At 57.5% G+C, this 60,790-nt stretch overlaps 7 protein-coding genes across 7 annotated transcripts; 5 read left to right on the top strand and 2 right to left on the bottom strand.

The window, feature by feature from the left end:
• Nucleotides 1-1,601: 1,601 nt before the first annotated feature.
• BESB_064410 (uncharacterized protein) lies at nucleotides 1,602-5,156 on the bottom strand (the record flags this gene model as incomplete). Its single annotated transcript, XM_029364836.1, has 5 exons — nucleotides 1,602-1,920; nucleotides 2,238-2,464; nucleotides 3,110-3,754; nucleotides 4,159-4,242; nucleotides 4,518-5,156. The coding sequence occupies 5 exons, from the start codon at nucleotides 5,154-5,156 to the stop codon at nucleotides 1,602-1,604; spliced, it is 1,914 nt and encodes a 637-aa protein (XP_029218419.1).
• Nucleotides 5,157-7,661: 2,505 nt separating this feature from the next.
• On the top strand, nucleotides 7,662-12,494 carry BESB_064420 (uncharacterized protein; the record flags this gene model as incomplete). The annotated part of the gene is made up of 8 exons (XM_029364837.1): nucleotides 7,662-8,593; nucleotides 9,134-9,185; nucleotides 9,418-9,473; nucleotides 9,925-9,977; nucleotides 10,951-10,983; nucleotides 11,427-11,511; nucleotides 11,910-11,988; nucleotides 12,459-12,494. The coding sequence occupies 8 exons, from the start codon at nucleotides 7,662-7,664 to the stop codon at nucleotides 12,492-12,494; spliced, it is 1,326 nt and encodes a 441-aa protein (XP_029218420.1).
• A 3,597-nt stretch (nucleotides 12,495-16,091) lies between these two features.
• BESB_064430 (uncharacterized protein) lies at nucleotides 16,092-19,435 on the bottom strand (the record flags this gene model as incomplete). Its single annotated transcript, XM_029364838.1, has 2 exons — nucleotides 16,092-17,076; nucleotides 17,751-19,435. 2 exons carry the CDS (start codon nucleotides 19,433-19,435, stop codon nucleotides 16,092-16,094), a joined length of 2,670 nt encoding a protein of 889 aa, XP_029218421.1.
• Nucleotides 19,436-21,299: 1,864 nt separating this feature from the next.
• BESB_064440 (cytidine and deoxycytidylate deaminase zinc-binding region domain-containing protein) lies at nucleotides 21,300-26,083 on the top strand (the record flags this gene model as incomplete). Its single annotated transcript, XM_029364839.1, has 11 exons — nucleotides 21,300-21,972; nucleotides 22,364-22,433; nucleotides 22,894-23,014; nucleotides 23,609-23,678; nucleotides 23,986-24,054; nucleotides 24,306-24,408; nucleotides 24,541-24,571; nucleotides 24,783-24,936; nucleotides 25,077-25,156; nucleotides 25,293-25,361; nucleotides 26,006-26,083. The coding sequence occupies 11 exons, from the start codon at nucleotides 21,300-21,302 to the stop codon at nucleotides 26,081-26,083; spliced, it is 1,518 nt and encodes a 505-aa protein (XP_029218422.1).
• Nucleotides 26,084-28,509: 2,426 nt separating this feature from the next.
• Nucleotides 28,510-31,879, top strand: BESB_064450 (uncharacterized protein; the record flags this gene model as incomplete). The annotated part of the gene is made up of 3 exons (XM_029364840.1): nucleotides 28,510-28,968; nucleotides 29,166-30,392; nucleotides 30,467-31,879. 3 exons carry the CDS (start codon nucleotides 28,510-28,512, stop codon nucleotides 31,877-31,879), a joined length of 3,099 nt encoding a protein of 1,032 aa, XP_029218423.1.
• A 2,984-nt stretch (nucleotides 31,880-34,863) lies between these two features.
• BESB_064460 (uncharacterized protein) lies at nucleotides 34,864-44,182 on the top strand (the record flags this gene model as incomplete). Its single annotated transcript, XM_029364841.1, has 16 exons — nucleotides 34,864-35,003; nucleotides 35,651-36,191; nucleotides 36,680-37,692; nucleotides 38,214-38,371; nucleotides 38,757-38,820; nucleotides 39,138-39,394; nucleotides 39,879-39,950; nucleotides 40,337-40,404; nucleotides 40,688-40,770; nucleotides 41,222-41,308; nucleotides 41,724-41,833; nucleotides 42,246-42,336; nucleotides 42,730-42,825; nucleotides 43,017-43,205; nucleotides 43,556-43,655; nucleotides 44,117-44,182. 16 exons carry the CDS (start codon nucleotides 34,864-34,866, stop codon nucleotides 44,180-44,182), a joined length of 3,135 nt encoding a protein of 1,044 aa, XP_029218424.1.
• A 4,822-nt stretch (nucleotides 44,183-49,004) lies between these two features.
• BESB_064470 (uncharacterized protein) lies at nucleotides 49,005-57,568 on the top strand (the record flags this gene model as incomplete). Its single annotated transcript, XM_029364842.1, has 5 exons — nucleotides 49,005-50,112; nucleotides 50,489-50,562; nucleotides 51,070-52,573; nucleotides 52,729-52,835; nucleotides 53,165-57,568. The coding sequence occupies 5 exons, from the start codon at nucleotides 49,005-49,007 to the stop codon at nucleotides 57,566-57,568; spliced, it is 7,197 nt and encodes a 2,398-aa protein (XP_029218425.1).
• Between the last annotated feature and the right edge of the window lie 3,222 nt (nucleotides 57,569-60,790).

A 60,790-nucleotide genomic window follows, 5' to 3' on the forward strand; every position in this document is an offset into this window, starting at 1 on the left:
AAACCCTAAACCCTAAACCCTAAACCCTAAACCCTAAACCCTAAAACCCTAAACCCTAAACCCTAAAACCCTAAACCCTAAACCCTAAACCCTAAACCCTAAACCCTAAACCCTAAACCCTAAACCCTAAACCCTAAACCCTAAACCCTAAACCCTAAACCCTAAACCCTAAACCCTAAACCCTAAACCCTAAACCCTAAACCCTAAAAAACCCTAAACCCTAAACCCTAAACCCTAAACCCTAAACCCTAAACCCTAAAACCCTAAACCCTAAACCCTAAACCCTAAACCCTAAACCCTAAACCCTAAACCCTAAACCCTAAAACCCTAAACCCTAAACCCTAAACCCTAAACCCTAAACCCTAAACCCTAAACCTAAACCCTAAACCCTAAACCCTAAAACCCTAAACCCTAAACCCTAAACCCTAAACCCTAAACCCTAAACCCTAAACCCTAAACCCTAAACCCTAAACCCTAAACCCTAAACCCTAAACCCTAAACCCTAAACCCTAAACCTTAAACCCTAACCCTAAACCCTAAACCCTAAAACCCTAAACCCTAAACCGCAGTTGAAGCCCTTCCATCTACCCTGCTTAAACGCCCCGCAGCCGCAGCCATTTTCTGAGTCGCCGGCGTCCTAATGGCCTTCAAGTGTGGGGGAAGTCTGACTCGAGAACTTAGGTCAGGTGTACGACCACAAGGACGGGCTATGCGCAGGTCGCTGGGACCAGCCTTGCCACGGGGTTACTGCTGAGTCTGCCCCCGAAAACTGGTCCCGAGGTGAAGTCTACGCAGCACGTTTTGTGATCAGAGGAGTCGCCAGCGGAGCAGCAGGCACCGTGTTTTAGATGTGTCGGCGGGTAGAATGATGGGCGGAGCAGTGACCAGACCGCCGAGACCACGCATCACTGCGTGATCGAGGTATGTATGACATCGCCGAGTTCCGCGCTCTCGTTTCTGTTGTCCGGGCATGCCTCAACGTGAGACTTAATGGCACCCTATCCGACTGACAGTAGAGTGCCGTCCCCTCTTTGTGCAGAAGCATTGACAGTAGCTGTTGTGCTTTACCAAGCACACAAACGACTGCCGCGGCGTGAGTCACCCGGCACTGCATTCAAAGGTCGGAGTCCTAACGTGCACGACAGTGACACAAAATGAGGAGTGAATTGAGATTTAGGCTTTCTGAAGCGTGTCTCTGAAGGGAATGCGTGGTTCTTTGCATTTCCGTCGCTCAGTGTATCAGCGATATTAGCGCGACGATGATGTTGTCTGCGAGAGGAGGCAGGAAAGGGGAGGCCGCGGAGACCGCGCAAAACAAATTACTGCGTCAGAACCACGTAAGACGGTTGACTGGGGACCTCTCGCGCCGTCACAGTTCTGGATTACCGGCCCGCTCTTGAAACCCTCTGGCTGGAAATTTGCTCCACTCTCAGAAGTCGTCGCCCCTTATACGCCGCCGCGTTGCTCGTTGATCAACCCCGCACACCGCTAAGGAGCAGCCACTTTTCTCGCTCGTTTAGATTTTCACTCCGACACCGGCCTCGATTAACAACGCTGTTGATACTGTCACCTGTTGCTTCACGACAGATTTTGCATGCGATTCAGAAGCCGTCAGAAGCTTCCTGGGTCCCCAAGAGTGTGCATGTGACCTCAAACTTCCGGTTGCGCGACCTTGACAGCTCCGCAGAACCCACGTTCGGAGGCTTGGCTGGCTCCCCGTCACGATCCATCAACCGACCCTCAGAATCACTGTCCGCGTATGCGCCGGCCCACACAAAGACATCATGTCCAGGTGGGCAGACTAGTTCCCCTGCCCTTATCGGGATGAGCAATCCACTGTTCAAAAGCGCTGCGCGACCCAATGCGACTATACTCATGTGGTCTTCACACCCCGCCCCGCCGGTGTCTGGCGCATCCCAGCTGAGAAAGAACAAGCAAGCCAACGCACGTACACACGCACCAAAGAGCATGCTCGCTTCCATTCATACAGGTTAAAAGCTGGCCTGCATGATGCAGTCGCACTAATGACATGCGTTGGCTTTGCTCGCACGAATACCTTCCCGGGCAACTTCGTGTCCAGAGATAAGGAGGACGAAGTCTGCCACACACAAGCAGCAGCGAAGCCAAAGCCTTTGCTTCTTGGGTAGAGGAATGCTTTCTCTCTCTCCATCCTACCTGAACAGTCAACATACAAAAGCAGCCCGCGAGAGACCCCAACGCCGGCGTGCAATACTTACTTGTCTGGAATGATACCCTCGAAGACTTCACGCACCACCGCACCTCCTTCCTCCCGTTCAGAACTCTCATGGTCGTATGTCTCCTCCACACTCGCCTTTCCGTCAGCAGCAGATGCCTCTAGAAAGCTGGTTACCATCCGGGGAGCTATCACCAAACCAGAGTCTGGGGCATGGACAGAGCAGTGAACTGCACCGGCCTGAATCGTCGCCAGCTGTCGCTTGAAGGCCTGCAAGCACCGGGGGACACGCCAACGCATAACCTGAACGGCGTCCTCAATCCTCCGAGAGACCACGGTACTGCACCAGGTAAAACAAATCAGCACGCGCCAAGGCAGAAACTTCGTCTTTTCGAACTGTCGAAAAGCGAGTGTTCGACTCCGCAGGTAGGCGGAGACGGTTCCAGGACCTCTACACCTACATAGACACAGTTGACGCTACGGCAGTGGCGGCAGGTGCGGTGCTGTTGTGCTTGCACGTCACGCGCGCTCAGCGCGACAGCGCACTAGGCACGTACCTCTTCGAGGGGTCTCAACAGCGGGCCGACGTTGCCGCCTGGTCCTTTTTCTATTTTAACGGAAATTGTCCGTCGCCTCTGCGAGTCAGCACCACGAGTGAGACGCGCACGCTTACGATAATCATCAAAAATGTGGCAGTGGCCCTATGCACCTCTACAGGATCTTTCAGGTCAAAAGGGAGAGGGCGTAACCCGACGTGAAGCCTTCTGAAATGTTCGGCGACTCGCGATCAGCTTCCGCCACACTCTTAGATATTGCCAAAAAGCCAGCTGGAACCCCCCGCACCGCATTTCGAATACAGCCGCAGAAGCCGGGACCACTGCTAGATGGTCCTGACGAGTGTGACAACAGTCATACCGCTATCGCCTTCCTCTTTCGTTCCTCTTGCAGTGTCTCTTTTTGTGACGCAATGCCAATGGAGCTAAAGACCAGTTTCCTCGCACGGCCTCCGCCCCAGCCTCCGCCGTCTCTGTGCTCATTTAATGCCACTGTTTGATTATAACCGAAATCCACCCGTTGCCCTCCCCTGGATTCGCCGCCCAATCTGCACCGCCTGCTATTTTTTCCGTCCTTCGTTTCACTGTCAGGCATTTGAAACCGTGAGTCCATGCCGGCGTGTTCAGCTTGATAAGCATCTAATGCATCACAGTTGGCGTCCTCCTGTGTCTCGCCCGCGGGAGCGGTTAGAGAAAGAAAAACATCGGGGGTAAATAGCGTCGTTTTCGCATGCGCCGGCATGTCGTCTGGACCTTCGTAGGTGTGCTCAAAGTAGGTGTTGTTCCAATCCTCGGGGACAACGCGGCTCATGAGAGGCTCCAATGCTCTTAAACAGGATCTCCCTGTCACAGAGAGTGAACAAGAAGTATGGCGCGTCCAAATATGCATCAACCACGATTCCTTTCTTCCTTCGAAATCGACGTTGTCGCTTCTCGACCCGGACTTTTCCTCCGTGAGGAGAGAGGCAGCGCACGGGGAGGACATCGCAGACACAATTTGCGCCAACTGAAAAAACAGAAACAGCACGGAAGATTGGAGCTGGGAAACTCTAAGCTGCAGCATCTGCGACCCTTTCCAAACGGCATGCAGGCTGAATGAACAAACCCTTCGCTCCACTCGCCGTGCTGAGCGCTGACACTTGACAGGACGCTCGCTGCCCCTCCCCCCACCCCGCCAAACAGACGCAAAATCCTAGACCGAGCAAGGCACAGTGAGAATGTGCATCCTGTCGCATGGCTTTCTGTGTCGACTTGCCTCGCCGCTTAAGTCGTGGCAGCCTCTGATCTTTGCGTGGACCGTTCGCTGCGTCTGATGAACAGAGGGAAGGAGCGTTAGAACAAGCTCTACAGCGCCACCTCCGTCTCGCCCGTCAATCAAGTAAATTCCTTGCCAGGTGCCCATTGCCAAACCTCCGAACGCGCCTCCGACGGGAACTCCGGTGCTTCGTCCCACGAGGAGCGGCCAGACGACCTCGCTGGAGAACCGCGTCTTCGCTGAAAAGAACAGCAGGAAGCGAAGCGACGCACTGCTGCCGCAGAAACCCTTCGACATCGTCTACCTGCGTCCTATCTATATGCCGCAGCCGGTGTCTGTGTAACGGCAGCGGACACGCAAAGGATCCGTACACGGGCGCTGCGCAGCCCTGGGCACGTACGCGGACTGCCACACTTCCCTTGGAGAATCCAGCCACGTCGCGCACAGAAACAACGGGGCGGAGAACAAAGCATTCGAGCTGCAGTCTCTGAACTCACAGACACTACCACCATACCCGCTGCTCTGAGACGCGAGAGGCGCCTTCCGCCGACCGGCAATTGACTCCGGTTTCATGTCGCAGTTGCAGACTCGTATGCTCGCCCGAAGAACCGCATGCCTCCATACCGGTCAGCAAGTCGAGCGTTGTCTTCAAGTCAACGCGCACTGTGGGGTCCGCGTTTTCGTTGACAGAGATAGCCACGCCGGGAGAAGAAACCGCAATGAGGGCAACCCAGCTATCTCCCTTGAGGCCATCGCCTCGTCTTCGCCGAGGCGCGGAGGGGGGAGCGCCGCGGGAGACCACCTCCACGAGAGCCTGCCGGAGCTTCCGAATTTCTTCCTCGATGGTCCCTCCGAGGAGGTGGCAGCCGCGCGAGGGCGTGGAGACGCGGACGACGCTCTGCGCGAAGGAAGACCGCGGGAACAGAGCCGCCGACGGCGGCTTGCGCGGACCCATGGCGGCACGCTCGCAGAGTCTGCGCGCAGGAGACTGCAGAGGAAGCCGGTGGTCTGAAGCCGCCGCCCGCACGAAGAAGGCATGCAGAGGAATCGGCAGCGATCCGCGGACGCGCGCACCACCCGTGGGAGAGCGTAGCAGAGAGAAGCAGGAGCAGAGGAAACCCAAGCATGAAATGGCGAATGGAAGAGGACGCATCTGAAACACTCAGAGGAAATGCCGTCAGTCCTAGGTTGAGTGTGCACGCAGACGCGAGAGTTGCGAAGCCGCAGAAGGGGGCGGAAAATCCACGTGCGCAGACCAATCGCCCTCGTAGGCCGGAAGACACGACCGGAGCCGAACTGCTGCCAGTAGACACTGCCCTGGTAACAAGACACTGGCGCAGCTCAAAACAACGGACGCGACGCGGGGAGAGCGAGAGGCCGAGCCCTGGTCCGATGGCGCAGAAATTCAAAAAGCTCCCGAGAGAGCTCGCCCGTTGGGGTCGGCGCAAGCGATCGCCCCTGCTGCCCTCAGTCACGGTCCTGCCCCCTCGTGGGGGAGTGTGTCAAGCTCTTTAGCCTGCGACAGCCGCCTCGGGCCTGTTCTCCGCTGCATGGGGTTTGCAGGAAGGGTTGTCGCGCCGCAGTCACCGAGCTCGGAGCGCGAAGCGGCAACAGAAACGGAGAGGAGCCAGATCCAGAGAAACCCAGTTCCACGTGGGAAGCAAATTTGGGATGCCGTTTTTGAGTTGGCGCAGGCGTAGCAGGGCAGCAAACAGTCAAGAGGAACGCGCAGGGGGACGAACAGGACGTCCATTCCACACCGCAGGACCCTCCCGCCCCCCAGGAGTGGCAATGGAAAATAGGGGGCGCGCCAAAGAAAGGCCCGCAAATACGGGAACAGCGCCAAGGCACAGGCGAAGAATTCAGCTGGATTTTCGGTGCCTGCAGGCGGCGATGCCTGATATGCGTGTTGCGGTGCTGAGAGAGATGAGAGCCCCGTTGCAGAAAAGCTCACGCAGCGCGCGCCGTTCACGGGTGCCTTGTGTGCAGGCGACCCCGTCTTGTTGTGCTCACGCAGCATCCAAAAGGAAACGCACGGTATACGGTCGAGAAAACCGGAGCAACTGACGGATGAAGACGAGACAGAGACCGGGTCGCACAAAAAAACTGCCGCGGTTCTGCTCGATCTGCGCAAACGGTCACACTAGCATACCATGCGCGCGCATGCGCATCGCAACACTTTTTTCACGACGGCAAAGCCTTGACAGTGGGCGTTCGTCCAGCTATCTAGCTACGTGGATTTTCGGGTCTCAGACCCCAATCGCTCGCTTGCGCACATCAGGAGATTCTTTCTCGGGGAAGGCTGCAGAGGAAGGCATTTTTCTGCTTAGACGCCACCTCGCCACTATGACCATCTTCCTCCCGTGGTTAGTTCGTCCAGGTTGTCATCTGAGCGGACTCAAGTACTGCCTCACACAGGTACATGAGGACACCGCATGCCCTCTCTTTTTCTCGTGATATGCACGCAATCCGTAATTCCTGTCGGCGCAAGAAACCTTTTATTGTGAACCCCTTTCCATGCTGAAACGTCTCGCCTCCCCGCCTCGCGCTACCTTACGTAGTTGCAGTCCCATTCCGCGCCTGATCGCCTCATTGCCCCCAAGCCGCGTCGCTGTCTGCAACGATTCAGTCGTTTCTTGAGTCTCACCCACATTTGTGCGTGTACGTATTTTTTCGAAGCCTCCCTACTCAATGGCTATCCCTGCGTCGCTGCCTTTATTGTTGGCCGCGTGAACGCCTCTACTCTCCGTGACAGCTCCCGCTGATCGCCTCTCCTGTCTCGGATCTTCTCACACCACACGGTTCGTCTGCTCAGCTCTGTCAACGACGCGTTGGTCATCCGCTCACTGTCCTACCTTGTTTTCGTCCACGTCAGGGACTTTCTCCCGGGGTGGTTGGCGGCGTGCTTCCCGTGTTTAAGGCGGTCTTCGGTGGCGCGTGTCACTCTCAGTTCTTGACTGCTTGCCCTCTAGTGCGTGAACAGCGAGGCGCCTTCTCCAATGCTCGGCACGGGGCGCGCTCTGGTATGGCTTACCTCATTAAGTGCTCTTTCTTTTAACACGTCTTTTTGTATCTTTTGCACAGATATGCATCTCGGGAAAGCCAGGGTTTCATACCGTAGAGGCTGACTCAGTAACATCATTTCTATTCCTAGATTCAGCTCCTGCACAGCGTTGGATCTGCATCGCTTCTCTGCCCTGCTGAAAAGTTGTCTGGAAGCATAATCTCAACCGTCAGTCTTCCTCGTCTCAGCCTCTCTCAGCCACGTCCACAGGGCCCGCTGCAACTTCGTTTTTCTCGCTTTTTATTGTCCGTCCCTCTTTTCCGCAACCATGTGACACCTCTTCCGTCATTAGCTGCGCCGCGCTTCATGTCTCGAAAGCGTATTTTCTTTTCCCCCTTTCTGCGTACTGTCTCATTTCATCTCCCACCCCAACGGCGCCGCTCCCCCCCCCCCCCCTCCTTCCCCCCGCTTCGCTGACTACCTACCTGTTTCCTTCACTTGCACCGCCTATGGAGTGCGCCGGATCTGCCCTTCCGTTCTCCAGCTCCCTTCGTTTGGTGATAGCGTTTGTCTCTTGAGCTTCGGAGTCCGCCCCTTCTGTGGATTTCTGAGCACTCTCATTGCTTTTTTGTGTGGGCGCGTCGACTGCTGACCATGTCAAACTCGAGTGAAGCGGAGACCACGGCGGGAAGGGGTCGCGGTCCTGGCTTTTACGATACCCAGAGCGTTTCGGAGGGCGGCACGGCGGATTCGTTTGTGATTCGAAACGTGCACACGAAACGGGAGCGTGCGCGCAGAGGGGAGGACCCCGACGCAGGCGAGCGCGGTTTTTTCCAGACTTTCTTTGCCAGCTTCAAGCAGTGTTGCGCCCCGAGCACCCGGAAGAACATGAACTGGAAAGGCAGCCAAGGCACCGGCGCTGACGGCTTTGGACGGAAAGGCGCCGGCGCGCTGCAAGGTCGAAGCGCGACGAGCCATCTCCTTTACGGCGGCAAGCGCGCGGCGACGTACACTGACGGATCGAGCTCCAGCTCGAGCGTCACGCGCGGGAAAACTGAGGGCGGAACCCTCAACCGCAGTCAAATCGATGACAAGTTCCAGCCCGCCGGGGTCTCCTGGCGCATCACCGACGCCACTGGTGCGAGTCGGACTGTGGTCCTCACCTCAGCGCAGGCAGCCTGGGCAGCCCTCGTCTGGTGCGTCCGCCTCGAAAACAGCGAGAGAATGAGCGGACGAATGGTCGCAGAAATCCTCCTCGGCGCCGAGCAGCAAAAGCGGGAACTCGACCTCAACTTCTGCCTCCGAAGCACTGTCCAGTTCCAGTCTATCGAGCTGCTTCGGAAACTCGAAGGGCGCGTGATGGAGGACCTTCTTGGCGACTTCTCTGGCACGCTAACGGATGTCGTTCGCGGAGCCCACAGCGAAGGGGCGGACGCCAGCACTGCCGGCGTATACATGATCATCTCGAAAGTACGAGTCCTTGGATTATACGCGAGGAAACAGGGAGAATTCGTCGACCTTGCTGTCTTTGATCCTGCACCGAGTGAAGAGGATGACTTTCCACCCTGCTTCGTCGGCTTCAGAAGGTAACCCAGACATGTGCCTGCATGTTTAGAAATGGCAAATAAACGACGCTCCTCGAGGGCGTCTTCCGCATATCGGATACAGAGCCATAGGATCCCAAACAAGCAAACAGAAGTGAGGAACTCTCTATGGTGTCGGCAATCCGTACGATACGGTGCTGGCAATGTGGACCATCTGGGGGAAGTCAGAGAAACTTTCCCAGGTTTAGAACCCCATCTGTTGCAAAGCTGGTCGTGTCTCTTACAGGACAGCGTCCTCCCACGCAACGCGGTGTCTGTGATTCGCCCTCGATACCCGAAACTGTATGTGTGGTTTCATTGTTTCCGCGATTCATCCCTGCCTTATGCTAAAGCTGTACGCGTTCACGGAGACAGATGCAGTCTGTTTGACGAAGTAGGTGGTCTCCTGGCACGTGCGACGAATCCACGTGTGTTGGTTCGTCGTGTCCGTGCGTATGTACTGTTTCAGCTCCTGTTTTTATCGTCTTCTTCTGCCCTGGAGCTTCTGATGATCCGTTTGTTTCCTTCTGTTTTGGTCTGCAGCATGGAGGATCTACTGGATTTCACCGTCGAAACATTCAATCGCGATCCCCGAGTGAGTCCCTTTGGTGTCCGCAACCCATTCGAGGGACCCCGGCCGCCTGCGGTTGCTCTGCAGCTCTCTCCCTGTAACTAGGAGCGCTCTGCGTGGACTTCCGCGCGCACCGCTGGCGGAGGATTCAAATGTTGAACGACAGCACGCAGAGCTCATGCGTGACGGTGACGGTGGCGTTGCTGCATCTCCTCTGTGCACCTTTCTGGTCTCCTGAGTTATTATGTTTGTCCAGGTGAAACGTGCCCTCCAGGCAAAAATAACGGCCTTTCTATTCAGGAGCAAGCACACGTAAGTCTTGTTTTTCAGTCCCTGGAAATCGGGACTGGTATACCTGGCTCGTAGTAGTCAGATGACCAGACTCCTGAGCCAGACACTTCCACTGTCGAAAAAAACTGTTGGAGATGGAGCCAACTGACTGCACAAAGCGTTTTCGTCGATCGAACTGTTCTGTGTCTGTAGAGGCAAACTGCAGTGTTCGACATTGCGTGGCAGCTAGAATGCATGCCCTTCCGATTCTGTTTGAATACAGTTTGGAGTCACTCGCTTGGGGAAATGTGTATTGAGTGCTGGTAAGCATTTTTTGGCTTGATCTCTGCTGCCTCTTACTGCGGCAACCTTTTCTTAAAACGTGCTTTCGCTTCTGCTTCTCTCTCCGCCGAACGGACTTCCATCCCGTTCGCGGCTGTGTGACATCTCGCGCATCAGCAGGTTGTGTCTGGCTTCGTTCGCCCTGTCTCAGATACGGTCCGTCCGCCCGCCAGAAGGACTACGGCGCGCACAGACCTGTAAGACGTCATCCCTCTCCTGAACACGGCCATAAGGCCGCTGGCGATTCCGCAGCCCAACGGTCTCTCTTCCTCTCGCCGTGCTGCGTCCGCCACCTTGGCCTTCACCAGTTTGCAGGCCTATGCGTCTGCCTCTCCTCCATCACTTACCTTCTCTGGGTTGCTTCGCTCTCCGTTCGATGTTTACAGCGGCGTTTCTTGTTCTCCGCTCTATGCTATTGCTTGCCTTTTTCGTTTTGATGGCAAGCTCGTATCGCACGCACCGTGTGAGGGGGGCTGCGCAGGCCCGTAGTCCGCACCGGGTCGTGACGGGGAACTAGCGTCCCTAACTGAACCGTGTTTGGTAACAAGGCAGTAGTGAGCCGATATGATGATGCTCATGCAGTCCATCGCGTAGTTCACCTGTGTGTATGCCGCCACGTGCGCCTTCTCTTTTTCAGGTTGGCAGGGACGGTATGCACATTCTCGCTTCTCTGCGGCGCAGCAGGCGCCGCGCGTCTCCGATATGGATGTCGCTTCTGCTCCACAAAAACAGCAGAGCGCTCAGCATAGGGTTCCGGTGGATGACTCTTCTAGAGCAAAACTTTGTCTCACTCTCCTGATTGGACTGAACTTGCCTGCAAGGAGCTATGGCCACCCAGCAGCGGCGATCTACTCTAGATTGCTGAGGTCACTGTGCTGGCCCTGTGGCGTGCACGTGCCTTTTATGAGGAGCGCCGCTCGCCGTGCGCGTCGGCGAATATGTAATACCTCCTTATGCAGCTCTGGATCCGTCAAGGTTTTGTCTCAGTTCATTCGTAGAGCTGGCACGCAGTTCTAAATCCGTCACGGTTTTGTCTCAGTTCATCCGTGGAGCCGGTACACAGTTCTGCGAAATCGGTATCCTGCGGGGGGTTGCGTGAATTGCACCCTACCAAGCCACTCGAAAGAATGCGGACGCGAGTGTGGTCGTGTTGCTTTTGCCTTGTGATTGCCTGCAGACTGGATGAAGAAGGAAGGTCTCGCGCAGAAAGGTACGTCTTTTGCTTCAGCAATCAACAGTCAAATGGCGTCACCGCGTCTCCTGGATCGATCCCTTGTTTGCAACAGTTGCTCACACGCGTCCCAGCCGCCTGAAATGGATGCATAGAGTTTTGTGTCTGGTCCCGGGGCGCTAGCACAAATCAGCTCAGCGCGGATGTGGGAGTTGCGAATCATGTTTCGACGCTCGATGGCCTCTCGGTGGCTGTCCGCGAAGCGTGATTTCGAGGGTTGAGGACGGACGGGGGCCAGGCGGAAGACCAAGCGGGTGCCGGTTTGTTGGCCATGCGATCCAGCAAACATGGGGACGTCCTGCGTACAAGCGCAGGGATTCAACTCGTCTACTGCGTGTGAATGCCCTTGGCGTGGTCACGACTTATTACTTCGTACGCAGACGCCAGACGTACCCTTTTTCCTGCCTTTCGGTGTTATTCAGATCCGCGGTTTGAGGCCAAGGTCATGTATACGAACATGTACCGCGCGACGGAGCAATCGCCTGCAGACGAAAACATCTTTGCGATGTCAGTCACCAATCAGTCAGCTGCTGGCGCGGAGCGTGCTGCGGTTCGCAGCGCGGCGAAATGCGCGCCAGAAAACTTGTTGCGTCTGAGTATCGAGGGACAAAGTCACAGTCGACCGGTGCCGCTTTCTTCTGTGCTGTAGATGGCCTGTTTCACGTCATTTCTGAAGCTTTGGTTGCCAGCGCGAGGAGCGGAAGCCACGTGCACAACGCCCGGTTTGTAGCGTCTCGGCGCCACTGATTCTGTCGCGGCCGAGGAATCTAGAAGTAAATGCTGTCCGGACCGACGCTTTTGCCGCCGCAACCGCCCGTCCGAGTGAAAGGTAGATGGGGTGACCTATCCACCTCCATTCATTCCCTACTCATGCGTAATCTGTGGAGCTATCTGTTCCGTTTCAGGGAGGCTGGCACTGGCATGCAAATTGGCGACAATCGTGAAGCGAATGCGAGGAGCAAGTTCAGGAACCGGGACGAAGTGGTAAGGGCCGGCCTTGTAAAACGCATCAAAGCTCGCTCTGACTGAAGAATAGTGATTCGAGATATTTTGGCGGGTTTCCGTCCAGGCAAAGAATGCAGAGGACCGAGGTGCTGCTTCTCCCCCGAAACTTCTGATTGCTCCATCTATCCATTTCAACCGCGACATGCGCGTTGTGTGTTACAGAGTACTGTGGCAGTCCCCCCATACACTCACTCTTGGATCGGCGGTGCTTCAAAAGCGACTCTAGGGACATACACCGTCTCCGTCGGAATGGCTCCCTACCTGGATAGGTTTCACAAAGCGATACTCCACGTGGCGGCCGCTGCAGAAGCCGCTTTGGCAGGCACTGCCATAGCTACACGAAGTCCTTGCGCGTTAATCCCTCGCGTCGCCTAACTGCAGACACGCGTTTTGTACTATGTTGTCTTTTGTCTGGGTCCGCGCTGTTTTTCTTTCACTGCGCTCTGCAGGAGGACGACGATGAGGCGTCGTTCGGGCAACCTTGAACGAAATGACGGCGATGTCCGCAGGGACTGACATGTGAGGCCGACGACGCTTCCACCCGGGCGACGCTTGTCTGGACTCTTGGTGGTGTGAAAAAATGCGTGCCTTATGCGGGGCTGCTCCGCCGCCGGACTGCAAGCCTCAAGACTGCGAGACGTGCTCTGGAGGGAGATTAGCTGGTGGGGCGGCCCACTTCACTTCCTGGTGTTCACCGAATGTGCTGCATCTTCGCACTCGAGGGGGCGGAGTGCCAGGTAATTTTTATTTTCCATCGCTGATGTACAGCTGAATTTTGATAGCGGCTCTCAGCGAACTGGCCGTACACAACACAAATGTGCAAAGTCAACAACGGCTGGAACGTGGTACGGATATAGTGCCCTTTCGTGGGGGGTCGTGCTGAATAGTAAACAGAAATAAGTTTTCCACACGCCATGGTCGCGTGATGGGCGTGCGCACATGTGCAGGTATATTCAGTGGAACCACAAGCGCATTTTCACCAAGCTACGGCTGCACCGTAGCTTACCAGTACAACTCCTTCTCGAAACATGCCTTGACAGAGACGGTGGCGGTAGTTATTCTCGACTGGAAGCCGCGAAGCCTGGTTTGCACCATCCTTATTTGACATGTTGCAATAGTGTAATTGTTCACTGTAGGGAAAGCGGCCTGTCTTCAGGCCCTTGTACAGCTCGGTCGTGTCCTTTTCGACATCAGTGATTTTCATTTGGTCTTGGTTCTAATCAATGCCATTTTCGGTGACCCGCCGTTTGGTCTCGGAACAGCGGAAAGAAACACGTCAAAACTGCAATTCTGTCCTGGTGCTGTGGAAACTCGAGCGTTGTGACGCCAGTCACAACGCCGCGAGCACTCTGTGCCTGAGCACACCGAGCATTAGAGCTAGGATACATATTCCCCTTGGGCTCAAAACTTTATTGCTGATAGTCTTTTTTTTTTTACTTGCAGAACGCAGTGGCCGAAGTGAGACATTGCCCGTTGAGTCCGCTTAGACAAACAGCATACCCTAAACAGTCCAGTTGGATGCTGGCCTCCTCGAGCTCCCAGCAGCGCGGCCGAGCGGCTAAGGCGGGCAGATCCACGGGAGGGTCGTGTATGACTTGCACGTACGAAGGCGTAGGGACTTCTATCTCCTCTGAAGGATTCTCACGCCAGCAAACAGCACCAGGAATACATGGATGCCAGATCTCAGGCCGTGTGGTCATTTGTGGTGCGCAGAAACAGCACACAGCAGACAATACACCCCCTCACTGTCAAGCGGAGAGGTGTACTTCGCCTCACGTGAGCATCCGAATCCGGTTTGATCTTCGAGTGATGCGTGATGGGAGCCAAATGACGGCGAGAGTGCCACCATTCATCACGTGACAATGCATCCGTTCTTTGGAAGTCGAGCGTTCTCCCGTAGGAAGGCTCTCCCGAGCAGGCAGCAGCAGAGAGACTTGCTCCACAAGGGAACACGTGACCTGATGTACAAAACTGAGATTCAGCGGAGGACGTGTGTGGCGTGGCTAGAACCTTGTGATACGGGCTTGTGTGACTTACGCACCGATGTAATTCCGAGGAGCAACTGGCTCGTCGCGGAGGCACAGCAGTTCTGAGACGAAGGAATTGGCGCCAGAAAAGTCGACTAGAAAAAGCTGCTGAAGCGTTAGTGCTTCTTCCGATATTTTTCTCGTACGTGCATTTGGACGAGCTTCTATTTCCCCATCAGGTCTATGACTTCTTCCATAGTTCCCCTAAAAGACGCATATTCTTCCTTACGACAGCAAACTGGGGTATACGAAAGAAAGACTGCGTTATTTACTTTTTACGATCGTGGGTCAAATGCACCCGGTCGAACTGTTCTTTGCTGAGTCTTAGCGGCAGGTCATGCACTCCTCAGCCGCCGCCCGGTCAACGTAGTCTCCGTAAAAGATACGCTCAAGAGGGGGGATAGGAGGATAGCTCACACACCGTAGACGTGGGCGTCCCGTAATTACAAAACAAGGAACAGTTATTCAGCCCCCCCTGTCCCACGCAGCGTGTACTGAGCGTGATCATTGGAGGTCCTTTACGGTTTGGAGGACACGGGGCTTTGACAAGCTCTCACAACGTACGTGATTTCTGGTGAAAGCCCCGGCCGTGCAAAAACTGAAACGGCTGCATAAGCTAAGGAGTAGCAGACATCGGTTGCAAGTCTCTCTTGCTCGTCGCTTGTCTACAGGGGTTCCGAGATTGAAAGACGACTGGCGGCAGTGTTCTTTCGACTAGTTTATCTGCTTGCGAGATTTGCAGTTTGTGCCCCTTTCTGCTGCGTCTGTACGCTAAACAAACCGTTGCGCAGACTCGGGGGGCACCCGCTCACCGAGAGCGCCCACTGACTCAAGCAGCCGGAACTGATGCGTTTACAGGCACACTAGACATTTTCATGGAGTGGGGCCGCTGTTCGCCCGGAAGTCCCTGAAAGCACTGTGCTAATTCATCGTGCTGGCTGGGATCTGACGAGGCAGTGCGTCTGCTGTGGTGCGCCCGGACGCCCTCATAAAGACAATCGCTTCTTCTCGTGGCCTGTAGGCCAGATTTCAAGTCTTCTGTCACAATGACCGTGAAGCAAGCCCGGAACTGGCAGTATGTATTGGAGGAACGCGCATCTGGCAGTGGGAATTCCCCAACCATGAAGAACAGGAAAGGGGCGAATGATGAGCTCTAGCACGGGTTTCATAGGGATAGACACTCACGAGAAGGCAAGCACGACGATACATATGGGCACGCGAGAGGTATGCTTCAAATGCGTTGACTTCAGCGAAGATAAACGCACGAAAAGCGAACATAAGAAATTCGATTGAGAGTGCCCGGGGCCCTCGTCGTCGAAAAATGGAGCAAGCAGGCGTTTCTGCGTCTAAGGTATCGTCCATAATCAGTCGGAAAAACACTTAACTCTTAACCTTTCCTAGCAGAAGTTCCGGCATCTGCGACAGTGCCGCATGCCATCGCTTTGCACGCCAGCAAGACCTCTGCAAACGACGCCCAACCTCCAGGCAAAGAGCTCGGTATTCTGCTTTAATTCCCCGTGGTAATCACAGTCAGCAACTCAGAGTGATTATCTCTGAGACAGAATTACAGCGAGTGCCGGCTCGACACTACCACCGCCGTGGACTGTACTGCGAAGCTTGCTCTGTTCGGCTGGTCTTCGTTGACTTTTCTACCGAGACTCGCCCGCTTACACCTATCTGGCTATCTACACTCTCTTGGTCTTACTCGTGGGCTTGGATCGAGGCGACCGCCGCCCGTGCTGACGCCTAGGTATCCATAATCCCACGCCGATGCAGCAACAAACACAGTTTGTCTCTGTCTCCTCTCTAGTTACTAACCCGTCGACAGCCCGCGCGCCATTCTCACCACACATCTAGAGTCAGCTCGCAGCGGCACGTGCTCGACTCGATTCTCTCGGCAGCTGCCGCCAGAGAGCGGCGCCGCACAGACTGCAGGGCCTTCAGCTGAGGTCTGCGTCGCCCTTCCAAACCCCGGGAGAAGGAGCGGAAAGATTCAGGAGGAGTCCCCCGAGGGCGTCTCCAGGCCTGTTCCGCTTTTTCGTCTCGCGCCACCGCTCAGGCGTTCTCTGCGCCCTCGCCGGCGTCTTCCCCCTCACTGCCTGAAAACGCTTGGTCTTCGTCCTGGTCCTGGTCTTTCCGCCGTCTGGGTTTGCTCTCGTTGGCCGCGAAGGCACAGACGAGCAGAGTCAGCGGGACGAACTCGGTGAGCAGGTACAGCGCGACGTCGAAGCTTTCCTTCTGCCTGGCGAAGAAAGAGGCCGGACGGCCGGATGGGTAGTAGTGAGGCAGAACCTGCGTCCCGACTAGGAGCAGGTACAACCCTCGCACAAGAAGCAGCGGAGGACACAACCGCGTCAGTCTCCTCAGTCTGTGCCACGCAGGCCCCATGTTGCTCTGCGCCTTCGGGGGGAAAAACCGCCACGCGGCAACCGTGGAAGACGCCGACGGCTCCAGCGCCGGAGACGAGCGCGCGAGTGCCGTCTGGGGGGAGCCGCCGGCCTCGCCCTCCGCGGAGTCCCCGTCCGCACCTCGTCCAAGGCGAAGAAAACGGGAAACGAAAGCAGGCAGCCACCCCTTCCGGTCCCCACGCCCCGCCGCTCGCTCCTGATCCGCAGCAGAGCACGCCGCGCACTGGTAGGAAGACTCCAAGGGGAAACCAAGAGGGAAGTCGGGAGCGCGAACGTAGTCAAAGCCTCCGTAGGCGAGCGGGGCGCCGCGATGTTGCGTCTCGTCGGGCGCATAAAGCGACGGCGGCAGCACAGGCGGCCGGTAGACTGCGTAGGCGTCTCGGGTCGCAGCCCCAGGTGCACCGAAAGAATAGTGCGGAGGCGCAGGCAGCTCCGGGAAGCCGCGCGCAGGGCAGTAATACGCAAACGACTGGGACAGCGCCTCGCCGGGCAGCGGCCGCAGCAAGACTAGCGGCGAGGACGTGCACAGCGACGACTCCCGCGCGCGCAGCTGGCGCAGAACGCGTCTGCCGAAGAAACTCCACGCGGCGGCGAGGAGAGTGAACGATATCCCCAGCAGAATCGCTGAACACCTGAGGGGACGCACACGCACGCCAAAAAAGAATGCGGAAGGGACGACGGGCACAACGAGGCGGGAGATCCGCCCCCCCCCCCTCCCCCCCGAGACTGAGACGCGACGAGGAACGCCTGCCATGACCTCCGAGCCAATCCAAACACGAGAGGCGCCGAGCAGAGGCGACAAAAGAAGTGGACGACGGGAAGGAAGAAGGCAGAGACGCGAAGGAAGCGACTTACGCGGCCCAGAAATCCTAGCAGACGCTAACTAACGGCCCACAGGCTGGCAAAGACAACCACAACCAGAGACACTGAGGGCACACAGAAGAGGGGGACCGCGGCAAATACCACGCGGGCGCGACAGTCAGGCCAACAGCACAACCGCCACGAAGCAGATGGATCAAACTAGGATGTAACCAAAATGCCGCGTGAGACAGGGACCTGTCCAGCACACGCGACACCTAGCGTGAACCAGGTCGAAGAGAAGCACGGTATTGTTCCTTCCCCTCGTAGCTGCCGGTGACCCTGTGTTTTAGCTTTTACATTGTCAGGCCCCGCTGAGGGCCGGTGGACCCACACGCCGATTCAGCACTTCGGGCTCCCCTTCCGCTTGCGCTTCTCTTTCCGTTTCTCTCTCGGTCCCGCGGGTGTGTTTTCTCGGTTTCCGCCTCGGAGAGGCGACGAGTCTCACCTCGCGAAGATCCGAGCCTCCACGCGGGTGTTGCGTTCGAGCGCCATGGCGGCTAGAGCGAAAAAAAGCAGCCAGACCAGGAAGAGGGAGACGTAGCTGGAGACAACCCACCACAGAGTGGCGTTGCCATCCAGAGAACCGGCGTTGTAGAGGTCGATCAAGAAGAGAACGAGGAGGCCGTACACGCTGATGCACAGCATCGGCGGCAGCGAGCGGATGACCGTCCGCGTCCACAGCGGGTGGGGCTTGAAGCAGAAGCCCGCAGGGGGCGGCGGCCCCCCGGACGCACCCGCGCCCCGCGGCCCGCCCGGAGCAGCGGACGGGGGCCGGCGGTAGTCGCGCGCCTGAGACATCACAGGCGGGGGGGCGACCACGGACGCCGCGAGACCTGCAGGCGACGCAAAGGCCGAAGCCTCACGGGAAGAAGCGTGCGGCTCCGCCGCTGGAGCGCCGACGACAGGAGTGGACGCGGGGGAGAGAAATGAAGGCGTGGGGGACACAGAAAGGCCAAGCCCGCCCGCCGCCGGAGCCGACGCGGCGAATGAAACGGAATATGGGGGACCCGCATGTTCGTGCTCTGCCTTTTCAGCGCTGGACATGCCCGTAACGCCAGCTGTGTGCTGCTCGCCATCACTCTCCTCGCGGTCTCTGCTCCCTCGCTCTCCAGTTTCTTCGTCTGGCGCGCTATCTCCCCCCGGTGCCCTTTCCTCCTTCCCCCCGTCAAACTGTCTTCTTGCCTTCTGTCTACACGGCCTGTCTCGACACGGGTAGCGCGATTCGACACTCTCCGCGCTCGGGGCGTCTTGAGGGGGGCGGCCGTGCGCTAGGAGGTTCCTTCGTCCTTCATGGCCGCCTCGGAGCTTGTCGCGTTCTGAGTCTCTCGCCGCGCCGTGGTTCTGTGTCGCTGCATGCGGTTCATACGGTGCGTCCTCGTTCGGACTGACATTGAGGACCCCAGCGTGTTTCAGCTGGCCAGGCCCTGTCTCCGCCCTCAGCGGCGACGTGTCTCTCAGGCCTGCCAAGCCTTCGAGGGAATGTTTGTCGCGCGGCGCCAACTCAGTGAATGACGCACCGCCGCCTGCCTGAGCAAGCGCGTGAGGAAAGACGTTCGGCCTTTCGCCGGGGAATTCCGCGACCGCGCCGCTGACCGCCCCCTCCGTCACGGGGTCCCTTCCGGGTCGCGCCAGCGAGAGAATGACGTTGTCAATTGGCAAAACCTGGCAAAAGAGGAGGACGGAGCGAAGAAGAGACGCGACAGTGACCAGGGAGAGGATTTTGGTGCGCATCGAAGCGCCGTCGAACACAAAGAGCTGAGCATAGGAGGCGGTTGCCCTTTCGCTGTCGGCGCAGGAAAAAATATTCAGGTACTTTCGCACCCGCCCGCCTTCTCTGCTGGAATAGTAGGGATGGGGGGACGAGGCCGGCACACGAGGGCCGCTCGGCGTGTCCCGGGACCCACTGCGGCGCAGCGGAGAGGGCGACGAGCTGGTCAGCGAGAAGGAGGATGAGGACGAAGAAAGCGACAGCGAGTCTTGGCCGGAGAGCGAAGACACCGACCCACGCTTCTTGCGGCACTGGGAAAATGAACACACAGCGAGAAGGAAGAACAGAAAACTCGCCAGAGCCAACAACCACGGCGGCGCCGGCGTGACCCAGACCACCGCCGGGCCTCCAGAATCAGGCATCGGGTATGACGTGGAAGACTGCCGTTTTGGAAAAGGAAGAAATCACGTGGAGTGCGCCAACCGCTGCCGCCAGCGCCGAGCCAAAGACAAGCGGCGACGAAGAAGGGACGTCACGAGGCAACACGGCGCAGGGAAACAGAGAATGCGAGTGAGAAATCAAGGGTGAAAGCGCCAAGAAGGTCTATGCGCAGAGGCGCCCGTAAACCGAGAACGATGCCAGAGAGGCAGCAATGGACGGGCACTACAGGGGGAAACAGTCAGCGGAGGAAAACCCGACACGAGAATGTAGTCGCCTCAGAAAGATGGTTGGGTGGAAGCGGGAAAATACGCGATGCAAACAGAACAGCAGAGACCTGCGAGAGTGTCAGGCCGCGGTGCCAGTCGAACTACAGCGGAAGCAAGGCAATCGCCTCTAGCGGACATCGCCGCTCGCGGGAAAGAGAGAACGCCGCAGGGCGAACGGAGCCTTCTTCAATTGGAGGGGGCAGGAATTTCAGATTTATGGACAAAGCGCGCTTGTGAAAGGGAAAAAAAGAGCAGAATTTGCCGACTGCGAAAGAACCGGCCCCGGCTACCCGCCAGGAATGGAGGGTGCTGCTGCCCGGCCCGTCCAGGCTTCCATAGCGCGCCGAGGTGCCCAACGCACGCTTGACAACATGAGGAGTCACTTGAAGGTTGAAGAGGAAGGAATCAAGTTCAGGAAAAGGGACATGCGGGGCCATGATTTTCAACCGGTGCGGCGTAGGAGGACCGCGCAGCTCAGTTTGACTGTTGCACACCGCTGGCTGAGAAATGCGGGCGAAAACGGAAAGACAGGAGAGAGACGAAACCCCTAGCCAACATACCACGGCTGAGCACTGCATACGAGGTTTCCTTCTAATGTGGAATTCTGTTAGGTGTTCCTTCCATCAGCGCTTGGCGGCTAATCCCGACGGACCGCCACACGGCGTGCCTATTCACTGGCACTCACGCATGCAGCAGATGCACATGCAGCGTTTGAGGGAGGCTACGCAGACGGTAGAGAGAAAGCGAGGCTTCTATCCTTTTTTGACGTCAGATCACCTCTTTCACGGACAATGCGGGGAACTACACCCCTGTCTCCAGTTGACCAGGCAGTATACATACACTGAAAAGCGCCGCCTTCGCTGAGACGACTCCTTTTCGGCTTTCGTGGCAGCTTCCGCTTCTTGTCTTTGCGGGCCAGACTAGCACACCACAAGCAATAACGAAGGCGATAAGGAATCGAGGACTTTTGTTATTTTTCTTCTGAAGATGCGGGAAGCAGGCGTTGTGCTGTCGCGTCTCACCTCTACGTGTACTTCCGTTTTCGCCGCTTTCCTCCTGTTTTGTCACCTGTCGGCGCTTCCGGTGTCTTGACTAGTGTCATCCTGCAGGGGGCCGGCGCCTGGCGACGGGCATGGCCGCTCGTCTGCGGAGTGAAAGCAGCTCTTCTCGATCGTCGTGATCCATTTAGGATCCCCGTTTCTCCGACTACGCACCAGTTTCCCTCTGCCCATTTGGCTAGTTCTTTTCTGCTTCCGTGTTAAATTCCCCGGCCCCACAGGGGACGAGGACCCCGAGCCGGTGCCGACGGGCCACGGGACGCAACTTCGTTGAAAGTCTTCCAACTTCTTCTGCTTCTGCTTGGCTGGCTTACCCTCGCCTTGCTCGTCGTTGTCCACCCGCCTCGCCTTCTATTTTTCTTTCCAGAGCGTCAGACCTTCCCGCGTCTCCAGCTCTGCCTGTCTTCTTCGCTCGTCCTCTGCGTGCCTCCTTCCCCTTTTATTTCACTCATTCTCTCTGTGTGGGACCCTGCTTCTCTTCGTCAAAAGTACTTTTCTATCTGTGTTTCGGAAAAGTCAAAATGGTTGTCCTCGGCCTCGTAGGGCCGCTACAAAGCGGCAAGACCTCAGTCGCGGAAATCCTTCGCGCCAAATACAACTTCACCGTCATCTACCTACCTAGCACTTCTCCGTACTCTTTGTCTCGTCAGTTCTCCCGGGCTTCTTCTCGCGCGGCTTCTCCTCTCTCGCTAACGCTCTCCGTCTCTCCTCCAGCCTTGCCATGTGGCATCGACGGCAATGAACGCGATGAGAGAGCAGGGGGCGACGCGCATGCAGGCGTACATTTCCACCCATTGAACCAAAAGGGGCATCGAGCATCGGCAGCTCCTGCAGCGACGCATTCAGGAAAGCGAGGAGACGAGGCCACGCGCAATCCAGAAACAACGAAAAGGGCAGTCAAAGCTTCACGCCTCCAACGGTGCACCGGAGATCCTTCACAGGTGTCCGAGGAGGGCCTTCCGTGCTCCACTGAAGGGGACGCCGCTTCTTCGTTTTTCAAGTGTCAGGGGCTCTCCTCAAAGGCGAGAACTTCGCTATCGCCGGCGGAGGACGCGCCGGCAGCAGATGGCGAGGCGTACACTCCAGGTGTACGTACGCCTCTCGAGCAGAGGCAAGAGCCGCATAACGACGCAGCCGTTGTAAATTCGTGTTCCCGAATGTGGTTCGCCGATGCGACGGCCGTTGTTGATTTTGGTGAGCCCCCGACTGGAGGGACGCTCTTTTCGACTCGTGCGGCGGTGGGTATTGGGGGATTCCTAGTCCCTTTGAAATATTTTTTTCTGGGGAGTATATACTACGAGTTGGACTACAGGTTCACATCTTGAAGAGTTTTTGCATCCCCTGTCTGCTCACCTGTTTCCTGTAAAAATTATGAGGACGCGAACTTGTTCTGTTCAGCCCGCTTCCACCGCCGGTCTCTGTGCGTGGCTTCTCTCTTTTGTTTTCTCATGTGAATTCTCTCTTTTCGCAAGCTCCGGCCGCTCGCCAGTGCGCGCATGAAGTTTTGTTCATCCTGCGTCAGTGGGACGCTCTGTCTCTCTCTGACTCGCTGCGGCGCTTGCGGTATTCCGTGCTTGCTGCGCAGTCACTGGACGGTGGAGGCAGCACTTTGTGATCCTCGGAATCTCGAGCTTGGAGGAGGTCCGGACGCTGCGGTAGGTTTCCTATCTTGGGTCTCACATGGCTATTCTCCTGTGCTCGCGTCTCGGGGTGTGCCGGCGAGGAGACATGTTCGCACCCTAAGCGCCTTGACACGGCGCAGCAGACGCCCAGTGGCAAGCTCGGAGAGGCCTCTACTTGTTCAGTGCATAGGCCAGAAAGAAGATGGAGAGTTTCTTTCGAGGCAGGGCGACGACCGAATGCCATTCTCTCTCCCCTCCCCGAGGCGCGAGGCCTCTGGCTCGTGTCAAGCGAGGCTTCAGGGTAACCCTTCGTCCTTCGCGACGCGTCGTGTTCGAGGCTTCCCTGGTCGGTGCGAGGCCGCTAGAGCGACTGCTGGTCTCAAGTTGCTCCAAAAGTTCTCTCTTCGCCATCGTAGCAGACACAAGGCTCTTCGCGAGAGTCCCGTCGGTCATCTCTCTGCCGATGTAGTGTGGAGTTTTTTTCGTCTCGCAGGAAACGCCCGTTCTTCGCTTTGGTGGCGGTCGACGCGCCCTTCGGCGTCCGCGTGGCACGCATGAAGGCAAAGGAGGGCGCCCAGTTTTCACTGGAGAGCATGTTGGAGCGGGAAGATCAAGTGAGACGCTGTCTTCTCCCATCTTCCACCCGTGGAGGAGCTAACACGGATGAACGTCCGGCGCGGCTAGCGAAACCGAGATGACAACAGATCTCGGATGTTCTGCTTCAGCGAGACGCGCCTGCGCATGATGCTCTGTGCGGCTGGTCCTTCGATGCAGCGACCTGCAGGGTTGCTTTCGCTTTGTTCGATTCGGGTTGACAGTTCTGGATCGCGGATCCTTTGCGCTTGGTTCAAGAACTCTTCGCGCCTGGTGACTAGGAGGCGTGTGAGGTGGAAGCTGGCTGGCCGCGTGGCGGCCAAGCTTTCTCTGAGGCCGTCTCTGACATGGAGCGTCAGGGCCCAAGGAACAGGCAAAGACTCTTTCTGTTTTCCCATTTCCCAGGGGTGCCTCTATGGGCAGTAGAGTTTCGTTTTGCTTTCCTTGCGTTCGCTTGGAAACGATGTGCGGTTCCTCTGGGGCCCTGCACAGGCTCACGCGCATCTTTACTTGGTACTCGTGTCCCCGCGGCGTTCTCTCGTCGCGTCCGACGCCAGCACGAATCATCGGCATTTGCTATCGATGCAAACGTGCTGTCGTTTGTCTTTCCTCAGCTTTGCTTTCGGTCTGAGGCGCCCCTCAGAGACTGTGCGGCTTCGCCGCAAGTCGACGGTGTCCGTGCCTGTAAGCCAAGTGATGCAGAGAAGTTGAGCGCCCCGATGGTCGCCTTCACAGGGGCAGCGCACCCTGCCGCGTCACATCCTCCACGCACTCTGTTTGCCTCCAGACGGTGCACGTCTTTCTTCGCATCTAAGGGGCAGATGGAGCTCGGCAATCGTGAGATGGTGGCCTGCGGAGTCTGCTCGTTGTTTTCTGCCTTCGCGTCTCTCGCCTGTCTCCAGCATCTGTTGGGTCTTCTGGGCCTTCAAACGCATGCGGTTCTGCTCCCGCTCTATATGTGTGCTTCGCCGTGGCTTCCGTGCATGCGCAGGCATGGCCGTTGCGGATGTGCACCTGACGGCCGATGGCGACTCGGATCTTCTCGAAAGGAAAATTGCAGGTTAGTGTGGGAATCGAGGGCGCGACGGGAGGAGGCGTCCTTCACAGAAACAAGAGTCTGTTGCTGCACCTCTCGGCCTGTCTCCCCCTCTTCCACTGCACACGAATCGTAGCGGAGACGTTCTCCCCTCGAGTCGCTTGTGTTTTTTCGTTTCAGATAGCGTCGCCGTCTTTCCTCGCGGACCTCAACTCCGAGGCTGTCGCCCCATTCCTCAATCCAGTCTGCAGGCGATTCTGTCTTGTTTTCTTTAGCGGCCGGATTCCTCAGCGAAGAGCTGGTGAGGCCTTCGTGGGACACGTACTTCATGCGACTCACCTACCTGGCGGCGACGCGCTCGAACTGCATGAAGCGCAGGTAAGCGGTCCCCGCAGACACGTGGGCGGAGCTGCAGAATCTGACTTGCCCTCGACATGGCGCGCGGCTGCGATCGCTGCCGCCCACGGTCGCTCAAGCGCTTCCCCTGCTTGCGTGTGTGCGTCTCTGCAGAGTCGGGGCCATCGTGGCACGCGGAAACCGGGTGAGGACTCTTGACCGGCCTGTACCTGCGTCGTTTCCGGCGTTTACGCGTTTCGTCGCCGTTTCAGTGACGGGGCCGCCCCTCGGGGGAGGTGGGGGGTGGGAGGCCGCGATCACCTGGGCCGGAGGCGGACTCGAGAAGCCTCTCAGCTGCTGCGTAGCATGCGCTGCCTGGTGTGTCTGTTCAACCTTTGACTGTTTGTGGGCTTCAGGTGATCGCTACGGGCTACAACGGAACGCCGTCGCAGGCATCGAACTGCAATGAGGGGGGCTGCGCGAGATGCAACGACCCTCGCGTGTCCCAAGGCCGGGAGCTTGAGGCCTGCGAGTGCATCCACGCTGAAGCGAATGCTCTGCTGGAGGCAGGTACGAAACGGAAATGTGCGAGATGCGTGTCGAGCCGTCCGCGTGTCGAATTCGTCCGCTCGCTCGCCCGGAAGACCTCTGTGCGCAAGGTCAGGTAGCCGAAATGCTTTTTGGTGGATTGCCGCGCTTGCTGCGCGCAGGCCGAGACCGTGCAATGAACAGCACGCTGTACGTCACTTGCCTCCCCTGCCTCGGATGCGCCAAGCTCGTCGTTCAGTCGGTAAGGGGCCCTCTTGGTCTGCTAGGCACTTCATCGCGATCATCGAGCAAGGATACAGAGAGGGGGGGGGTGGGGTAGGGACGGGCCGCCGCCCATCGAGCTCGCTCGACGCTGTTTGGTGTGGACGCACTGGCAGGCGATCCGAACCGTGGTCTACGCAGAGGAATACGACCACCGGAGTGGCGCTCTGAGTCTTCTCACACGGGTAAGACGCACTGAAGTGCGGCACGCGAGGATGTGAGCGGTGCGGTGTACTTGAGCTGACACGTCCGGAAAGCATGACAGGCGAGTCTGCAGCACTGCCTGTGCCTCCCAAACCGCTGCGTGTCTGACGAGGCAGAACTAATGTCTCGCTGTACTCGGGTTAACGTGCGTTTCTTTTCTGTCGGCATCCATCTGCCTATCCAGTGAGGCCTCCTTTGCAAAGGAGCCTTCTGTCCAAGCCGCAGGTTGTGAGGAAGGTGCTTCACTCTGTGACCTCTGGAGGGCGCAAAACTGCAGCTGCTCTAGTGGTGCAGGGAGCTGCAGCATTAGCTGAAGCTCACTCTACCTCGCCGTCGCTGAAATTGGCGGTTCGATTCAGGGATTCGCTTGGCTGAAGTAGAGTGCATCTTTGGTCCTTCACTAGCTGGAGTACAGATATGCCGCAGACGCACGCCACAGGAGGTTCTCTCAACATGGGAGTGCGCGAGATTGTCTTCGAAACTTTTTGGCAAATCTCCTTGCTTCTTGCTCCAAACAGGCCAAGAAGAACCCGCCTGTGCTTCTGTGCTGCGCGTGCCGCTCATTTTTAATTTTTTAAATATTTATGATTGAAGAAACGAACCACCTGTTGTCTCTTCTGCGCAGATGGGGGTGACTGTACGGCAGTTCTCCGAAGACCATCCAGGAGTCCCTGGAATGACAATCGCAGTCAAGACTTGCTGAGCGCGAGCATTCGAAGCGGCGATGACGGCATCTCTGCCCCTTTGCAACTCTAGGAGAGTCTTGCGTCGGGTGCGAAGCTATGATGCCACTGCTTGAAAACTCACGTTAGCCGGTGACACACAGACGGGAGGGAAGCAGGGCGACTACTTCCATTTCTGAGACCTTCAGATGATAAGCTTTCTCGATTTGCGGAAGAGTGTCATCCGTCCACATACGCGGCACTGTACCGCTTTGTCACGGATCGACCGTTCCCGCCATAGAAACAATGACTGCTTTCATTTGATAATACGTCAAGCAACGCATATGCATGCGACAGATAGGCTCTGTCCCCCACTCTCTGGAAATGATAGGTCGCCACTGGACTACCGAAGCCGTGAAACTTTTGCGGCCGCTTTCAGACCACAGCTGCTCTGCCGCGTTTGACACCCGCTGCATGAGGGGAGGGGCTCTCCGCATTCTAGAGTTTTGGTGACGAACTGTGGAATAGTCGAGCTCTTCATCAACGCTCTAGTTACCGTTAATAGAGTAGATTTGAGAAATAGGTGTCCAAGGGCAGCATGAACACGCAGCCCTGGATCCACACGAAGTTCACGCTTGCCTGCTCAGCCGCTCTCTGGCGGATGTGGTAGCTCTCTGCAATGCTTTTTCTTCGTGAAAGTTACGGCTAGACACTTGCACACGGCAGAGCATTCAGTCGCGTTTTTCAGTCCAGGTAGCAGTAGACGGCCGCCGACGCATGTCGACCCCATACGCCCGGCAGCGGTTCGCAGTGCTAAGCTAGCTACTTCGGGTGTGAGGACCCGCCCTCTGGCTTTACAGTGATAAAGAATCCCCCGGCAAGACGAACGTTCATCTCGCAGGCACGCCAACTTTGCTGCCATCGCACAACAGGAATGAAGACCGCCGTGCCGGTCCAGTGTGTACTTTGTCGCATGTAGTCGGCCTCCGCAGTTAGGGAAGACACGCAACGGAATCCACACCCGAAACGAATGCAGCACTCTTTCCGCGTGGGCCATAAACGTGCGATAAAAGTTAACTGCGGGGGTGGGAGACTTGTTAAGGAGCACGCCGTCAAGCAGCCTGTTAAGATGTCACGCTGGATGGCGCTCCCGTATTTCGCTTGCATGTGCTTTGAGGTCAGTTCTGGTGTGGAAGCAGCGCAAGAGTGCAGAGGGAGAATCTGCGTCCCTTGCTTCTCCAGATTTGCCGGTGTGTTTTTCTAAAAGAGGGTGACCACAAAGAAGGGAGTTAAACGGCGAGATCGTGGGAAAGCACACCAAGTTGTTAGTGTGTCTGCGCGGCCGCAAAGAGCACGGAGAGTCCGCTTTTTCTTTTCGCTGGGTCGGGCCAACAGAGCCCTCCACTTCCGTCGCCTTCTTTTCTCCTCGTCCGGTTTTTTCTTCTTCAGTTGCTTCGTTTGCCTGCCTTTCCACGTTGTGTCCAGGTGGCGCGTGCGCGACTTACCTCGAGATCCTGGTGAGCAGCAGCCGCCACGTTCCGCGTGAATGCCAACGAGCTGCTGCGCATGCCAGCATTACTTACCACCTGAGAAATCTGTCTCCTGCAAACTGCTCCTCTTTGCTCTGTGTGCGTCAGAGGAGATCGATGGCGGCAGACACGTGTGCCGCAAAGCCTGCTTCTCCCCTGCGTTCTTTTGCCCCCCCCTGACTGGGCCTTCTTCTGCTGTGTCCTCGGCGCTCGCCACCGCGCGAGAAGAGCTAGCCGGGGGGTTCTCTGGCGGAGTGCCCCCTCCGTTCGTCGGAAACGGAGTGCAGCGAGCACAGGAGAGGCCGGCGTTCGAGGCGCCTGCTCCAGGCGCTCTCTGAACTCGAGAAGGGTTCCTCTGGGCGGCGAGGCCTGCCTAGACCAACTCCGGTCGACCCGAGGGCGTTCACAACTGGAGCGCATTTCACAGCGCCTGCGTGTGCTGTCTAGTCGCACGGACGAGGCAAGCTGACTGGCGTTTCAGGTTCTTCCGTGGCGGGCCCCATGCGGGCTGTGCGCACTACAGAACCGCATCGACGACGCCACTCCAGTTCACGTTGCGCGACTCCGAACCGTTGGGCATTTGCTTTCGTGCAAAGTCGGCGTGGCTTCGCTTTGCCCTTCGCCCTTGAGTCCTCGATGAGGTCGAGCAAGGAGCTCAGCATCGGACTGAGAAGAGAACTGGCTCGCCTCACTTCGTCTTCCGCGCCCTCGTTTCCGACGCCGGCCCAGTTTGCACGGGGGGTCTTTTGCTGCACGCGATTCACCGTCCGCACCTTGACCTGAGGCCCGGTTCCCTCGTCAGCTCTTTCCCTCCCCCTGCTCTCCGGGACGCTTTGTTCTCTTTTTCTCCACTCTTCTCGAGCCTTTCCCCCCATTTATCGGTCGCGCTCCTGCATGGGCAACAGGTTTGCGTTTTTTACGCATATTAGCCGCGCAGCATGTACGCGGCCAGTCCGGCAGGGCTGGATGGAGCAGGAGGAGGGGGACGGAAAGGGGCGGTCACGCCCGCCTTCGCGCTGAACTCTGCTGCGGCATTCGCCCCTCTCTATCCCGCTTCTCAGGGCACCTCTGAGGCTGCGCAGGGCTCCGCCCCCGCGGGCCCTGCTGCAGCGGACCAGCAGCAGCAGGCGGAGGCGCTGCGGGTGAAAAGAGAACGACAGCGCGTTGCATCTCGCAAGTACCGGCAGCGGAAGCGAGAGCAGCTTCAAGTGGCCGCGAGCCAGCAGTCTTCGCTCCACGTCGCCTCTCCGCCATCGCTGTCTGCGCCGCCTCCTGCCTCCATGTCTTCTTCGTTCCTCCCCCCGCCGCCTGCGCAGAGGCCTCGCACTTTCACGCTGGAGCCCAAAGTTTGCCAGTCGCTTCGGCCGCAGGGGCGCTCCTTTCGGCGGTCGAGGGCGGTGCGCCGGGGGGGCGCTTTGCCCATCTGAGCGGGCAGAACCACTTTTGCCTCGGCGTGAACGGGCCGCACCAAGCCGGAACTGGAGAGAGCAAAGTCGCCGCGTTCCGCGTCTCAAGTCGAAACGTGTTAAGCTCTCCCTGTGCCCTTTCCGGTGTCCCTCTCCATCTTTCTGCTGCCTTCGTGCCATACGCACAGCCCCAACCCAATGGCACGGAATCTGCGGGCGCAAGACGCACTTCGCCGCTGCTCCAGTCCGATCAGGACCCCTCGACGCCTTCCGGAGGTAAGACATCCGGCCGCCTAGCCGGAGAAGCAGGCACAGGCAGGATACGTCCCGCGAGGAAGGCGAAGAATTCGCAGAATCCCGCCGCTTCCTTTGAGACGACTCCACAGAACTATCTCCCCAACCCCTCGGGCTCGTGCCCCGCAGCTCCTTTACCTGCTGTGGCGCCAGGCGCGGCGCCGGCAACCGCCCCCCCCTCGAGTCTGCCTCTCTCCTTCTCGTCCTTCTCTGCGTGCGTCGCGTCGACGTCGTCATGCGCCTTCGCCCCGCCCAACTCCTGTTCGCCGGCGCCACACCCCGATGCGGGTGCCCGCGCGCAGCTAGGGACGCACGCGAGCGGCGGAGGAAGTGGCACTGCCTCTTCCATCGTCGTCCAGGCGCCCTCCGCGTTTGCGAATGGCGTCCGCATCGCAGGGCTTCCGACCGGAGGGGGCTCGCCGGCAAATGCAGCTGTCCTGCTCAACGCCAGCGGTTCAATGACCGCGGCGGGGCATGTGGGAGCAGCTCCTCTGCCTGTGAACAGGCGCGAGTCGAGCGGGCGTGCCGGCAGCCCTAGCCTTCTCTTGGCGGGGGGAGCGACTGGAATTCTGCTGAGTTCAGGCAGTCACACGCCGTCTACCGTCCTCTTCAGCAATCCTCAAAACGAGGGTGTCAATGGCGGGGTCCCAGAGTATCGGCGGGAGATGCACGCCTCCGCGACTGCCTTCACGCCCGCGGCTTCACACGGCACGCCCCCGTCGTCCACTGGGCTCTCGCAAATGCCCCACGTTCTCGGGGCGAACGACGGGGTGGGCCTTGCGGCAGACTTCCACGCGCAGCGGGGAGGAAAAGGCTTAGATCACGGTCTCGCCGCATTTGATCTGCGTAGCGCTGGCAAAGGCATCGCGGGCGCGGAGCCGCACGGCGTCGCCGATGTCTGTGCGCCCGCGCCAGCTCGGTCTGCGGAAAACCAAGAGTCCGTTCCCAGCTGCCCTTCCGCAGGGCCGGGGGAGAGGGGGGCACTTGGTCTAGCAGGTCGCGCCGCACCAGGCGACGAAGAAGCGCCGGCACACGGCGTCGACCTCGGGCGAGGAAGCGACCGGATGGGGGGGGAACGGGACGCCAGGATGGAGGGGTGGAGGAAGGGCTCGCAGCTGGGTGTTATGTCTTCCCGTCTGTCGTGCTACATGCACCTCTTCCGATCGCCTCCTCTTTGCGAAACCTGCATGTCGAGATGCCTTCGTCTCCGCCCTCTCCCGGCCCTTCGCACTTGGCGCACTCCCACCAGCACTTCCAGTTCCAACAAGCTCAGTTGCGGCACCCGATACACGCAACTGAGCACCCGCATCTGCGCTCCCCCTCTCAGGAAGACTCGGCGGTCGGTCTCGGCCTCGTCGCAGGCACAGGCGCGTCGCGCCCGACACGCAACTACGGAGGGCAGGCATCGCGGAGTGAGAGACCTAGTTCGTCCTCCGGTTCTTTTCCGCAGCCGCCGCCTCTTCCAGAGAGCTCCAGCGGGCGCGGGAACTGCGGCGAGGAAGCAGATGAAGCACGCCAAGCGGTCTTCCCCCTCGGCGGCCCCAAGGAGGGTCGCACTCCGGGCACCCTCGGGGGAGAGGCGGAGATGCTGGCGCAGGAGCGGCTCCCGACGCTGGGCGGGATGGGGGGCGGCGGCGCTCTGGAGGGAGGGGGGGGCGGCGCGGCAGATTCCGTGTGCAGGGACGTGATGGCTCCAAGTCCTTCAGATGCCTATGCTGTGGCGGAGTCGAGCCGAGGCAACCCCTGCGTACTGCGGCAACACTCCCATGGGTACGCCTCTGCACTGCCCCCGAGGGTGTCTCTGGTGGCGGACAGAGGTGTGGGCGTCCAGGGGTCGCGCCTCGTCTCTGCCTGCGCCAGCGCGGGCGGTGGCAGCGCGTCGCCTGTACCGAGTGGGGGGGGCCCAGGAGCGGGATCGGGCTACGAGACTGTTCCTCACCACCCCGCTCTGCCGCCCCACTCGCTCGGCGCCGTCGCCGCGGAGCCCGGAACCGCGGCAGTGGGCAGCTCGGCGTTGCTTGGTGCTCCTCAGCCGTGCCCGCAGTCGCGTCAGTCTCCTGGCGCGGCGCACTCGTCAGAGGAGTCACCGCGGCCTCAGCAGCCGTATGCTAGCGGGGCAGACGGGCCGGTTGAGGCGTTTCCTCAGGCGGGTCCTTCCCCGTGTTACGCCAGTGTGGCGGCAGCTGGCTCGGGGTCTTCACCCTTGACAGGCGCGGACGCGGTGGGCAGTGTTAGACGGATAGCGAATTCTTCGCATTTCGTCGCGGGCGGGGCAGCTGTAGGAGCTTCGGGAGGGACAGGCGGCCGCCGGCTGAACGAGAGAGGCGCAGTCTGGGGTTCTCGACAGTTAGTTCTCAAGCTGAGAGAAATCCATCGTTCTGCGGCGCATCTCACAACCCAGACCATGAAGGAAATGGCAGCCATGTGCGAGGAAATAGTGCGGAGAAACGAGAGAGACAAGTGGGTCGGGGGGGCGATTCGGGGGGGAGGCGGCGAGATGCTTGCCCGGCGGCTGCGCCGCGGCCTTCTCAGAGAGGCTCGCGCGCTGACAAGAGAAAAAGGAAAGTTTAGAAGGGAGCGTTCAGGAAAAGGGCTCCCCGGCGAATAGAGGAAAACACTCAGACACGAGGCCGGGGTCGACAGGGCCAAGGGACCCGGGAGGGAATGGGAGCCCATGGGGGAAAGGGGGGGTGGCGTGGAGGGATTGCGAAGGAAGAGCACAAAACCAGCACTCTACGATGGAGTGCGGTCTTTGCTGGCCCGAGTACTTGTTTTTACGTTATACTTGTCAAAAGAGACGAGGCAACCCCAAGGGACCCAGCGAAACGCAGTGCATCTTTCCAGGGATTCGACGCGATGCTGAACAGTGTATGTCGGTACCTGTGCAGCTGAGGGAACAGGAGCAGCGCTCCAGGTGCGGCCCGTATCTCGGGGAGGGTTTCACGACTATTTTGCAGCGCGGGAGTGAATCGTCATTTGTCGAGCGTCCTCTTCGTTGTCTGGCAAGTGTGCGCGAGCTTTTTTTCAGTTTCTTGCTTGTTATCTACACACGGCGCCGGTGAACCGACACCACGTTTGTCTGTCGAAGCTGAAGGCTTCATGTCACCGGCACGACTCCACTGCGATTTGGGTGCTGCCAACACTCTTGTTTCGTTTTACTTTGCTTGGCAGCCCGCGCTGAAGCGCACAGCAGCGAAGCCACCTACAGCCAGATGTCAGAAAGAGTTTCGAGGTCCCCCTGCTAGCCTCTCCACTCCTTAGAAGAGCCTTGTTCTAGAGCCTGTTTTTTCGGGTTGCAAGCGTCTCTACTCATTCGCTATGACGCTGCACTTCTCTAGAGACTCGCCGTTTCAAAGAATATCGTGCGACCAGTTGGGAGCGTACAACTCGGGACTACCGTCACTGCCAAGCCCCGTAGTGTGAAGCAGTCGTGCGCAGCTGAAGGTGTGTCACGAAAAAGACGAACTACTTCTTACCAACTCACGAGAAGCCTTGCTGAACAGTCATGCCCACAATCGACTCGGCCTCCCTTTGCACAGTTTTCCAATGCCTAGACTATGTCGGCGTCTTCTTTGTTCGACCGAGTCGTGGAAGCAAGCAACACCCAGATCAGATTAGGAGCAGGGCAGTGCTGGTCGCTACAGTGAACTAAGGAGGTTCGAAGAGGGTGTTGCGGAGGAGACGAGCAAGCGTAGCAGATGCATGTCACGGCACAGTAATCTGCGGCCATTCCATGGCTAAAGATGCGCTTTAGTATACAGAAGCATGACGCAGAAGCACATCCGTAGGGTTCCGCACTGCCATGTCCTGTCATAAGCTTCGCCATGCCCATGCGGAGTCGCGGGGGGTGCATAAAGAAAACAGGGCACAGGTGCATCTGCTGTCTTCCGCAGGGGCACAGGCGAGACGTGAGACCGTTTAATCATACCTCTGGCGTGACTGCTCTTTGATGCTTGATTTCGCAAGGCATGAGAGCACCTCTGGCGCAAGGGGCAGACCCCCGGACGCTGCCACTTTTTACATGAACTCCGTACGGAAAAATTTTGAGGTACTTCCCACCGGCTTCGACATTCGGGTTGACAGCTCAGTAAAAGCAAATCATCTGGAAGGTCATGGTCTTTGGTAGTGCCTGAGGCATCCTCCTATCCCGGTGGGGAAGAGGTGGCGGCAAATTTGCGCTATTTCGTTTGTCTTGCCGCCAAGAGCGCGGCCCAGCGAAGGGGTTTGACAGTAGTTTTTGGCCTGCTGCAATGAATAACATTATTCCTTGCATCTAGCAGCTGAACTAAGCGATTGCCAAGCATTCTAAGGAATCTGAAACATCTCGACACGCACAGCTACCCGTGCCTTGTAAGCCCCTCCCCCGGCCGCCCAGTTCGCCGAAGTTGAGTTTCGTTGCTGCTGCACCACCCGAGGGTCGAAACTTTTATCGCAGGCAAAGAGCGTCCTAGGGATAGCAGCGAAATCGTCAAAGGAAAATCTTGCAGATACGCGAGGCCGCCAGTGCATGGAGGCCTTCTCACAAGACAAGGACGCGAGCGCGCTTAGCTGCCAGACATGGCGATGGATTCGTTCGCCACCTCGGCCTTTCGTCCGTCGCCGCCACCACCCTCGCAGGTACTCTCTTCTCATGCATTCGCGCTGAGGTTGTCTTGCAAAATCCGGGCTTTGGAAAGTTGCTCGTGTTTCGCTTGCTCGCAGAGAACTTTCCTACATTTCCTGGCTCCCCCGCCTTCTTCGTAGTCCTCAACACCATGTTTCGTTCCCTACCTCCGTTGCGCTCGCGATTCTTTGCACAACGCCTCGAGACCCTGGACCGGCGGTCTCGTCCGCAGTCTATGTAAGTGTCCTGTCAGGTATTTAAGACTTTGCGTGACGTGGACACAGGTCTCCCTTGCGTTGCATTACTTGCCGGACTGCAGGACCCGTCTTTTCAACTCTACGCCTCTCTTCCAGCTTGTCTGTCGTTTCCCAAGGCCCTTCCTCTGGTGCAATCGCCGGCATGCAGATGCAGAGCAGCGCCTGCCGTGCATTCTTCGCCCCTCTCTGAGGATGGCGACGAAGGGGTCTAAGCTGGATTGGACCTCGAAATTCATTTTCGCTTCGAACTTGCATCTCTCTGATCCGATGCTTCGCTTTTCCGATGACTTCTCCGTCGGCCGCATCGAGCGATTTCTCACACTTTCGTCAGCTGCACATCGCAGCCAAGCCGGACGACGGGCGCGTGGTCCCAAGCGTCTCATTCGTCCTCGACTCCGCTTCAGCTGAAAGGTATTTTTCAACGAATCCGCGCTGGTGAAGCGTGTGTTGAAGCGGTTCCGCTTGTTTTAAAAGTCTCTCTCGACCTCGAAAGCCTCCGCGGCCCCTTGTCCAATCGAGACTCCCGGCGCCGCGGCGCGTCGCGCCTTGTGCCTCGTGAAGGGCTTTCTTTTCCTCGGTCCCTGCTTCCCACTGCCCTCTCTTCCGCTGCGGGATGTCCGGACGCCTCTCCCGCAAAGGGCTCCTCGCTCGATTCCAAGTTTAGGGTTTCCCCAGGGCGTGCTGTCTTTCTCGTGTGCCTTCTCCCTCGTCCTCTCTCTCTGTCTCAGCACCATGGGCGAGGGGAATCCCTGCGCAGAGAACCGACGCAGGTGTCGCGCGTCAGGCCCTGGCGCCGCCTCCTGCGCCGAGAGACCTACAGAAGGTCACGGCCCGATAGGGCTGAGCAGAGACGACAGAAAGTTGCCCTTCAGGTAAGAGGCTCAAGAAACCAGGTGCACCCGCGCGAGCTGGCGGAGAGTTATCGCCCGCTCTGAAGCTGCTTCCAGTAGTTCTGTAGTGTCTGCGAGCGGAGGGAGGGGGAGGAGGTGTCCCGCTTGAGGCTTCAGCGTGTCTCGAGGGGTTCTCGAGGGTGCATCGGGTTCGGTGGCCAGCTGGGCGGCAATTAGCCTCCAGACGTCATCCTCGTCAGACACGCATACCCCAGCAGCCGTCCGCCGAGTCTTTTTTCAGGCGGAGGAAGACCGTTTTCAAAGGCAGGACTTCCTCAGGTAGCGAGGGGAGGCACGTTTCTGCTTTCGGCCTCGAAGCTGCACCTCCTTTCGTTCCACGGGCGAAATCTTGAGTTCTGTGTAACGTCTTTTGGTCTCTTCGACTTTCTGTTGACGGATATTCGTCGTCGGGTATTTGCTCGTTTCGTCTAGCGTGTGTTCGCTTTCTCCGACTTTTTTTCCCGTTTCCACACATGCGTGTCCTCAACTGCGTCGAAGGTTTCACTCCCGTCGCTCTTCTTTTCTTCCGTCGTCAGTTTCGGCGCACACCACCCCGCGCCTCTTCCGTACCCATGAATGCTAACAGGCACTCTTCTCAATGCATGCATTTCTCGGTTCTTCGTTTTCAGCGCGTCACAGGAGCCGTCTGTCCCCCCTCCTGGCGGCTGCGGCTCTGCTGCGCCCGAGACGCTTCTGCAGGCGCTGAAAATGCTCAGTCAGCGGCCGCCTTTCGCTGACTTTGGCGTCCGCAGTACCCCGTTCTCGCTGAAGTCCGGGTCTCGGGGCGACGCGACGGGGCAGGCGCCCCGCGCGAGGGGGCGGTCGCGCCCTCTGGCGAACGAAAGCCGGGGCGAGCCAGACGAAGACGCCGCTCAGGCCTGCGGAGAGAGTCAAAGCAGAGAAACTTCGGAGCAGCCCCACGGCGGAGGCGCGCGTACGGGGCCGAAAGGCGTTGCGGCGGCTTTTGCCGGTCGCGCGTCTTCGCCGGCCTGCTCGCGACGCAGTCCTCGGGGCATAGGAGGCTTCCTCGGCGCCCACGGGTGCTCAAACGCCAGCAGCGCGTGGCTTGACGACGTCATGGTCCCCTTCCTCTGCGACAGTCGAGTCAGAAGGTTCATTCTGCAGACCAAGAGCCTTGCAGACCAAAACGAGCCGGAGAAAGTCGGCACCGTAAGTGCACCCGAAGACTCGTTCGTGTGTGTGGTTGGCGCGCAGGGACAGACCTGCAAGGAGCCTTGCTGCAGCTCCGGGCCGCAGCGGTCTCTGTGTGCGGCTGAACTCTGGCGTCTGCCGAGGTCGGGCTGGTTTTGCGTGAAGCCACCATTCTGTTGCGTGTCGTCTACACGCCCTCGCGCTGTCAGTCCTTTCGGGTGTGTGTGCCTCGCGCGTGCGTCCCGTATTGCCCAAGGTGACCTTTGGCAGGCCTCCGGCATCCCACTTGTCTCTGAGTGCGACGGTTGCCTTGCGCGGCAGTCCTGCGCTGCACGTTTTCTCTGTTGGTCTTAGCTACACACGCGCGGGGCGTCGCGAGCGGGAGCCCCTCCGCCCGGGGCTCACCTCCCGCGGCCCAACCCGAGTTTAGAGGGGAGGTGCGATGTGTCTCTCCGCATGCAGTTTTTTCGTTTTGTGCGTGCGCTCGGGTGCTGCGGTGTCTTCAGCTGTTTGAGCGCGCCCTGCAGGCCTACCAGGCGACGTCGTCGTCCGCGTTTACCGCAGCCTTTTCTCCCTTGGACTCCTCCGCCGGCGCCAGCCCCTTCCACTCGTCGCTCCCGTCTGCCTCATCCCCGGTCCCGACTGGCGCTCTGTCGGCTTCGAGTTTCCCTGGATTTTCGCCGGCGTTCGCGGGGGCCGCGGGAGGCCTCGGGGGGGGCGTCTCGCCTTCGTACCTGCGGCGCCCCGTGGACGTGGTGCCGAATCCGAAGCGCCCGGCGTCGGCGTCCTCGCCTCTGGCGGACCGCGTCGCCCGCAAGTTTCCGCAGGTCAAGCCCGCTGCGAGCTCCTCCGATTCTCTCCCCACACTCACTCAGGACGAAGGTGAGGGGCCGCGCGGCGGAGCGGCGGTCGCCCGTTCATCAGACAAGACCAAGAAGAGCTCGCCCGCCGCTGCGGAGGACGCAGAGCGCGAGACACTCGAGGAGAGGCAGGAGGCGGATGGCTTTCCCGCAGGGCACGCGCTCTTGGGCGAGGAAGGCGATGAAGAGTCTCCGCCGTTGTCGCGGCGCACGGAGACGGACGCGGGAGACTTCCGCTCCATCCCCGTCCAAGGGGGAGAGACAGGGGGACGCGTATCCGCCGAGGACGAAGAAGAACGCTCCGGCGCTGCGAGTGAAGCTGAAGACCCTTCGCGGAAAGCCAAGAGGAAGAAGGAGGAAACTTCGAGGCAAGCGATCGGCACCGAAGATCCAGCGAGCGACGGCGGCGTCCCCCAGCCGCAGGGCGAGCGGTCTACGGCGGTCGCGGCACCGGACCACGCGCGAGAAGAGGAAATGCCAGAGGGAGAAGCGAAGACCTCCCGTGCGTCGCCCACGTCCCGCAGCAAACGAAAAATCGAGGCGCGCGAAGACAACGTCGCAGCGGGGCCTCCCCCCGCGAGAAAAGAGCCGCCCGCGGCGAAGACATCGCTCGACAGCGACGCCTCGCTCAGCCTCCGCGACTACATCATTCGACAGCAGTGAGTGACGCGGTGCTGCAGCTATTCCCGTTGGCACCGAGCCAACTCGCTCGCTCCGCGTAGCGCAGATGTTTCCGCCTGATTGTTTGTCAGATACCTACGCAGTCCGAATACTCTGATAAGGCGCGCGACGGCGCGAGCCATAGACACGGTTCGACTGTGCACCAAATGGGGGGCGAGGCAGGGGTGTGGGTTGGCGGTTCACTGCGCGGAGACGGCAGAGGCGCATGAAGCCGCTCGCTGTTTTGTCTCTTCCGTTTCGCCTGTCTTTCTATTGGAGCGAAATAAAGGGCTGGATGTCTTGAGGAGGGTCCGCTTCCTGTGGAGAAGAGCGCGGGCTGTGGGTTTAACTCTCTTGTTCAAATCGCCAACCTGACTGGCCACACTTCCGGCCAGACTGCTGCCCAAGCCCTCAGGCTGTTGTGGTCTTTTGCCGCGCGTGTTATTTTCTTTCTCTTTTCATCCCCGTCTCCGCTTGTTTTTTAAGAGAGCTGCGCGTGTTTGTCTTGTGGGGCCTCCAGCAAGATGCTCAATGTGAAGCCGGCGGCAAAAGTGACCGGAGAAGCGCTGGCGGCGCTGGAGGAAGTTTTCGGTCGCCATCCCGACGGCATTTCGGATCCCAACGTCTTCGCTGAAGAAGTCGTCGTCCCGCTTCTTGGCCTCGGGGAATACATGAGCTGTAGGAATCCGCTGGCTGCTTGTATTATTCTGTCAGCATGCGTGGAGCAAGATACGCACGTTTTCCTCCCTTCGGCTCGACTCTGCCGCATCATCGCCCCCTGGAGCCGCGCAGTCGTTGTAAAGCGGCGCGAGCCTATTTAGTAACTCGTGGCGTCTCCCGTCGGTTAGTCGTGGCCTTTCACCTCTCACAAGCTTCTATGGATTCAAACCCCTCCTGGATGTGTGCTGCGTGTGCGCGACTAGCTCTGCACTCGCCGTTGCGCATGCTCAGTTGCTGTTCCGGTGTGCGGCGCTCTGCCTGTGGGCTTCCGGTTGCGGCGGCGGCCCGGTATTCAGGCTTCAGCTTCATGGCCCTGTTTTCGTTTTGCCTGTTTTGCCTACAGCGCGGCTCTTCGGCATGGTCGATCGGCACGACACAGGCACAGTTTCTTTGCCGATGATGAAGGAGTAGGTCCTGGCAGCTGTGCTTCGCCCGGTTTTGCCGTTCCAAGCTCCGGCGGGGACGGTCTAGGCGACTACGGTTTGGGAGTAGTTAAACACTTAAAGCTGGATTTATACATACCTCGAGGCATGTGAATTAAGATACGCAAGAAGACGAACGAAGCAGGTGTTGCATGCATCAACTGGCGGATTAGCTTCACAGGGCCGTGCGCGTTGGAACTGCGCGCTTGGCGGGCGGTGACGGCGACGCGGAAAAGGAAGCACTGGAGCAGGGGGGCAGGGAAGACCTCGCGCGCGTGGTGCGCCATCTGTGCGACTTGCAGATTCTGGGCGAATCGGCTTGTGCTGGCGAGCGAAGACCCGACAACCATCGATGAGGGGTTTCCCTCCGCAAAGCTGCCGGTGTTCCTTTTGCCGGCGTCGGCCTCGGACGACGGGAGTCGTCGGCCGTCGCTCTTCGTGAACGAAGACGTCGTTCCGCACGTCGTCAAGCGAGGAAGCGCCAGAAACTTCTTCAACGTTGTCAAACAGGACGGCGCTGACGCGATCACAGCCGACGATCTGCGGCCCTGGGTCGAAGGTGCGTTTGCCTCTGTGCCGCTCAAACGCCGCCACCGCGTGCGGGTATCTGCGTGCGGCCCTCCGTGTAGAAGCTGGAGTGGGTTCTGGCTGCAGGACCTGTGTCGAGATCACCGTCCCCGTTCAGTTTCATCGCCACGGCGTTGGGGGAGGGGGGCCTGTGCCGCATCTGCCGGCGGGGGCCTGACGCAGCGGGGCGCTGCAGGCGAGGCGAGAGGGAGCAGAGCAGCGCAAAGTTGGAATCGCAGCGAATGTGAAAAAAGAGTGACGGTGGGAGGAGGGGAGGGGAAAAAGGGGCCGAGGCGGAGCGTTGCGACTGCGCATTTTCGACTCTCAGAGTGCGGACAAGTGGAGTGGCTTTCGCGTTTCGTCTCTCTAAGGAGCCGCGTGCACCGCGTTCGGCTGCGGGGCGAAGCGCCGACACAGTTCCCCTTGCCATATTCGTTTTCCCTCTTGGTGTCTGTGTCTATGATCTGCGTCACCAGAAGTTCTTCGACAGGCCCCGGACATGGCGTTCCTGAACGAGCCGTCTGCCGCGGAATTCGCTGCGCGATACGGTGAGTACGGCGGCCACGGCACAAACACAACAGAAGTCACTTGTTGCATGGAGTTTGGGCTCACTGGCGGGCCGTTCTCAGCTGTTCTGTGGCTTTTAGGCGTTGCTCTCGAACCGGCGCTGCAGAGACCACGTCTCTTCCAGTGCCGTTTGACTCGCCGCGTTTCCACCCTCAGCTTTCTATTCTCTTTCGAGGTATCTCTCGAAGGGGGTTACGCAGCTAACGAGGCTTGCCGCGCGTCGCCTCCAACGGGGGCGTACGGGGACCCTAACGCATGCGACGAGCAGTGGGAGGGACACGCGCGCGGGGAGGCAGTTTAGCAGTCCCCAAACGAAGGTCTTTCTCTGATTTGTTGTGCATCTTTGGCGCCGGTTTGCGTTCTGCAGTGGATTCCGTTATCACTCGCATCATGTTCGAGGTCGACACCGAAGACACGGGGCGTGTGTCGCTCAAGGTGAGTCCGCGGTGCTAGGCCTCAGAGCCGCCGCATATCTTTCAAAACCTTGTAAAGACGCCCAAGGGAAGATAGAAAGGAGCCCGCAGGAGTATCCATGAGCGGTTCTCGTCTCCTCCTCTGGAAGGAAAGGGAGGAAGGGGGGCGCCCGGCGCTTTGGACGTTGGCCACGTGGAAGCGGCAGCTACATTCGCACATGTTGCCTCAGGCGTCCGCACGCGCATGCGGACGTGCGCAGGACTTTCTAGGCGATCCCTGGTGTGCGACGCGGCTGTGTCTACAGGCGCTGAAGCACAGCTGTTTGCCCCACGTGTGGTTCACTCTGCGTCCCGGCGTGGAGCTCAGCGTCATCCGGCGTTTCTTCAGGTGAGGTCTGCTTCGCTGCTTATGTTCCTCTTTGGGGAGTGAACTGCGATATGAAGTGCGTTACGCTGACCAAGAGAGTGGTGCTGCCACTGAGTGTTTCACACGCAGCGAGGCTTGATCCCTCTTCTTCGTGCACAACGAAGGCCACTTTGTAGAGCAGTGCAAGCGGTTCGCCGCAGGGGGGAGACACGTCTTCCCAACCCCTGTCTTGCGCGCGGCGGCGACTGTGGCTTCCTTGAGAAGGCTTGGTGACTGAGCCGCGACTTGTGCGCCCTGTGGAGGGACGATGTCAGCAAAGTGGGGTGTAGTGAAGATATAAAAGTCTTGCTTGTCTGTGTCTCATAACCGGAGTCATCCTCTGTATCCTAGAGACTATAATGTCTTTGCTGAGTCGATTTGTCAAGCGAGTATGGGCCAGATGTGTGCTGCGGGCCTCCTGTCTCTCCTGCAGCTACGAGCACTTTTACGTCTTCTACTGCACCTTCCATGCCCTCGACGAGGACGAGGACTTCCTTCTCGATCGCTCGGACGTCCGCAGGTAATTTGTTTCGTATGCAGAAGCCTCCGTCTGCCTGGACACAAAGCGTGCGGGAGTGACCACGCATGTGTGTATTCGCATCTTAAAGTGCGGCGGCCTGGTCTCGCCGTCCCTCGCGTATTGCGCTCATCTGTGATGCTCTGCCCCCATTTTCATCGCCGTCCACTGTGTCTCGGGCGCGGGGCGGTGGTGCGCCCGCCTTGTGTGTTGGATCGGGTCAATGACTGCATTTCGGTGCAGCCTCTGCAGAGGCAATCGCATGTAGTGAGACCAGGCATCTGCACATCGTGCCTGGCGCAAGCGGGGACAAGATCGAACTTTACACCGGATACGTCGGCACAGCTCTCAGTTCCCTTGCTTTGTCACTTCATCCTCCCATGGCGCTCGCCTGTGTGTATATCGCCTGGGTCCGCAGGCACGATACACACAACATGAACATCGAGGTCGAGGAGCGTCTCTTCCTCCAAGTTGCGCGTCCGTTTCGGTCTCCTAAGACGGGCTACATGTGCTTCGAAGACTGGATCTGTACGTCTGCAGTCCCTTAACCTTCCTGATGGGAGTTTATGAGCATCCTGCCCGGCCCACCCCCTCGGACATGACAGTGAGAGCTCTCTAGCAGACCAAATGTATATAACTGGACAGGAGTATGTACACATTCGTGCATTATCACGCAGTTCTGTTGATGTGCGCCTAGTCCTTCACGTAAGAATATATATATATATATATATTTACTGCGATATCGACCGAGGCGCCCGTGGGTGCATACGCGCATGTCTATTCCGCAAGCATCCGCATGCGTTCGCCATTGCATTTGTCGCGTTAGCGACTGTTACGGAAGTTATGGGCGTTTGTGTCCATCAGGAGACTATAAAATATGTATGTAGGAGGCGTGTATGTGGCAAGCGGCGCAGCTTTGTTGCCCACTTTCGTTGCCCAGGGTTTCTGCTGGTGTATCACGACGTCACGTCTGAGCGGGCGATTCAGTTCTGGTTCAAGATCTTCGACATCGACGGAGACGGAGTCTTGCGGTACGTCGCGACCGCCTTGCTGCAAGAAGACATCTGCTACATGTTTCCCGTGTGCGAACGAGCAGGAGAATCAAATTGTATCGCCGACCGTGCCACGCGAAGCATGCGTGCAGTTATTAAATGCATGCAGCTAGACAGGGAAGGCGTCTCACCTGCGTGCCTGGTCGTGGGAATGGGAGTTGCTATCGGCAAGCGGGTGCAAGGCAGCTTGCCGAGATCAGCGAAGATCCTGTATCCGGAAACCCTCTGAGCAGCTTTCATCGCGTGCCGCGTAGTCTAAAGCTTCGCTCTTGCCCGTTTTTTGCAGCGATACTAGTCGCCATGCTGGCCCGTGACGGCCGGGTTAGGTTCTTTGTTTACGGGGCTGCCGTGTCTTCTCTCTCTGCCCTTCAGCGACCACGAGATCGAGGTTTTCTTCAATGCGCAGGTCGACCGCTTCCGATTGCGCGACGACAAGCTGCCCACGTACCGGGACTTCATCTGTCCGATGTAAGCGAAAGGAGGACCACCGTGTGTTGGTCTGCGCCGGCAAGCTGGGAGTAGAGCGCTGAGTCCCGACACGCCTCGTGCCCCTGAATCTCTTTCGCCCTTACGCCTCTTTATTGAGGCCAGCCTGAAAACCACTGGCTGTTTTCAACCGCGAAAAAAGGATATCTGCGAGTCTTTCCTGTCTTGCGCAGGTGCGACGCGCTGCGCGTCCCGTACGCTTCTGGACTGCGGTGCCGAGATCTGCTGCGCGATCCAGTTTGTGGAGGCTGCTTCATCAACTGTCTGCTGAAGCGGGCAGCTTTCCAGGCGATGGACGAGGGAGAATCGATGACCAGCATCGCCAAAGGCAGTCCTTGGGACCGCCAACTGATTGAGCTCACGTAAGCGCAACACTTTGGCGGTCCTGACGACGCGGAGCGAAGGTGCAGCCTTGTCGCCGTGGCGACGGCGGCGGCGAGCTTACGTAGAAAAAGACGGAGGCCCGCGTAGGGGCGAACCGGACAGGCCCCACAGTCCGCACAGAGGAGCCTAGTGGCGAGGAGACGTGAATTCAGGGGAACGCAGCTGTAGCTCCGGCGAGGCAAGCCGGAGTCTGACAGTTTCTGAAGTCGGTGTGGTGCTGCCGAAACGTGTTTGTGGAGTCGCGCTGTGAACTTGAGACTCGCGCTTGCTTAGCACGATGTGGCGAGCGCGCGTTCGGTGCTGGGACGTTCTTTTTCTCGTGCCCCAGGCCTTTCGAGATCTTTGCCAGTCAGCAGTACCAGGAGTTGACTGCGCGAAAGGGGGAGGAGTGCTTCATCGACGAGAGCTCAAGTTTCCTCGACGAAAGCGTAAGCGGGCAGAGAAGAGAACAAGGTCACATATTAAAAAATATTTTATTAGTTTGTCTATATAGACACAGCTTTTGAAAATTATGGGCTTGAAATATTTTTTCAATACTCAACTTTTTAGATGGACTAGAAATGTTTTTTCTTTCAAGTAGGTGACTTAAGTAATGTATAAGTTTTTTATTTAAATTGCTTGCACGCACTTTTTTAAGGAAATCGCTTCTGAGCTAACCTTCTGTTTATTTTCTGATTAGATAAATAGGTCGAAATAGTTTTCGGTAAATAGTTTTGCTGTTTGCTGCACAGCGCTTGAGGCAGGCAACCGGACAGGAAAGCAGGTGAGTATTCCTTCTGGTGCGCGATAATATGGCGATGCAAGAGTGCCTTACTTTCGGCGTGTGGTCTGCGTATCTGAAAACTCTTGTTGCGATTTTTTTTTCTTTCTGCATGCGCTGGCCTCGCAGGAAGGGTCTCAAAGCGATGAATCGCTCGTCACGGAAGGGGGATCCGCAGAGTCCATAGAGGTCTGAGGAACGCAGTGCTTTCTGTGCGTTTGAACGCATGGCTGCTGCAGCTAGAAGTATCAGAATCACCTGAAAAGGAACAGCCCGGGGCTGCGGGAAGTCTCACCAGACCGAGGTGACATCCGGATCGAGAGCAGCGAGCTGACGCTACGGCATTCCCTCGCACACAATTTCTGATTTTTCTATGCCGCTGCTGTCCACCACGTAGGCTTCTTCCGAAGTTCTATGTCACTGCTGTTCGACAGAGGGATATGTCTTCATCGTGGTTAGGAGGGTACTCGGCAGCCAACCGTATGGGATTATTTGTGCGCTTCACTCCTGGCTCCACTGTCGGTGAAATGTGGTGCGGCAAGCTCGGAAGCCACAGTTCGGAATACGCAGTCTCCTGCCGCTGCTGGCTGAGGCGTTGCGCGTCACTTTCATAGGTGTCTGGTTATATGCGGCTTCATTGTTCGACTGAGAGTGGCACGTGAGCTGCATGTTCATACGCACGTTGGACGCTGCTGCGCAGTTTCTGCAGAACTGCGCAAGGGACATAAGTCTCTCAGACGCGAATCTTGCTGGTGCAAGGCGACCTGGGGAGTAGCTCCGCAGTTCCGCGTATCGCAGGTCGCTCTGGAGGGATTTGGCGCGAAGGACTTTAATTGTGCAGGGGAGGAACACTGATGATGCGGAAGGGTGCACTGGAGGCTGCGGCTGGCCGACCATGTGCTTCCTCTCTGATCCGAGTACAAAGACTGTCAAAACTGTGTATCTCACGGCGACTTAAAGACTGTGTGCTCTTCTTTGTCACTTCGCGGATATTGAAGCCAGGGAGTGTCCTCTGCTGGCCCCTCTCCCCTACTCCAGCGACAACGCACGAATGGGTATGTGAAGCCTTCCCGGTGCAGGGTAGGAACGGTAGCCGGGCTCTACGCGGCAGAGTTGGCGCTGTACCAGGCGTCTTCTCTTTTTAGCTAAGTTTGGCGCCGCCTCGATCTACGTTGCTATAACTCCGCGTTTGATCTGCTTACGTCGTACCGCCCCCTGAGCCACTCCGCTCGTGCCTTTGATAGAACTGTCGGGCAGCAGATGGCGCGTCGGATGAGCCCTGTTGGACGCGTAAGGATCCCGAGGTGGCTGCCCCGGCACATCTTCCAGAGACACAGTAGATAATCTACACTAACGCGGACACGGATATCATGCAAGAAGGCGTTTCTTCGACCATAATCCGCCACGAAGAATGGAGCGGGCCAAACAAACGTCTGAGCGCCGTTCTTAGAAGACAACTTGGAAGAAGCGTGGATGCAGTCGTGAGGAGGCCGGACCGTGCGCTCCTTCCCGTAGACGTGGTCAACAGTCAACGCGTAGCGCGGTGTCTTCTTAGGAGGCATTCTCTTGCTCAGTTGTTCTCTGCATGCGCCGTGAGCGCCCGCATGTTTGCCAGACCACGTGCCGTTCCGCGGTTCAAGGGTTTTGCTTTGTCGGATGCATCTGCGACTATCTGCGACTACGGTCCACGGTGGCCAGAGCTAGTGCTCTCCCGATCAGGATAGAGCCGGGAAGACAATGATGTCGTTGGGTCTTCTCACACATGCGTGGCACTGTACGTTCGATATCAGATCCTACGACCATTAGTGCCTCCAAAAAGCGCAGGAGGAACGCATATGCCATAAAAGAGTTGCAATGATTCTCGGGTCTCTAGGGTATCACATCGCTGTGTCACCGCTGGTCGCATCTGATGCCTGGTCAGACGTCCTTCCCGCCTAGCCTGTCCAGCTTGAGAAGGCGAACGCAACGCCGGAAGAGAGTTATGACATGGTATCGTGGCAGTGTGCTGCTGCCGGAGATTCCTATGGTTTCAAACATAATTTATGTGCGATCCGTTCCATAAATTTGTCCCTTTCGTGCCGAGGTCTCACAGGGCTGGACTATGCAGGGGCCCCCTGCCACATCTCATGGAGGTAGACACTTGCACAGCGTGCAGTTCGGCCACTCTTAGAGTGAGTGCACTGGCACATATCTGCTCCATGTTGCGTATATACGATGGAAATTGAGACAACCACATGCAAATTAGTGGAGGACTTGTTTGCCGCCTTTGACGCACTGCTACTCAAGCAGCTACAAAGTCGAAGTGCTTCAGTTCGCCAGCAATTCGCCTGCTATCGGAGCACAGAAGCGATGCGGCTTGCTCCCGTGTCACCTTGCGCCACGTAACCGTTAAAGGGGGGAGGTAACTGGCACACCGCGAATCGGTCCCGTCTCCCACGCGCTCCGCCCTTGCGGCTACAACGCAGAAGCTCCTCGGGGAGAGCCACTGAGGGCGCCAATCGGTGGGTCAAGCAGCCTCTCCGGTGCCGCAGCTTCAGGTTCCTTGGGAGTGACTGCCGTGCGGGAACAGAGCAGCTGTTGATGTGGTTTGTAATCTTCAAGGGGCTGCACTGTTTCTCGTCAATCCGCACCATGTTGTGTACACACTATGTATCCTTGTGTCTCCGGGCTGATTTCTTGTGAAAACTCTCTTCGAGTTACGCGTTGCCGGCTGCGGTTCGACTGCAACCCCGCCGATGCCTGCTAGTAGACGTCGTCGCGCGCGTCTCCGTTTCACCAGCAGTTGGGCTGAGCGAGCTCTGCCGATGACGCATTGCGTTTTCTTGCTTCTGTTTTATAAGCGCGTACCTAAGGAAAATTGTGAGTTCGTGTCGCGTATCTCAGGCTCGCCGCGGCAATGCCTGAGATTTTTCATCTGCGGTTGTGTGGCAAGTGCACACGTTCCACGGTATGCCTGGGCCGTCTCTATTCTCGGAGGCTTGTAACGTCTCTGTAGTTCATTCGGCCAAAGGCTGAATGCTGCGTTGTAAATGAGAGAAGGGAACGGCTCGTTGTAGCTGCAGTGGCGTGCCGTGTCGAGTTTTGCGGCGGTAGCAGGTCATTGCGGATCGCAGGACCTTCAAGCAGGTATAGTGTGGAACGGTATGGAAGCAGAGTAGACGTGGCACCATCTTCTTCTTCTTTCATTGGCGGAAAGATACGGTTCAAGCGTATATACGGGCAGGTACAGTAGGTGTCCTTTGTTTGGTTGGGGTGCGTGGCAAAGCAGGGCTGTCCAGATTTCACAAGTAGAGCGAATTACCGCAGCACCAGAGAGACACAGTGGGGCTAGCCGACACAGGCCGTGCTTGGAGACCGTGTTCGTTTGGCAAGAAGTAGTGTCACGCTGTGACGGCGAAAACATTCTCATTGTCTCGCTGGAGCGACCTACGTGTCCTATTATGGCTTGCTGGGTGGTAACTGCTTGATCTGGGATATCTTTGGCAGTCGACACGGAGAGTTGTGGTGGATCGCGGGGGGTTCTCATGAATCCGGTCATGAGAGGGTTACTGAGGGCACGAGGTAGTCAATCTGCCAAAGTGCGGATTGCGCTTTTGTCACGTCATTCGACTCTCTGCACGCTTCCTTCTCTCTTAACTCGTTGGTGAAGCGGCCTGGCAGGCACTGTTTTCTTGCATCGCTTCGAAATGATAGAGGGTTGTTCCGTCGTGCAGAAGCCGCACGGCTCCATGAGGCGGTACCCGTTATCATCCGGACGCAGAGGGTAGCATGTGAAGCAGGCATGCCAGTTGTTATTTCGGCCGAAAGACGGTCGTCGAATTGGTAATGTATCTGAGTTAACCTCAGGTGGCTTCGGGTAAATCGCCACATGTCGATCATCCGTACTCTGCGTTCGCTGTAAAATACGCCACGGGGCCTCTACAGGGGAGGTCATTGTCACTCTAGCAGCAAGTGGTGCCGAGCCAAAAGCAGCGTGTTGTTGCTTGTTGGTTCACGCCTTCGTGAGATTTCTGCCGTTTGCCAGGAAGGTGATGTGGTTCATAATTCGCACTCCCCAGCTGCCCTCAACCAAGTGTTCACCAGTTAACCGAAAACGCGGTACGCTACGGTCCCGTGGTGGTTGCCTGGGCCAATCGCCAGGTGGGGGGAACGCCACGACAACGACAGTGTGTATTTGGCAAGTGAGCCGCTTCGCGTAGCCCTACCTCAGGCCTGTAGGGAGTGGAGCGCTCGTTTCAATTCCCTAGTTTCATGTCACGAGGTATTGTCCTAGCGTCAACACCGCCGTGTGCTAACCTCCATCCTGCCGCGGAGGGAGGCTTTCCTTGTAAAGTGGGACCACAGCGGTTTCGGCAACGTATGTATCTAGCAGGGAATCTGTGGAAATTCGTCTTGCGTAATTCAGTCGGGCCTCTACTCATTTCTGGCCTCCGCATACTTGGTGAAACAGCTTCACGTACACACGCTCCTGAAGTCAGGCACTTGCCGCGCGGCTGGCGTCTTGTGTATTATACTGGAGTGGACGCACAGCAGTGGATCAAGCGCTCTTGGGGGGGCTTGGAGCAGCACAGCTGTTGGAACTCTGTCGCGGTCCGTTCAGTGTTGGCTGTCGTGTCCTCATCGCCTTTACAGGCGGCGTATCATCTCTGCATGGCCCACGGTGGTACCGTTGATTTTGGTGTTCGTATGATACGGGTGTGTTGGCTGGTCGCACCAGCCGTACCAGCTTGGTGAATTTATTCGTGGCGCCAAGCCTTTTCCCATGTATCTGTGAACTTGCCGTTTTTTCCGCCCTTTCTCGGTCATCAGAAACTCAGTGCAGTGCACCAACTGCACCGGATAATCGTCGCCGTGGCCTGACGCCAGGTGGTCGGAGTCAAGGTCGTAATCGCAGTTGCTATTCTGTCTGTGTTTGCTCTTGCGCCATTCCATTCCTCGTGCTTCCTGCTACCTGCAAGCGAGGCTTGTTCGAGGTGGTGAGCATGCAGCGGCGCAGGGGGGCCAGCCTTCCAAGAGAATGGAGGGAACTCGTGTTGAGATCGGGCAGCACTCACAGTGGGTGTCTCTTACTTCCCTGCATACTGTGCGTGGGGTGTGGCAAAAGAACGCAGGAGTGGACGAAGTGATCGCGGGAGCCCCTCCTGCCATCAAGGGCCAAGTGTTGTCAATGGAGACGCTGACAGAGGCGAGCCTGCGCTTATCACCGTGGAAAGGAGACGACGAGGAGCTTGCAGGTGGGGGTGATGAGCTTTCCACCAGAAGCAACACAGCAGCGAGTCTTTTCAACAGCCGTCAAGAAGAAGCATTGACCGACAGGGATAACGAAAGGACGGTACACGGGGAGATAGGGAAAGAAGAGCGCCATCAGTCACGTACGCCCGGTGGAGGGTCTGATGCAGTTACCGGTGGAACGGATGTATTACGTCAGGCGGCCGAATCTTCCGCTATGGGACGGCTGACTGATGGAGCGACGCCGGCTGCTCCGAGCGTTAGAGAAATCTGTGACCGAATTCAGCGCAGAGTCGTGACAACGAACGTTGCAGCAAAAACAGAAAGCGGGGACACAACTGAGCGACAAACAGCCCATGGATCCTTGCCTCCGTATCTACCAGATGGATGGGACGATTTTCGTGATGCCCAGCAGTTTGGGGACTCGGCGAGCCCGCTTGATTTCGGACGCCAACGCGGCTGCACACAGGACCCAAATCGTGACCGCGAATGCTTCAACTGCTCGCGGCCGCCAGTAGCGGAGGGAGCTGAACAGGCTGGCGATGCAGAGAATACTGCTGTTATACAGTGCGAAAGAGGGGAGGAGCCAGTAGCATGTCGACTGGTGACGCCGTGGCACTGGGCTCCACAAAGCCCGCTCCTCTTCCAGAACTACGAGGCGGGGATGACACAGAAGCACCTGGACCCCGTTGAGGGGGTGGAGTCAGGTACCAGAGATCGCGGCGACAACAGAAGGGAGATGCCTCAACCGGGGCAGATGACAAATGGACGATCAACAGGAGGAACTGCTGCCGGAGAGAACGGGCTTGAAAACGCAGCTGCCCATGACACCTGTTGCAGTGCTCGTCCAGAAGGGGAACTGTTGGTGACAGTGCAGGGCCCGGCAAACGCAGAAGGTCAGGCCGATGTGGTTTCGCTTCTGTAGCTACAGGGGGGTGGGCAAACACGCCGGCAGCATGCTTAGACAACGGCGACCGCGTCTGCGGGGTAGTCGAACCTCCGTCCAATCGCGGCCCCGTCTGTATCTTTGCCCTGCTCTCGGGTCAAGTGTGCTAGCACGTGGCGTCATTTCCCATGGATGCGAATGGCAGAGAACGTATTTCTGCGTCAGTAAAAGTAAGAGCCCGTTAGTATAGTCAGCAGCCTACACGGGAAGCCACGCCATCTCGCGTAAAGAGAGTCTGACAAAGTCACCTGCATTCATGGCCAGGGCTAGCGTGGCATTAACATGGAAGCATCAGTTTGCTGTGCTGGTGGTGCTGTGGTCCTCAGATTCCTGTCGGCAGGATGGTGGCCTAGGACGCGATCTGGACGTGCGTTCAGAAGGAAGGAGGCTATCGCTGATGGTAGGCTGGGGGGCCTGGGAGCAGTCGCCGCCGGCAGAAGAGACTCTCGTTTCACACTCTGCAATATGAAAGAGCACTTCAATCACGTTAAAAGTGAAGCTGTCAGGATCACTGCTTGGTTGCCGTGGTGATTCTAGCAGGTGGGCCAGGTTAGCCGCCGGCTCTTTAAGGGATGTAGACCTAGGTCACTGACGAAGTAGGGCCGCGCGGGCTACGGGTGCAGATTTCTCCTTACATCGAGATGAGGCCCTCGTTCAGGTGGCTTCTCCGGGGAATCCGTCGCGCGAGGGAGTGCGGAGGGAAACGAACTCGACAAATTCCCTCCCTTCTTCACATGTCGGTTCGTGTCATGCCTCGCGTGGCAGATCCGGAGACGGGTTCCGGAGCAGTGGCAGAGTGCGGAGATGTGCTTCTCTTCGCGGTGTTTCTTCATTAATGCAGGCCTGATATTCATAAGAGTGCGCGTCCTGTGTACTGTTTTTGGCATGCTGTGTTCTGTGTGTGCAGAAGACGTCGTGGCCTGCAGCGCCTCCGCCGAGTGGATCGCCTGGCTGCGGAGCAGGCGACATCCCCGCGGGTAGCCCACGCGAAACGTCTCTCCAATTCGGAAACGACCGTACTGAAACAAGGCTAGCTCTTCCACCCCTAACTTGTGACGCGGAACGGGTGACTGGGAAGTCGCAGCTGACACCAACGGCGCACGAATCAAACGCAAGAATCCTCACAGCTGCTCTCTCGCCCTCCTTTTCGTCAGCGGCCGTCCACAGAGCAGGCCTCCCTTCCTTGATCACACCAACAGATCTCGGCTTTCCTCGCGCTGCCGCGGGGCAGCCTTCAAAAACCACTGATGACAATTGCATGACTGCGCAGTGGCGTCCTCTGCCTGTTTTCTCAACCGCCGACACAAGTGCACAGCCAGAACCGTCCTCTATAGAGTCGAGGAATTCCTTGTTGCAACGGAAGTGCGCAGCGGGAGGAGACGCATCAACTCAAAATGAGGACGGCTGTAGGGAGACACAGGAAGCCCGATCGTCATCAGTATCATCTGCGGGAATGACAGGGTACACGAGCACTGCGGCGTCTTCAGTCGTGTCAGGCGACATTCTTTCTTCGGTAGCAGCGTCTGTCCACGCGGATACTTGTGGAGTGGGCGTTGATCTTCGTGAGGAGGTCCAGGGCGGTGCGGCACCTCGGTATGTCCTCTTATTTCCCGATGAAGAAGAGGAGAGACTCGGACGCGCGAGAAGGGCATTTTCCATTCCACCAGGACATAGTGAAGTCGCCTACGCGGAACAGTATGGCGGGCATGTGGATACGGCGCTTCATGGGGAGAGAGGATTAGCGACGTCGGCGATGTCTGACAGAATGCAGCCTGGCCACGCGTGTCGTCAAGTGCAGCTTGAAGGCATGCATGGCGACAGACGCGGCTCGCGGGCGGGCTCTGACTCATACGGACCGTTGCTGGACACAGGCTTTTTGCCTGACCACGCTTTTGCCGCACTTCGCCCATCAAGTGGCGGCTTGACAGACGACCGCGGGTACTGCGGAAACAGTGCTTTCAGTGCACCCCCAACGGAGCAGGGCTGCCATGAGGTCTACTTGTGGGCAGGGTCACTTAGGCAGCGCGAAGAAGAGGCTACTGAAGCATTTCTTTCCGTAGGGGCTGACTCACGAGGGCAGAGCACCTTCATGCAAACAGGCGAGAGACAAACAGCTGGGTCGGCCGAAAACATCGACGGCGCTTCTGCGTACTCCACAAAGACGTCCGGCATTCAGCAGAACGTTCCGATTCTAGCGATCCGGGAGAATGGTGGAAAAGTGTCCCCTCCGCTCCCTCAAGCCCCGCGCGGGGGCAAACAGCGGGTTTATCAAAATCACTTACGGAAAAGCGGCGTGCCGGCGTGGAGTGCCGAGGAGGATGCGAAGCTAGCGGAGTTGGTCGCCAGGAAGGGTTTCAAGTGGGCCCTCATTTCTTCACAACTTACGGATGCTTTTTGCATCTCGAGGACTGGTAGGCAGCGCCCACTGTGGACTATTATAGATGCAACGCCAATGCAGGCATTATGTCGCGGGCGGTTAACTGAATTGCTGTGAACGTAGCGTGGACTTGTCTTGGTTGGACTTACTTTTGTGAGAAGCGCTGAGATCGCTGTGCTGTCAATGCAGGGAAGCAGTGCCGGGAACGCTGGTTCAATCATGTGAATCCAGAGGTAAAAAAGGGCGACTGGTCAACGGAGGAGGACGCAACGATTCTGGCGTTACAAAATGAGCTGGTACGCATTCTCTGAAGCTGCCTTCCTGCCGTCGTTGTGAAACCCGAGGTCTCTACGACTCCCGCAGCAGCGCAGCCTCGGAGGAGACTGGGAAGCCGTCAAGCGGTGGCATTATCATTGTATAGTGAGGAACGCTGCCTGTTATATGATCGCTCATAATAAAGGGCCTTCTGGGTAGTCTCGGAAGATGTGCGAAGTCGATAGCAAGGAACTGGACATATCTTTAACGGCGTTGCGTCTCCTGGGCGGTGTACTGTTGCTGTACTCCACGCATCGAGCTGTCAGTGCAACGGGGGATGATAACTGCGTTATCTGTGTTCCTGGTTCAGGGGAATCGGTGGGCGACTATTGCAAAGAAGCTTCCCGGTCGCACTGAGAACGCGGTTAAGAACCGGTTCATCTCTCTCAGCAATGCCCGCTTGGGCTATGGCCGTCCAAAGCGAGAAGCGCTGGATGCGGATGGAGCAGGTAATAGACGAAGCAGCAGAGGGAGGTCGCAGACCATCCCAGTCATGTCCCTGCTGTGCGAAGCTTCATACTCGGGCCCGGCGGCGGCCACGGATTCATCCAAGCCACGTAAAGGAGTGCGTGTCAGTACGGCCAGCGACTCTTGTGAATCGCCTGCACTGGAGTCCCTGGCAAATGGACCAATGCAAAACAACGGCTCCACATCGAGTTGTTGCCCTCCTGAGCGAGGCGGTGCCACAGCAAAAGGCGGGTGGACTGGCCCGTGGCGTGAGTCTCAAGTGCCAAACGGCAGCGGATATGTTGACGAAGTGCGAGACCATGTGCTCACTCATATGAGTGCTGAGGGCAATGGTGAGCAGCAGTCATCATCCGGCACCAACACAGCAGAAACAGATATTCCACGCCAGCTTGCCTGCACAGGGTGCCCTCAGGGGGGCCCTAAAGAATCGCACTTTTTCCCTAGGGCCCTCGCCGCCGACCACATACAGAGAGATTTCGTTTCACCAGGCTGTTGCGTGGCGCTGCTGAAGGAGAGAAACAGTCCACACCGAGGCGACTTGCAATGCCGGGCAACCTTCAGCGGGTTTTCGTTTGAATGCGGAGGCCCCTCTCCTGGCTGTGAAGGCGGAAGCCTCAACGAACATGAGGGGAAAAGAGGCCGCAAAAGGTGCGCAACTATTTTCGAGAGGGATGGGCATGGAAGCGGGTCTGAGACAGTCGACCCAGGACGAAGGGGAGATAATGCAAGGAAGCTACGTGCAGCCGAAGGTGTCGGGAATAAGCTTGAGGGCGCCTGCGTGACTGTTTTTGTGAGCGAGCGAGACAGCGAGCCGCTTTCGCAGCCTGAGCATGACTATCAAGCAAAAATGCCTGAATGTGAAGCCGAGGGCGGATGCGACCATGTAGAATGTGCGGAACATCAATGCTCCCGACATTTCCAATGTTCTGCTGGTGCATTCGTCCAAGTCTGTGTTGGCGGCAGTGAACCCGAACGGGAGGCTGCATGTGACTCGTTCTGGTTCACGGAACAGTCGCTACCCTTCCAAGGTGCAAATTGTGTATGTCCAGGGGCAAGACTCCATTGGCCTGTCACACTCCAAAGCGAGAGAGAAATTCTGACGAACGGCCGTCGCGCCCCGGCATGCCAGTGTACTTTTCCAGCTTGCCCTCAAATGAGACAACTTCAGTGCAACGGGTTTCCCAGCCAGGCACTACTCCGCAGCATGTACGCCGCACAAAAGGACACAGCGCCTCCAATTTCAAAGACAGGTCCTGCAAAGAAAGGATCCAGCGCTGGTGGTGTCTCTGGAACGTTGGTATCTCATTGTTATCAATTTTGGTCTTCTGGCATGTCTGAGACTTCCCCTGGCAGGAGCCCATCAGAGACGCCGGCAATGGCACAAACTGGATTGCGGTCCTCACCGGTTGAGCAAGTTAATGAGTGCCAGTCGTACTGTCGCAGTCAAGAATTGCTACGCGAAGGTGCGGGCCAAGCAGCGGTGCTGTCCTCGCCACGACAGGACCTCAGGTGTGAAAATGGTGAAGTTGTCCCTCGTGTAGCCTTTCCTTCAACAGGAACCTCTGAGGGTCTCGGGCAGCCACCGCCGGTTAGAAGGCTGGCAGAGGTGGATGAGGATGCACAGGCACAGAGGTGTTGCGGTGCCGACAACACATATTTGACGGCGAACAACCATCGTGGATTGCCGATTGCCGAATGCTTCTCTGAATGTGACGGGGAAAGCGGCGCGCCCGTTGGATTGCACAGCACGCTGACAGAAACACATTTCAGTGCACAGGCACAACGGAGAGCTGGTGCAAGGAATGACAGTCGGGGCTGTAAGCAAGGACCGGCCGATCAAGGCCTGCGATCATTTGAATCCGGCTGTGATACCAGTTCGGGCAGCACAGGCACTTCAGACGGGTACGCAAGTATGCTGACGTTTTGTTCAGGCGAAGCCTCAGAAGGGACGGTCGATAATGCCGCATCTTGCTGTTCACCCACGAGGGAGAAAAGCTTAACAAAGCACGTGGACGTCCCAGAAAAACCCGACGGGGTGTATACACGTGGGGGGACGGGAGAGCAGGCGCTACTACCGAACCTCGGGTTTGCTGACGCTGGACCTTCTGGTGCAGTTTTTCTTTCATCCGAGAAAAACGACGCTGAGAAGAGACTCGACAGTCTTCCACGCAGGGACGACAAACGCCAGTCGTCACTTGTGACGAGCGCCTTGGACATTCCGTTTTATCCACACAAACGTGGAGTGGTGGATTCGTCCCTCTATCACAGCGGTGCGGTAGGACAAGGCCCTGTCCCTCTTATGAGCCCTCTAGGATGTGGAGGCAGCGTGTCTCGGTACGCTGAGAGAGCCGATGTCGTAGTGCGGCTTGGTGATGGACATAGCATCGGGGCTTCTTGCACGACGGATAACGCAGTCTTTCAGCTCTCCGAAGCGCGACAGACCGCCTCATTTTGTGCTCACCAGTCCGATGGCGATCTTGCCCATACGGGGCGTCGATCCGGACCTAGCGCCGTAGGGATCGCCGAGCGAGAACACGACTACCCTACTAATGGCTTTGCAAATTGTCAAGGCGTTGCTTGCACGCAACAGAGGCAAAGCACTAACGACTCTCCGCACACCGGCGCGCAGGCGGCAGTGTCTGCAATTGATTGGCCCAGAAGTGTCGGGTTGGCTGAACAGTTTAGTATCCGGACAACTTCGTGTGAACATCCTGCTAGATGGAATGAAGAGCAGTCCGCGGACCCCACCGGCTCAGAGCGAATTCCTGTCGCGTCACCTGAGGCGAGTAGAGACGCCGGGGTCAGCCGGTCCGGTGAATGGAAGCAAACTTCCTCTGCAGACATCGGCCGTAATCCAAACACAGTCGACCAGTGTTCGAGGTCACCGTCGGGCACGACGATGGACCACGAAACAGGAGGGACTGTGTCAGTGGAACCCATTCAGATCGACCAGGTGTCAGGAGGAGACGCGTGTAAATGTGCCTCCGACTGCCACCCTGGAAAAGGCAGAGTTGACCCTGATGGTTCTCTGGCGAATTCACAGCAAAACCTGCATCCATCCGTGGGTTCGACGTCTCCCGGTATCAGAATCGTGGATGTTCGCGATGTGGACAAGGCCGGAGAATTTGGTCCAGATGACGGCTTCTGCGTAGGAGAGGGGCGAGAAGACCGATGCTCGACAGTAGCACCCATTAGGCGGGCTATGGCGCTGTCTGTGATTCCCTCGCATGCCAGTCGCGATAACCGTTCGGCGGCTTTGACGTCTGTTTCTCCTCGTGACGAGTGTGGTTCTCCGATTCGTAGGAAATGCTCCCCGTCCGAAGCGGGAAATTGTGCGCCGTCTCATCCACCACCTGCGGTATCGTGTCCACCTGCACTTGCTGATATGCCGCTGGAGCACCCTGCACTAGAACGGACTATGCATTCAGTGGCATTAATAGGCGTGTATGGCCTCCAAGGGTTGTCAGCCGATGAAGACGCTTCCGTTCAAGGCAGCCAGAAAGAGTACCCTGGAGATGAGCGTGACTCGTTCCATTGTGGTGCAGCACGGATATGGCACGAAGGGACACGAACGTGGCCGAAAGAAACCGGAGCAGACGGCTTCTTGTATGATAGGGAGATGGTCGCAAGGGAGCGTAAGTCGAGGATTGACACTACGTCTCCAAACAGGAATTTTCAGCCGAGAAACAACCAGTATGTGCAGGGCGTGCAGGGGCATCAGGAGGTGAGGTCGAACTCTATATGCGCAGACTCCACGAACTCAGTGGAAATACAGTCCTTCGAAGAATTGCAAGAACGAGACAGACCAAAAGAATCTCCACTGCGAGGTGAGCTGGCAGCAACACCTAGTCAGGAGACACATCTCGGCATCGGCCGGGAGACGTGGGGGAGAGCTGCCCACTTAAGAAAGCTCTCAGGAGTGTCGATGCCTTCTGTACAGCAGGGCGAGCAGGCGTCTGAGGGTGAGAGAGACCTACAGGGTCACGAAGGCGATGAGAGAGCTTTGGCACTGGACGATGCGAATCCATGCTTTTTTCCAAAAGTATCCGTTGGTGTATCAGAGGGCGGACAAGGGCAGGACGTACCCGAATGTTTCTACCAGCGACAAGTAGCGGCCGGCACATGTGCGGGGAGAGCTTTGTCAGCGGAAGAAACCCTCGGCTTCGAAAGGCTGGGCCCCCCCTTACAGTTGTTGCTGGTTGACGGAGACACTCCATTCGATGCCGCTGAGAAGACGCCGTCTTAACGGCTGAGAGGATGGGATTGTGGCACGCGGAGCCACCTCCAAGCAAGTCTACGAAGACGTAGGCAGGCCGATATCGAATTAATGGGGCCATGGCATGAGAAGGTCAGGTCCCTTGCAAGGGATACAGAACTGAACGGACAGTTATGATCTGGTCGAAAGAATCGTCGTGAGTCTGTGCCTGATGCACTGGATGGTTGCGAAGGTGCCAAGCTGTTCTCAAATCGGCAGTGACATTTTTTGTTTAGGAGAGGTAGCCGAAGGTACGGAGGCTCCTCATTGTAGCGTCAAGTGTCGAAGCCAACGCGTAAACGCTACATGGAAAGCCACTTTGGAAGATTCAACTACATTGCAGCCCTATTCAGAAAGGTACCAAAATGCCAGGCTCGTGGATGCATATGTTGGCGTTGTGGACGGTGAGACGGTTCCACGGCCTCGCCGACAGCGACATATTATAGGATCATGCAGGTTTGGATGAGACAGAAGCGAGTCGGAAGTGGCTGGAACGACCGAAAAAGGTGAGGCGCCGTGCGAGCCTTAGTGTGTAAGACCGGGGAGATGCGCGTTGCGGTAGTCTGCGATGTGTCGCCAGCACATGTCCTACGGCACCGAAGTCATGGCATCCTGGGTAGCGTGGAGTTCCAGGGCTGCTGCGTACTGTGCAGCGGTCTATGCCACTGAACATCGGGTACACCTTGAGAGGTGCCACACGGGATACATTTCCAAGCAGGAGATGTGCCTCTTTGCGGCTATTGCGGCCTTCACCGGGCCGTAAAGCTCGGTGAGGGTGCGACACTCCGACGGGTCTCGCCAAGGCGGCGTACTCGTGAAGGCAAACAGCTGTCGGCCGATAGTACACGGCGAGGATGGACAACAGGTCAGAGAAAACCCATCACTAGAACTCTAGTGATGGGTTTTCTAGAACTCTTTGAGTTCATGATATGTCTTAGTTGTTGTATCCATCAACGCTAAAAACAAGGGCTGGGCAAGGTATGCCTGTGGAGACGCGTAACCGTTGTGGGAGGCTCAGGCGTGTCAGGCGTGACATCCGAGGTGGCGTCAATCCAATTTCGTCGCCTCCATGTAATTCACGTAGTTCACGTCTCAACAGTGGAACGGAAGGGCGTGTGGGTTCGCGACCGTTGTTGGATGCGCGCTGGCCCCTGCATAAGCATTCCATCGTGGCCTTTTCAATGGATCCACGCGAGGCGTGACGTTTTTTTGACTGGTGTCTTCAGCTGTTTTTTTTCAGCAAGTGGCAGTGTGGCACGTGCTGTGGTGTCCCCTTCGCAGTGGAGTGACTCCCCGCATGCTTCGCATCGTATGTGTGCAAACTGTATACCGACGAAACCCGCCTTTTCCTCACATGGTCTACGCGTGATATTCCCCGTGTGAAGTTCTGTCGTGAACCATAATGTAGCAGGGGACCTGGCGGGTGTCACATGCGAGGTTGGCGCTTTTTGCTTGCCGTCTGCAGAAACATTCGGGCTGTAGCAATATGAAAAATACTAGTGTGGCCAAAAGTCCGTATGAGTGAATAGTTGAGTGGGTAACTACGCCTATGCGTCAACGGCAGATGCATATCTAAATGAAATACACGATTAATGCCGCCACACGATTAGTGCAGCAAGGGAAGAGGGGGGGCGGTGCTGTATTCGAAGCTTTTTTTGAGTTCCAGAGGCAGCGATGAACCGCAGTTTTTGTCAGTGAAACGTTCGCGGACGCTGGTTTTCTTCTCGCGGTCTAGGTGAGGCTACACGGAAGACGATAGGAAGACACTGGGAGAGAAATGACAACATTCCTCAGAGAGCGTCTCTACGTATCAATCTCGCCTATTTTGGCAAGACGCGTGTGAGGATGGAGAGAGGATCCAGCACACCCAGCATCCACCGAAGTGAAACTCAAAGCATGCCCTGCTTGAGCATCCGCCCGGCTGCCCCTAAGGAAGCTAATACATAACTCGTTGGATGTGGTGGACCACAAAACAGTCACGACCTTATTTTGAAAGCAGCGAGTTTGCTGTCGTAAAGCCCTGCTACCGAGAGTGTTCGGCAGCGGGCCTCTCCCTGTGCCTCTGTTATCATCGCATAGATGCCGATTCTGTGAATACGTGTACATTATTATTTTACTGCGGAGCATCACAACCCGGTTACGTGATCACACCGACCACTGTCAGGCTCATCGTGAACACTGCTTCGTTCTCTAATCTAAATGCCAGCTCGGCAATTCATGCCTCCGTCGCGCTGATGTACCCAGATAAGGTAGGCCTGCAGTTTGGTTCGCTTGAATCTGAAGGAAAGTGGAAGTGGGACAGGCTTCGAGTGAGCCGAGTCTTCTGGTGAGACCTACAGTGAAGGGGAACAGAACAAACTACTAGGTGAAATTGGAAATGACGCGCCGATCCATTTGGTCACTACGAGAGCAATGGCACTCGCCGCGGCTGTGTGCGATTACCGCATGACCATTTGAAGAGGCCGATGGTTTTTTTTTTATGGGGGCAGTGAGCTACATGCATGCATGGCTTTCCGCCAGTCGAATGCGGCAAGGCCGGAGTCTAAGGGCCAAGAATAACAGCAGCACGATAAAGCACGCAGCATGGGGGAGTTTAACGGATTGTTGTTGCGGGGTGATATACTTATGTCCACCCAACAAATCCACAAAAAGAGGGAACGCAAGAACTAAGGGAACCTCCTGCGGTTCGTGCAGGAGACGAGACACTGAGAATGTGCATGAGAGACGACGCGACGCCCGCGATGCTGCGTATAATTCATCCTCATTGCGGTGTAGTCTTGCTCCATCTTTTCTTTCTCAGCCATGAAGGGCGAGAAAGACAGCGAAATAGGTTAGTCTCTTTGTAATGTGGCTGCCGGCAGCGTCGCTGCCCCATGAAGCGTTGTCGCAGGCATGCACGCGGTTCTCATGCACGCATGCGGCAAACATTGAGGTCACCCTTGATCGATACGGGTGTCGGCGGCGGCACATCCTTCCTCCGTAGATCGTCTTCGATCGATGTAGCTCACTTAAATCAAGCTAAGTGTCTCAGTCGCCACTTCGCTGTAACGATAGCGCTGTGCAAGGCCAGCTGGCGCGTCATGGTGTGTGTTGTCGCACTCTCGGCGCCGCAGGTCGTATTTGGTGTTTCAATGGTAAACGGAGCTTTCCCATGTGTTTTTCACCGCATTGTGGCCGTTCTCATATAGGCTCACAAAAGTATTAGGGTTTAGA

The sequence above is a fragment of the Besnoitia besnoiti genome, chromosome VI (genome assembly GCF_002563875.1).
Source record: "Besnoitia besnoiti strain Bb-Ger1 chromosome VI, whole genome shotgun sequence".
In the NCBI taxonomy this organism is placed as follows: Eukaryota; Apicomplexa; class Conoidasida; order Eucoccidiorida; family Sarcocystidae; genus Besnoitia; species Besnoitia besnoiti.